The sequence below is a fragment of the Barbatula barbatula genome (assembly GCF_947034865.1).
Source record: "Barbatula barbatula genome assembly, chromosome: 2".
NCBI classification, from domain to species: domain Eukaryota; kingdom Metazoa; phylum Chordata; class Actinopteri; order Cypriniformes; family Nemacheilidae; genus Barbatula; species Barbatula barbatula.
This window is the reverse complement of record NC_136767.1, coordinates 8,910,181-8,982,269: the sequence shown is the minus strand read 5'-3', so window position 1 is coordinate 8,982,269 and position 72,089 is coordinate 8,910,181.

Sequence of the window (72,089 nt, the reverse complement as noted above, 5' to 3'; positions counted from 1 at the left end):
GTTTCTCGCGCTGGTTTCACTACAAATTGCGCGCAGCCAATGGGCGTATGAAACGTCACCACGTAGCATTACGAAACAGTGTTCTTGGGAAATGTAGGAAGTACTGTCAGGTGGATAAATGCATAGGATAAATGACCGAGAACAGAGCCTTATGTATCATGCATGTAATGCCTCATGCATCACCGGCCAAACTGGCTAGTAAGTTTTTATTAACACCCGCCAAAATGAATTTTTACCCGCATTTGGCGGGTTGGCGGGTGTTAATTTAGAACCCTGGCCATAAGCCCCGCCCATTCTGGCGGGTGCCATCGCCATTGATCCGGCAGCTCCGCTACGATTGGTTTAAAGTTTTACTTTTTTCCAGCCAATCACCGTGCAGTTTTCACTGCGCTATTGAATTGCTTCACTCATCAGAAAAAAAGGAGTTTTCCCCATAGCGTGCTGCTACGCAGTACGAGTGAAGTATCGATAGGGAACTGCAGTTGAAGTTCAATGCATTTATTGTTATATGTGTAATTGCCTGTACAGTTAAATTCTTATTTTAAAACTAGCGTGAGTGTATTAAATTAAGTGAGATTAAAATGATATGCTAGGTTCAGTTCTTGTTTAACCCATTTAACAGTCTCAATGTCCTGCAGTTCTGGGATAGCTCAGTGGTAAGAGCATTGTGTTAACAATGCAAGGTTGTGGGTTCGATCCCAGGAGATTGCAGATACCTATGTAAAATGTTTAGGATAATCCAATGTAAGTCGCTTAGGATGAAGGCGTCTGCCAAATGTCTAAATGTAAATCTAAATGTAGTTGCCAGATCACATACCGCTATTGTTAGTGGACTCTTGTCGGGATACCGGATAGGGCACCCAGCAACCGGGTGTGTTGGGTGTTCCTCGGCATCATGGGATACAGGAACACAGATACCTTTATTAGTTTTATTTTGCTTGCACAAGAGCGAAGAGGCCAGTTTTGCTGTTTCATAGGCCCCTACGCTCACAAGCAATGACTCAGGCCTGCATCGGGGGGGTGTTTGTATGTGCGAGTGTGAGTGGGCCCACTTTAATTTTATTATTTGGAATGCCTCTGTAAATTGACAGCTTACCGTTGTTACACAAGTGAAAAGTGTTCATTCATTGAGGACTTGTTACTGGGTTCGGGAAATTCATCATCACAAGGGTGTAAAAAATATCTACTAAGTGAAAAGACATAAAGTGTATTGAAAATATCAGGTTTTCCGGGTTAATATTATCTAGGGGTTATATATGGTTTATTTTCAGTAGATTTGTTATTTCCAGCTGTACATCTCTCTATTTGAGTCTAATTTGTGTTGTATTTTTTAAGGATTATTCATACATTAAATCTATATATACCCATATTCATTTTTTATTTTGTTTCTATTTTATAAATAAATCTCTTTACATTAAATTTCTGTAGGTCATTTATTTATTATCCAAGTTTACAGAGAAGGGGATTTAATACATTTGTCGAGAGATAATAATAACAAGAATCCGGTGCTCCACCGTTTAGAGTTTAGGTCATGCAAGCCTAGGAGGACAGGGGGCGCTACACAGGTATCTGACGCCTATCTGGCTCGAGGATGGGGTGGACGCACCCAAGACTACAGCGGTGAGACATTTCTGGCAACATGTGCACCCTTGAAGGAAACTTTGCTCTTTTAGAAATATGCTCTTTCCCAGTCAGCAAACACATTTGGCCCAGATTTGGCATCTGTCTGGCACAGCTGGCATTCATCCGGCACTGGCATACAGCATGTGGGCCAAACATTGCCCGGGTTTGGCAGGGATGGCACTGGATTTAAGACGGCACCCAAGACATGGGCAAGATGTCAAATATAGATATGTAGATCATATATGTATGGCCGATTTTGAGCCACATTTAAAATCCTTTTAAAATATTTTTTACAATCCATACAGAAAGGTAATGTATTCACATATATGTGAAACAATGTAAAATATATTGAAATACATCTTGAAAATATATTTTCAAAATGTGTGACAAAGCTCATGTTGCATTTAATTATGTGTGTTTGTGAAAGATTTTTATTTTCTCGTTTGTTTTCTTATATCGTAATGCTGTAGAAACAGAAAAGTGCCTTAATTATATTCTGAAATGTATGTTATGTTTAGGAATCATTATGTTGTCATTTAAGTAAATACTGTCTGTGCAAGGATGCAACTAAAAGAAATGTCTAAACCTATATGTTATGCAGGATGCAATGTTAATGACACCCCCCCCCTTATTTTGACACAGCGAGCACCAGAGAGCTGTAGGGGAGGGGTCAGGATGTGCACACACACAATAGTATAAAAATAACTAACTGTTTCAGCTTGTTGCAGTTGATCTCCCACACTGTAATTTGAGACGATTGTCTTTCCTCATGAGGGAATAAATCATTTTCTTTAATCCAAAAAGCCTTGATGTCTGACGATTCTTTAAAGTAATAATTATCAATTACAAATTGCGACGAGGATGGGATGGTCTGACTGAAGGAATCTCTGGAATTGGATAGATACCCTGGAGAGAAAAAGATTTCCAGCCCAACCCCGTTATTGAGGGAAGGGGGATTCCCGGATTTCCAACAACAGCACCATCCCACGAACCACAATAAACGAGTGCAACTGAAAATAAAATATAGACGGTGAGTCCGTTCATTCTTTGAGCAATCTAAGTACTGATTGTTAAGGTTAATGTGTTAGACGTAACACAAAAGTACGAAGTGCCATACAGTAAGAGTATCTAAGTCTTGATACTGGGTGAAAGAATGGGCAAAACCGCCTCGAAACAGATTGACGAATCGTCCCCCATTGTTTAGATTAGATTCAACTTTATTGTCATTACACATATACAAGTACAGTGTAACGAAATGTAGTTTAGGTCTAACCAGAAGTGCAGTTAGCAAGTGCAGGATATACATTTAGAATAAATACAGAATACAATAGTGAGAATATAATACAGTGGGCATGGACTATAAAAATATTTTGCAGTAGGTATGTTCTATGAAAATATGACAGTAGGTATATACTATGAACAATATATACAGATGGCTATATACTATGAACATTAATGTACAGGTGGATATGAACAGATACTAATTTAGACTAAAGTAGACTTAGGTATGCATAAATTATTGACATTGGCTATTAAAGTTGCAGTGCAATAGGTGAGTGAATGCAGTTGTTGAAGTTACAGTGCAGTGGATGAGTTAATGCAGTTATTAAAGTTACGGTGGAGTATACGAGTTAATGCAGTTTATAGGTTACAGAGCAGTAGATTAGTTAATGCAGTTATTGAAGTTACAGTGCAATAGATGAGTAGATGCAGTTAATAGAGTTACCGTGCAGTAGATTAGTTAATGCAGTTATTGAAGTTACCGTGCAATAGATGAGTAGATGCAGTTAATAGAATTACAGTGCAGTAGATAGGTTAGTGCAGTTATGGAATTTGTCCATTAGTGCAAATGAGCATTCAGTTAAATATTCCTAGTGTGCAAGTGAGCAGTGTAGTGTCACGAAATAGTTTTGACAGAACCCAGATGCAGGCAGACGAAGGTTTAACAATAAATGTTTATTAAATAAAACACCCACAATGGGGAAAACCAGCACAAAGAAAACACTTCCAAAACAAACACTAGAAAACAAAGTCTCTAGAAAAGTGAAAATAATAAGTTTACAAACTGTAAACAGGAACAACAGGTTATCCAATAGCGTGAGCGCAAAACATCTAGTGCTACAACTGACAATAGACATAAGACAATAGATAGTAGATAAAGACAATGCACCAACACTGAACAGTGAGAAACTGAGACCATATAAAGGGAGACACTAACGAGGAGTGATTACATGGGGAGAGTGGTGACAGCTGATGGGAATGAAACCCTAACAAGGTGAATTACAAAACAGACGATGGGAATGAAACCCTAATGAAATTACAGGAGATAGGAGGGTGGGGCTGAGAGACATAACAGGAAGACACATGGCATTAAGTAACAACATAAAGCCACATGTCTCCACACATAACACAACAGAAACACGAAAGACGTGGCAATGTCATGACTCTGCCCAGGGAGCTAGAAAGCTCGAGACAGGAAGGACAGAGTCCTAACATTACCCCCGCCCCCAGAAACGCCCCATGGCGTCTCAAGGGCGAAACTTCAGCGGGCCAAAACACAAAAGCACAAAGACAAACACCACAAGCACAACACAGAACAAACTAAAGGGAACATAAGGGAGGCTATGAAGGGGTTCGGGTGGGTCAACAAAAACAACAAACATGGGAGGGGGGGTGGGGGAATGGGAGGCCAAACCTTGGGGACACCAGAAAAGGGTGGGACAGGTTGAGGAGACTTGAAACAACCGGACGAGACCGGCGGGGACTTGAAGCAACCGGACGAGACCGGCGGGGACTTGAAGCAACCGGACGAAACCGGCGGGGACTTGAAGATTCACCACAACCTTGCCATTCAACTAGGCTCATCAACGATTACACCGTCCAGCACAGCCAGAAACCTGGGAGTGGTAATCGATGATCGGCTTAACCTCACAAGTCATGTTGCCAGCACCACCCAGTCCTGTAGATTCATCCTCTACAACATTAGGAAAATTAGACCATTCCTATCGGAGCACTCTACGCAAGTCCTAGTCCAGGCTCTTGTCCTGTCCAAACTGGATTATTGCAATGCGCTTCTGGCTGGACTTCCTGCTTGCACAATCAAACCTCTCCAGATGATCCAGAATGCGGCGGCAAGAGTGGTCTTCAATGAACCGAAGAGAGCGCATTTTACTCCGCTTTTCATCAGGTTACACTGGCTCCCTGTTGCCGCCCGCATAAAGTTCAAGGCTTTGCTCCTGGCCTACAAGACCAACACCGGATCTGCACCATCGTATCTCCACTCGGTAATGCAGATCTATGTTCCTGCCAGATCACTGCGTTCTGCAAAGGAACAACGACTAGTGGTACCATCCCAAAAAGGAAAAAAAGTCACTCTCCCGTACCTTCACTGGATCTGTTCCACATTGGTGGAATGATCTACCAGCTGCTACAAGATCAGCAGACTCGGTTGCCATCTTTAAAAAACACCTAAAAACGCATCTCTTCCGTCAACACGTTGCTGATTGAGTTTTTCCTAATTCTCTTCCCTTTCCTTCTTAAAAAAAATAAAAATAATTACTAACCTCACTATTCTTAGCTTTTATACTGTGCTAGGCTTTAATGGACTAGTTTGATGCACTTATGTATTTTCGTTGCCTATGTTGTTATAATTGCTTCCAATGTTTCCTCATCTGTAAGTCGCTTTGGATAAAAGCGTCTGCTAAATGACTAAATGTAAATGTAAATGTAAGCAACCGGACGAGACCGGCGGGGACTTGAAGCAACCGGACGAGACCGGCGGGGACTTGAAGCAACCGGACGAGACCGGCGGGGACTTGAAGCAACCGGACGAGACCGGCGGGGACTTGAAGCAACCGGACGAGACCGGCGGGGACTTGAAGCAACCGGACGAGACCGGCGGGGACTTGAAGCAATTGGACGAGACCGGCGGGGACTTGAAGCAACCGGACGAGACCGGCGGGGACTTGAAGGGGCTAGGGAGAGGTGTGTGTCCAAGGGGGAAAAAAGCTTGAGGTGATGTCGGCCGGAGAACTGGCTGAGGCACCGGCTGGAAGGCCGCCTGCGGAAGGGCAGGTCCGGCCGCCTGCGGAGGGGCAGGTCAGGCCGCCTGCTGAGAGGCAGGTCCTGACGCCTGCTGAGAGGCAGGTCCTGACGCCTGCTGAGAGGCAGGTGCTGACGCCTGCTGAGAGGCAGGTGCTGACGCCTGCTGAGAGGCAGGTGCTGACGCCTGCTGAGAGGCAGGTGCTGACGCCTGCTGAGAGGCAGGTCCTGACGCCTGCTGAGAGGCAGGTCCTGACGCCTGCTGAGAGGCAGGTCCTGACGCCTGCTGAGAGGCAGGTCCTGACGCCTGCTGAGAGGCAGGTCCTGACGCCTGCGGAGAGGCAGGTCCTGACGCCTGCGGAGAGGCAGGTCCTGACGCCTGCTGGATCACTGGCTGTGAACCCGGCTGGAGAACCGGCAGGAGCGCCGGCTGGGCTGGGTTACGTGCCCCCCTCCGTTGCCTCTTCCTCTTCTGCCGAGCCAATCTCCTGGTAGTCGGCTGGAGGAAGGAGGTGAAGGACGGGGCTGGCTCCGCGTTGGAGGCCTCCGAAGAGGACCCCCAGGACTCTCTCCTTCCACGCTTGCCCTGAAGACTGGTAGGTGGTGAAGAGGTTGCAGGGTCCGAGGCTGATGGTGCGGTGGTGGTCACCACCCCAAGCTCCAGGGTGTGATCCTCGGGGATGGGGCCCAACGGAGAAGACAACCTCGGACAGACGGAGACACTGGGCTCCGGTCGGCTCATGGTGAACTGGAGCACACCCTCGAAGCCAAGCGGTCTCAGCCTCCTCATCTCCGCAGGCGATAGGGGGACCCTCAGTCCGCTGTTGAATGCCGCCGTCACCTCTTCCTCCCCGAAGAGCTCCTCCACTGCGGCTTCCAGGAACCTGTCCAGGTACTCGTACCGGTCCAAGTACCCCTGGCGAATGCTGGAGAGGGAACCAGGCTGGCGAGGCCTTGCAGGGAAAATCGCCGCCTGCTGGGTTCTTATGGGTTGGTGCATTCTGTCACAAAATAGTTTTGACAGAACCCAGATGCAGGCAGACGAAGGTTTAACAATAAATGTTTATTAAATAAAACACCCGCAATGGGGAAAACCAGCACAAAGAAAACACTTCCAAAACAAACACTAGAAAACAAAGTCTCTAGAAAAGTGAAAATAATAAGTTTACAAACTGTAAACAGGAACAACAGGTTATCCAATAGCGTGAGCGCAAAACATCTAGTGCTACAACTGACAATAGACATAAGACAATAGATAGTAGATAAAGACAATGCACCAACACTGAACAGAGAGAAACTGAGACACTAACGAGGAGTGATTACATGGGGAGAGTGGTGACAGCTGATGGGAATGAAACCCTAACGAGGTGAATTACAAAACAGACGATGGGAATGAAACCCTAATGAAATTACAGGAGATAGGAGGGTGGGGCTGAGAGACATAACAGGAAGACACGTGGCATTAAGTAACAACATAAAGCCACATGTCTCCACACATAACACAACAGAAACACGAAAGACGTGGCAATGTCATGACTCTGCCCAGGGAGCTAGAAAGCTCGAGACAGGAAGGACAGAGTCCTAACATGTAGAGTGCAAATGATGCTGTGTGTGTGTAAACAGTCCGGTAGAGCAGATAACATGAAGTACTGGTGTGTACAGTTCAGTCATGCATGCAGCCCTGTAGTGCAATGTAAACAATGTAAACAATGTTGTAGCAGCATTGGAGTTAAAGGTATGAGAGGTAGTGGAATCAGTGGGGGCAGAGTTCAATAATGAAACAGCTCTGGGAAAAAAGTTTCTTAGTCTGCTGGTTCTTGTCCGGAGGCACCGGAAGCGCCTACCGGAAGGCAGGAGAGTAAACAGTCTGTGAGCGGGGTGAGAGGAGTCCTTGAGAATGCTGCGAGCTGGACGCAGACAGCGTTTCTTCTGGATGTCCTCAATGCCAGAAAGTGTAGTCCCTGTGATGCGCTGGGCTGCTTTCACCACCTGCTGCAGTGCCTTGCGCTCAGCAACAGAACAGTTCCCGTACCAGACTGTGACACAGTTGGTCAGGATGCTCTCTATCGTGCAGCGATAGAAGTTCACCAGGATAGTTGAAGACAGTTGGTTCTTCTTCAGTGTCCTCAGAAAGAAGAGACGCTGGTGAGCCTTCTTGACCAGGCATGAGGTGTTGGTGGTCCAGGACAGGTCCTCCGAAATGTGAGTCCCCAGGAACTTAAAACTGGAAACACGTTCAACAGCCATCCCATTAATGTGGATGGGGTTGTGTGTGCCTCCTTTCGCCTTCCTGAAGTCCACGATGATCTCCTTTGTCTTGGAGGTGTTAAGGAGCAGGTTGTTGTCTGAGCACCATGTGGCCAGGTGCCGGACCTCCTCCCTGTATGCAGTCTCATCGTTGTTGCTGATGAGACCAATCACTGTTGTATCGTCTGCAAACTTGATGAAGGAGTTATTTCCGTTCACAGGCCTGCAGTCGAGTGTGAAAAGGGAGTAGAGAAAGGGGCTCGGTACACAGGCCTGTGGTACACCAGTGTTGAGGGTGGTGGTGGTGGAGCAGATGGGGCCTAACCTAACAAGCTGAGTCCTGTTTGTCAGGAAGTCCATAATCCAGTTGCAGGTAGGGTTGTTGATGCCTAGGTTTCCAAGTTTGACGATTAGCTTGGAAGGGATGACGGTATTGAAAGCAGAACTGAAGTCTACGAACAGCATACGTGCATAAGTGTCCTTATTGTCCAGATGTGTGAGCACGGAGTTCAGCGCCATGGACACTGCATCATCTGTGCTCCTATTGTTGCGATAGGCAAATTGGTATGGGTCCAGTGTGGGTGGAAGAGCTTGTCTCTTTAGATGTTTCACATTGTTGTCTTTGTCAAGACAAATGAGGTTGAAGTTGTGCCTTCAGTCTGGAATAAAAATGGAGAGTGCATGTGGCCTCCAAATAAGATTGATGTAACAAAAGCGGTGAGATCCCAGAAACTACCTTTAGCTGTTGATCACACAGACATTGATCAGACCGATGGAGGAGACTCGCCAATTACATTTCAAAGAAAATTTTTGGTCTGTTTGTTTAATGTTTTGCACCACATTTACAAATTAAACCCTATCTTGAAATTGTGATGTTAGACCCAAGAACATTCTTTTCCCTGGAGAAGATGACGACGACGACGATGATGTGATGGAAGAGCACCTGAAAGAACAAAATCAACAAAAGGGTAGGAAGCATCTGCTTTTTATAATGATAATGTATTTTATCACAACAGATAAATGACTGAGACATTTTGTACTTTTTAAGCAGAAGGTATGCTCCGAAAATGGCTAAACATGCCAACAAATTAGACCCAGGAAAGCCAAACTGCCCTAAGCTCTTCCACAGTACTCCTGACCTCCGCAATGATGAGATGGAAGGCATTAAAGGAACAAAGTAAAAAGAAAAGTAAGAAGCATCAGCCTTTTTAAATTACAGTGCCTTTTATCACAGCTGTCAAAGGACTAAGATGTTTTGTACTTTGCAGGAGGTATGCCTTACCAAATGCTCCAGTGATCTCTAGGGAACAGATTTCACAAGAGGCTGTGCATTAGTAGCGATTTATCCAAATATTCATATGCTTATTAGGGATACTATTGCTGAGACACAGTGCACTGTTTTTTTTTATTCTGCAATGTGAGACCAATTATCTGGGGTATCATCTGGGCAATGGACAGTTAAGGGCGCAGATTGATAAGGTGGAGGCAATAAGAAGCCAACAGTCAAAGACCAAGAAGGAGATGAGATCGTTCTTGGTACAGGTGAGTTGGTACCGGAGGTTCGTACCAAACTTCGCCTCCATCGCAGCTCCCCTGACAAACCTCTTGTCCAAGACAGTAACAAACTAGATTTTCTGGACCGATGACTGTGAGACAGCCCAACACTGAAGGAGAGGATGTGTTCCAGTCCTGTCCAACAGAGTCCCGACTTCGCGGCAAGATTCCTGGTGCAGGTGGACGCATCCGCATTAGAAATAGGAGCTGTTCTGGCTCAAGGAAACCCGGGAGAGGAGAGGCCGGATGTCTATCTCAGCCAAAAGCTGTTGCCTAGGAAGACAAGATATTCAGCAATTGAGAAGGAAGGACTGGCCATCAAATGGTCATTGGACAGTTTGAGGTATTACCTACTAGATAGGGAGTTTGATTCAGAGACAGACCATCGAGCCCTGACCTGGATTCAGTTCATGAGGGACCATAATGCCAGAGTCACACGGTGGTACCTTGCCCTCCAGCCATAAAGGTTCGAGATTAAGCAATAAACCACAGAGGCTCAACGTGGTAGCCGACTACTTGTCAAGGTTCCCAGCCAGCATGCGGCTTGGAGAGGGGGAAGGTGATGTGATAAACTCACTTTGTATACCACCGCTGAGGAAGCAGCACTAACACACCTACATTTACACGCACAGTTACATACTGTATTCATTAACCACTACCCTCCTTTTCTCCGTTAGCGCTGTTGGTGAAGTGGGTGCACACACAAAACCAATGGCACATGTACACATTTTTCCCAATCTCCATAACTGTTTCCATACATTTTCATACATGCTTGCACTTTGTCATTGTTTCGTCTTAAGTTTGTTAGTTCAAGTGATTTGATTGTCTTCCAGTACGATCGGTCGACTCGAGCAAACCGCTGTTAGCAAATGACGGCACTTCCGGGTCGCGCCGATCCAGCGTGGCCGGGAGCGGGCGATACCATTGTGTTAAGTCTCACTGATCTCACCTCACTGCGGCGGAATCGGTTTGTTGTATCACTGCACTTGCACTTTCTTTCATATTAGTGTATTTTATTCATATCATACATTGTTACTTATCACTGTCGTTGCTAAAACCAAAACACTCAGCGCCGTTAGCATAGCACAAGCGTGCTAGCGGGCTTTCAGTTTACACTGCTAAATATCATCTCACCTTCTAGTTGTCTTGTGTGCTAACGGTTTCTCTCTTAAGTGTATATACTAAGAATCATCGAGCAGCCTTGGTAAGTTGGAATTACTCTTCAAACCTGGTGAGTTATGGCTTCTTCTCTTATTATTGTCACTTGCACCTCATGTCAAATGTTTAGCTTAGCCTTCCCTGTCAGCGGCGAGGGCTTTACATGCGATAAATGCAGGGAAATAGCTAGGCTGAGAGAGAAGATCTCAAAATTAGAGTCTCGCATCCAATCTTTATCCGAGGATAGTAAGAATGTAAGGAGCTTAGAAAACACTTTGGATGCGAGCAATATTAGTCCGCACAATTCGGTTCCGGTTGAACAACCCCCGCAGCTGGGAAACTTTGTGACTGTGAGACGCCGTAGTCGCAGGTCAAAACATCACTCAATTGTTGTGGAATTTTCTTATTCCTTAATCAAGGTGAGTCAATTTTGACAAACGCAACATACAGAGACATCAGGTACTTTGCAAAGTATTTTATTGTCGTTTAATCTGCATCATAAGCAATGAGCATGGTGCAGAGCAAAGGCACTCTTTCCTCCTGCACCCAGAGTATATATAGAAATTAAAAACGTGACCCCCCCTCCCTTTGCCCCCTAACAAGAATCCCGAGCTGGTTTACGAGAAGTGATGCCCGTTATTCCAAACAGAACATCTTGGCCTCTGCTCGAGGGCAAAGGCAGAGTGGTATGACGTGTATAGAGAAAAACATGATAACATAGAAAAGAAAACATAGATAGAAACTTCATAAACATATTGATAGACACATCAAGAAGCTAGACTAGAAAATTTCCATTACATTCCCCCCTTTTACCATATATGATAACCAAAATCTTTATACTTTGACCCGTAAGATGAGCAATGCCCTTTCCCTCATAACTAAAATTTTTCTGAGTTAGAGCTAGTCTAAAACTTTCTCTTTTTCCTTTTTATTTGGCCGTCCCAGGGGACATAATGGCCCACATTTTCAAATTTCGTTGCCTTATCCAGAACATCAACTGAGGTACACGTACCTCTACACAAATACATATTTGTTCCCCAGTACCTAGCAGAATTAGGGTAACACTGTCCCTCCCCATACCATTTTATTAAACTTGGAATATAGTGTTGCACAAAAACAAAATTCTATAATCTCTAATTTCTCGGACAGTTGATTCCCTTTGCGAGCACCAATGGTGCCCCTCCTGTCGCTTCAGTCAGCACGACCATTGCGAAGAGCCATACGGTTGGAGTTGCGATGGGCCTATGGTTGGAGTTGCCACTCCTTAGACACCTTTTTGCAGTGGGAGGCATGTCTTTCCTACGACTTCCTGGAAGCTGTGTAATGATTTGTCAGCTCCATTTGCTACTGTTCTTTTGACCTGCACAAACATTTTGAGAGCAAAAACACAAAAACACATTGCTTGTAACATCCCCCCTTTTGACGCGTGGTCTAGGCCATGCGTCAAAATCGCAAAAGCAGGGAAAAAAATGTTTGGCAAACAGGTGAGGCCTGTTAAATACACATTGTCCGTGTATTTACATGAGCACTTCTTCCAAAATGCACGCTTATCCGGTTCTGCAAAATGTTTGCATCTCTGCAAGAGAAAAAAGTTTTGTTAGTGATTTCTGGAGACAATCTGTCTGTCTCTGATGTTGCTTGCTTTGCTGCAAGGTCAGCTCGTCGGCTTCCTGTAGAAATTGTTTCAGATACAAAAGTGTGTGTGGCATAGTCACACACACCAATGGCTGATGGTAGAAGAATGGCAGATAGCATATCAGCAGCCTATGTGTGATTAAGAATGTTTTTACCATCAGCTTTTAAAAAGTTTCTGTGTTTCCACAGTGTGCCAAAATCATGAGTTACACCAAATGCATATCTACTATCTGTGTGAATGTCTACATTTTTATTCTTTGATAATTTGCATGCGCGTGTGAGTGCAATGAGCTCTGCTGTCTGAGCAGAGAAATGGTCCCTAAAAATTATATCAATTGCTTCTTTGCTTTTGGACTTGCGATGTCTGTAATTGCAGACACGTTTTGCGGACAGCTGTCTGCCGCAGTCAGTAATTTCGTGACCCAAAAATGAACAACTTGTTTTGCCAGCTGGACTTTGGAGACATTTACTTTGTGTTCTTTTCTCTTATCTTTTTAACTGGAAACAAAGGCCTGCGGTCAGGTGAATTTGGGCATGACACAACTATGCCTTTATTAGGGTTCGAGCCCGTAGGGCTAGAAACCTATTGTATTTGTAGCTTTTATTAGGGTTCGAGCCCGTAGGGCTAGAAACCTATTGTATTTGTGGGTTTTATTAGGGTTCGAGCCCGTAGGGCTAGAAACCTATTGTATTTGTTGGTTTTATTCTTCTTCTTATTATTCTTCCCTAAAACTGAATGGGCAGCCCAAACCGTAAGGCCGACAGAGCTGAGACTTGGTCAGATGGTAGTAGTCTTGCTCGCTACTCAGATACACGGAGCCAGCCATGTCGGCCCATAGGTGGCGCTACAGTGATAAAAAGCGCCTTTACGCTCATTACTCCTAAACCGTTTGTCGCACACCCAAGTGTCTTATATCATTGTAATCATTGGCTCAAAACTTAAAAAACGTATAGGTCCGATTTCATTTCCGGTATGCAAATTTTTTCGGTAATTTGCATTTTATGCAAAAAAAAAAAAATGAACTAGTCTCTGGATTTTTGCCGGATCGGAACCAAACCAACGCTGATGAATTCTGTGGAGTGTGAATGTAAATAATTATCGAAAAAAAGTTGAAATTTCGATCCGTGGTGGCTGGGGGGCGACAAAACGTCTGAACCGGAAGGGGCATATTTGATTAAAATGGTTATAACTCGTGAACCGTTTGAGCTATCTTCACGAGGCTTGGACCATATGTTTATACTCTCAGTCCGAGGTCACGGTATAAAAAAGTCGGCGTTTGGCCTCAAGGTGGCGCTATAATATACATTTTCTCGAAAAGGGCAATAACTACCCAACAGTTTGCCCGATCGACTAATTTCTTGGTATGGTGTGTCTTTGTGTCATGTACCATGATTCTAGAAAAGGACATTGGCGTATCTAAAAAAACATGGCCGCCATCGGCCAATGAAGTTTGAGCACTCCTTAGACCGACTTAACGGAGGCCGATCGAAACGACACTCGCTGGGCTTGTTCCACTGATGGTCAAGAAGGTCTGTAAGAAATATGAAGTCATTCGGCCACTGGGGGCGAAATAACGTTTTTGGAGTCCTTTAACAATTGTGTGTCACGTGACATTTGACAAATACTCAAACTATTTACATCAAATGATAGCTCTTCTCATTCTGAACAACTTTGCCTCTTGAACCACTTCTGTCGATTAAACGGTTCGTGAGTTATCGCTGATGATGTCAAAAACCTACTTTCGCGAACTCGTCCTAGGTTTTTCGATTAATCGGAACCAAACCGATTCAGATGACTTCTGTGGAGTGTGAATATCAATAATTATCGAAAAAAAGTTGAAATTTCCTTTCAAGGTCGCTTAGGGGCACCAAAATAAAAAAATGGGCGGGGCCTATTTCATTTAAATGGCCATAACTCAATAACTATTAGAGATATGATCATGGGGCTTGAAAAATATGTGAAGACCATCACTCAGAGGTCACATACGTAAGGGCGCGGCGTTTGGACACTAGGTGGCGCTATAACAGTAAAAATGGCTAAATTGACGTGTTTTTGGTTTCAAAAACAATTGTGTATCACGTGAAATTTGACATATACGCAAACTATTTACGTCATATGATAGCTCTCCTCATTCTGAACAACTTTGCCTCTAGAACCACTTCTGTCAAACAAACGGTTCATGAGTTATCGCCGATGATGTCAAAAACCTACTTTCGTGAACTCGTCCTAGGTTTTTTGACCGATCGGAACCAAACCAATGCAGATGACTTCTGTGGAGTGTGAATGTCAATAATTATCGTAAGAAAGTTGAAATTTCCTTTCAAGGTTGCTTAGGGGCATCAAAATAAAAAAATGGGCGGGGCCTATTACATTTAAATGGCCATAACTCAATAACTATATGAGATCTCATCATGGGGCTTGAAACATATGTGAAGACCATAACTCCGACGTCACAAACCTAAGGCCGCGGCGTTTGGACACTAGGTGGCGCTATAACAGTAAAAATGGCTAAATTTACGAGTTTTGGTTGCAAAAACAATTGTGTATCACGTGACATTTGACATATACTCAAACTATTTACATCATATGATAGCTCTCCTCATTCTGAACAACTTTGCCTCTGGAACCACTTCTGTCAAACAAACGGTTTGTGAGTTATCGCAGATGATGTCAAAAACCTACTTTCGCGAACTAGTCCTTGGTTTTTTGACCGATCGGAACCAAACCAATGCAGATGACTTCTGTGGAGTGTGAATGTCAATAACTATCGAAAAAAAGTTGAAATTTCCTTTCAAGGTCGATAAGGGACGTACGCCAAAAGTTCTTAATATGCGGAGCCTTTTACATTAAAATGGCCATAACTCAAGAACTAGCTCCGAGGTCACCTACTAAAGGCAGCGCCTTTTGGCCGCTAGTTCTCTTCGTTCTGAACAATCTTGACGCTTTAGACTGCTCGAACCCGGGAATCGCTGCTTGCAGCTATATTTAGGGTTCGAGCCCGTAGGGCTAGAAACCTATTGTATTTGTTGGTTTTATTAGGGTTCGAGCCCGAAGGGCTAGAAACCTATTGTATTTGTAGCTTTTATTATTATTATTATTTTTCCGCCGTAAAACTGATCGTGCAGCCCAAACCGTAAGTCGGACAGAGCTGAGATTCGGTCAGATGGTAGTAGTATTGCTCGCTACTCAGATACTCGGAGCCAGCCATGTCGGCCCATAGGTGGCGCTACAGCGATGCTGAATGCGTTTGCGCTCATAATTCCTAAATCGCTTGTCGCACGCCCCAGTGTTCTAGATACATGTGATCATTGGCTCAAAACTTAAAAAACGTATATCTCCGATTTCATTTCCGGTATGCTAATTTTTTCGCTAATTTGCATTTTATGCAAAAATAAAAAAATGTAACTTGTCTCTGGATTTTTGACCAATCGGAACCAGACCAATGCTGATGAATTCTGTGGAGTGTGAATGTAAATAATTATCGAAAAAAAGTTGAAATTTCGATTTGCGGTGGCCGGGGGGCGCCAAAACGTCGGAACCGGAAGGAGCAAATTTTACTAAAATGGTTATAACTCATGAACCGTTTGAGCTATCTGCACAGGGCTTGGACCATATGTTTATACTCTCAGTCCGAGCTCATATTGTCAAAAAGTCGGCGTTTGGCCTCTAGGTGGCGCTATAATATACATTTTCTCGAAAAGGGCAATAACTACCCAACAGTTTGCCCTATCGACTAATTTCTTGGTATGGTGTGTCTTTGTGTCATGTACCATGATTCTAGAAAAGGACATTGGCGTATCTAAAAAAACATGGCCGCCATCGGCCAGTGAAGTTTGAGCACTCCTTAGACCGACTTAACGGAGGCCGATCGAAACGACACTCGCTGGGCTTGTTCGACTCATGGTCAAGAAGGTCTGTAAGAAATATGAAGTCATTCGGCCACTGGGGGCGAAATAACGTTTTTGGAGTCCTTTAACAATTGTGTATCACGTGACATTTGACATATACTCAAACTATTTACATTATTTGATAGGACTCCTCATTCTGAACAACTTTGCCTCTGGAACCAGTTCTGTCGATCAAACGGTTCGTGAGTTATCGCCGATGATGTCAAAAACCTACTTTCGCGAACTAGTCCTAGGTTTTTCGATTAATCGGAACCAAACCGATTCAGATTACTTCTGTGGAGTGTGAATGTCAATAATTATCGAAAGAAAGTTGAAATTTCCTTTCAAGGTTGCTTAGGTGCATCAGAATAAAAAAATGGGCGGGGCCTATGACATTTAAATGGCCATAACTCAATAACTATTAGAGATATGATCATGGGGCTTGAAACATATGTGAAGACCATCACTCAGAGGTCACATACGTAAGGGCGCGGCGTTTGGACACTAGGTGGCGCTATAACAGTAAAAATGGCTAAATTGACGTGTTTTTGGTTGCAACAACAATTGTGTATCACGTGACCTTTGACATATAATCAAACTATTTACATCATATGATAGCTCTTCTCATTCTGAACAACTTTGCCTCTGGAACCGCTTCTGTCAAACAAACGGTTTGTGAGTTATCGCCGATGATGTCAAAAACCTACTTTCGCTAACTAGTCCTAGGTTTTTCGATTAATCGGAACCAAACCGATTCATATGACTTCTGTGGAGTGTGAATGTCAATAACTATCGAAAGAATGTTGAAATTTCCTTTCAAGGTCGATAAGGGACGCACGCCAAAAGTTCTAATCATGCGGAGCCTTTTACAATAAAATGGCCATAACTCAAGAACTAGCTCTGAGGTCACCTACTAAAGGCAGCGCCTTTTGGCCGCTAGTTCTCTTCATTCTGAACAATCTTGACGCTTTAGACTGCTCGAACCCGGGAATCGCTGCTTGCAGCTATATTTCTTCTTCTTATTATTCTTCCCTAAAACTGAATGGGCAGCCCAAACCGTAAGGCCGACAGAGCTGAGACTTGGTCAGATGGTAGTAGTCTTGCTCGCTACTCAGATACACGGAGCCAGCCATGTCGGCCCATAGGTGGCGCTACAGTGATAAAAAGCGCCTTTACGCTCATTACTCCTAAACCGTTTGTCGCACACCCAAGTGTCTTATATCATTGTAATCATTGGCTCAAAACTTAAAAAACGTATAGGTCCGATTTCATTTCCGGTATGCAAATTTTTTCGGTAATTTGCATTTTATGCAAAAAAAAAAAAATGAACTAGTCTCTGGATTTTTGCCGGATCGGAACCAAACCAACGCTGATGAATTCTGTGGAGTGTGAATGTAAATAATTATCGAAAAAAAGTTGAAATTTCGATCCGTGGTGGCTGGGGGGCGACAAAACGTCTGAACCGGAAGGGGCATATTTGATTAAAATGGTTATAACTCGTGAACCGTTTGAGCTATCTTCACGAGGCTTGGACCATATGTTTATACTCTCAGTCCGAGGTCACGGTATAAAAAAGTCGGCGTTTGGCCTCAAGGTGGCGCTATAATATACATTTTCTCGAAAAGGGCAATAACTACCCAACAGTTTGCCCGATCGACTAATTTCTTGGTATGGTGTGTCTTTGTGTCATGTACCATGATTCTAGAAAAGGACATTGGCGTATCTAAAAAAACATGGCCGCCATCGGCCAATGAAGTTTGAGCACTCCTTAGACCGACTTAACGGAGGCCGATCGAAACGACACTCGCTGGGCTTGTTCCACTGATGGTCAAGAAGGTCTGTAAGAAATATGAAGTCATTCGGCCACTGGGGGCGAAATAACGTTTTTGGAGTCCTTTAACAATTGTGTGTCACGTGACATTTGACAAATACTCAAACTATTTACATCAAATGATAGCTCTTCTCATTCTGAACAACTTTGCCTCTTGAACCACTTCTGTCGATTAAACGGTTCGTGAGTTATCGCTGATGATGTCAAAAACCTACTTTCGCGAACTCGTCCTAGGTTTTTCGATTAATCGGAACCAAACCGATTCAGATGACTTCTGTGGAGTGTGAATATCAATAATTATCGAAAAAAAGTTGAAATTTCCTTTCAAGGTCGCTTAGGGGCACCAAAATAAAAAAATGGGCGGGGCCTATTTCATTTAAATGGCCATAACTCAATAACTATTAGAGATATGATCATGGGGCTTGAAAAATATGTGAAGACCATCACTCAGAGGTCACATACGTAAGGGCGCGGCGTTTGGACACTAGGTGGCGCTATAACAGTAAAAATGGCTAAATTGACGTGTTTTTGGTTTCAAAAACAATTGTGTATCACGTGAAATTTGACATATACGCAAACTATTTACGTCATATGATAGCTCTCCTCATTCTGAACAACTTTGCCTCTAGAACCACTTCTGTCAAACAAACGGTTCATGAGTTATCGCCGATGATGTCAAAAACCTACTTTCGTGAACTCGTCCTAGGTTTTTTGACCGATCGGAACCAAACCAATGCAGACGACTTCTGTGGAGTGTGAATGTCAATAATTATCGTAAGAAAGTTGAAATTTCCTTTCAAGGTTGCTTAGGGGCATCAAAATAAAAAAATGGGCGGGGCCTATTACATTTAAATGGCCATAACTCAATAACTATATGAGATCTCATCATGGGGCTTGAAACATATGTGAAGACCATAACTCCGACGTCACAAACCTAAGGCCGCGGCGTTTGGACACTAGGTGGCGCTATAACAGTAAAAATGGCTAAATTTACGAGTTTTGGTTGCAAAAACAATTGTGTATCACGTGACATTTGACATATACTCAAACTATTTACATCATATGATAGCTCTCCTCATTCTGAACAACTTTGCCTCTGGAACCACTTCTGTCAAACAAACGGTTTGTGAGTTATCGCAGATGATGTCAAAAACCTACTTTCGCGAACTAGTCCTTGGTTTTTTGACCGATCGGAACCAAACCAATGCAGATGACTTCTGTGGAGTGTGAATGTCAATAACTATCGAAAAAAAGTTGAAATTTCCTTTCAAGGTCGATAAGGGACGTACGCCAAAAGTTCTTAATATGCGGAGCCTTTTACATTAAAATGGCCATAACTCAAGAACTAGCTCCGAGGTCACCTACTAAAGGCAGCGCCTTTTGGCCGCTAGTTCTCTTCGTTCTGAACAATCTTGACGCTTTAGACTGCTCGAACCCGGGAATCGCTGCTTGCAGCTATATTTATTCTTCTTCTTCTTCTTTGTTATTATTCTTCCCTAAAACTACATGGGCAGCCTAAACCGTAAGGCCGACAGAGCTGAGACTTGGTCAGATGGTAGTAGTCCTTGTCGCTACTCAGATACATGGACCCAGCCAAATCGGCCCATAGGTGGCGCTACAGCGATGAAAAGCGCGTTTGCACTCTTTACTCCTAAACCGTTTGTCGCACACCCAAGTGTTTTATATCATTGTAATCATTGGCTCAAAACTTAAAAAACGTATATCTCCGATTTCATTTCCGGTATGCAAATTTTTCCGCTAATTTGCATTTTATGCAAAAAAATTAAAATGAACTAGTCCCTGGATTTTTGCCCGATCGGAACCAAACCAACGCTGATGAATTCTGTGGAGTGTGAATGTGAATAATTATCAAAAAAACGTTGAAATTTCGATTCACCATTGCTAGGGGGCGCCAAAACGTCTGAACCGGAAGTGCCATGGTTGACTTAAATGGCCATAACTTGTGAACCGTTTGAGCAATCTTCATGGGGCTTGTACCCTATGTGTAGACTCTCAGTCCGGGGTCACAGTAAAAAGGATTTGGCGCTTGGCCACTAGGTGGCGCTATAATTTACATGAACTCGAAAAGGGCTATAACTACCCAACCGTTTGCCCGATAAACTTATTATTTGGTATGGTGTGTCTTTGTGTCATGCACCATGACTGTATAAAAGGACAGTGGCGTATCTAAAGAAACATGGCGGTCATCGGCCAATGAAGTTTGAGCACTCATTAGACAGGGTTAACGGAGGCCGATCAAAACGACACTCGCTGGGCTTGTTCGACTCATGGTCCAGAAGGTCTGTAAGAAATATGAACTCATTCGGCCACCGGGGGGCGAAGTAACGGTTTTAGAGTGAATAAACAATTGTATGTCACGTGACATTTGACATATACTCAAACTATTTACATCATATAATAGCTCTTCTCATTCTGAACAACTTTGCCTCTGAACACGCTTCTGTCGATTGAACGGTTTGCGAATTATCGCTGACGATGTCAAAAACCTACTTTCGCGAACTAGTCCTAGGTTTTTCGACCGATCGGATCCAAACCAATGCAGATGACATCTCTGGAGTGTGAATGTAAATAATTATCAAAAAAAAGTTGAAATTTTCTTTCACGGTTGCTTAGGGGCGAAAACATTTTAAATAGGCGGAGCCTATTACATTAAAATGCCCATAACTCGAGCACTATTAGAGATATCATCATGGGGCTTGGAACATATGTGTAGACCATCACTCCGAGATGAATTACAAAATACCGCGGCGTTTGGACACTAGGTGGCGCTATAACAGTAAAAATGGCAAAATTGACGTGTCTTTGGTTGCATAAACAATTGTGTATCACGTGACATTTGACATATACCCAAACTATTTACATCATATGATAGCTCTCCTCATTCTGAACAACTTTGCCTCTGGACACGCTTCTGTCAATCAAACGGTTCGTGAGTTATGGCTGATGATGTTAAAAACCTACTTTTGCGAACTGGTCCTTGGTTTTTCACTTGATCGGATCCAAACCAATGCAGATGACTTCTGTGGAGTGTGAATGTAAATAATTATCAAAAAAAAGTTGAAATTTCTTTTCACGGTTGCTTTGGGGCGTAAACATTTTAAATAGGCGGAGCCTATTACATTAAAATGCCCATAACTCGAGCACTATTAGAGATATCATCATGGGGCTTGGAACATATGTGAAGACCATCACTCCTAGGTGAATTACAAAATACCACGGTGTCAGAACACTAGGTGGCGCTATAAAGTATAAATGGCAGAATGTACACATCTTTGGTTGCCTTAACAATTGTGTATCACGTGACATTTGACATTTACACAAACTATCGATGTCATATGAAAGCTCTCATAATTCCAAACAAATTTGGCTCTTGAACCATTGATGTCGATCAAACAGTTTGTGAGTTATCTGTGATGATGTTAAGAACCTACTTTTGCGAACTTGTCCTAGGTTTTTCAAGCGATTTCAAAATTTCCACCACAGTACAATTCTCTGGACTGTCTAGATCAATAACTATCAAAACATCTTCAACTTTTTCATTTGCATGACCACTACAGGGTCCTTTATTATATTCAAGTGAACGGTGTACCTGAAAGCTCGCTTCTCCTTAACAAATAATCCAATTGACTTGCCATTAAGTACAATCATACATCTTATTAGACTAAACAAGCATGCAAAATATGATGGTTACCGGACAAGAGATACGTTTCCTGTCTCACAGGAACAAGGTGTTAGACATATAAAGCACTACACATTAAACGTTGCTCCATATTCACACGTCTATAAATATAGAACACGTCTGGCTGGTTGTAAGATGCTGTTTTGCTTAGCATAACACACACCTTTATTATGTACACCAGTTTAATTGCATGTAAACCTAAATTTCTACTCAGCAGTCACATGGCAGCAACTCAATGCAATTAGGCATTTAGACGGGGTCATTTCTTAAATGGATGTGACCAAATTAACCTGAAAAAATGATTCCCCTCAAGTGTACTCTATGTGCATATGTGTGTAATCAGGCGTAGTGTCTGTGAACCGTTGCTGACCGTATCTATAATTTTTCAGGCGTTGGGAGTATCTTCCATTTGGGTGTTTTAGGATGAGAGTCCTCGGCCTACTTGATGAAGGCAAAGATGCGTTGGATTCCTTAAAAGTGCTCGAACCCGCTAAATGCTGCTTGCAGCTTTAATTAGGGTTCGAGCCCGTAGGGCTAGAAACCTATTGTATTTGTTGGTTTTATTATTAGGGTTCGAGCCCGTAGGGCTAGAAACCTATTGTATTTGTTGGTTTTATTCTTCTTCTTATTATTCTTCCCTAAAACTGAATGGGCAGCCCAAACCGTAAGGCCGACAGAGCTGAGACTTGGTCAGATGGTAGTAGTCTTGCTCGCTACTCAGATACACGGAGCCAGCCATGTCGGCCCATAGGTGGCGCTACAGTGATAAAAAGCGCCTTTACGCTCATTACTCCTAAACCGTTTGTCGCACACCCAAGTGTCTTATATCATTGTAATCATTGGCTCAAAACTTAAAAAACGTATAGGTCCGATTTCATTTCCGGTATGCAAATTTTTTCGGTAATTTGCATTTTATGCAAAAAAAAAAAATGAACTAGTCTCTGGATTTTTGCCGGATCGGAACCAAACCAACGCTGATGAATTCTGTGGAGTGTGAATGTAAATAATTATCGAAAAAAAGTTGAAATTTCGATCCGTGGTGGCTGGGGGGCGACAAAACGTCTGAACCGGAAGGGGCATATTTGATTAAAATGGTTATAACTCGTGAACCGTTTGAGCTATCTTCACGAGGCTTGGACCATATGTTTATACTCTCAGTCCGAGGTCACGGTATAAAAAAGTCGGCGTTTGGCCTCAAGGTGGCGCTATAATATACATTTTCTCGAAAAGGGCAATAACTACCCAACAGTTTGCCCGATCGACTAATTTCTTGGTATGGTGTGTCTTTGTGTCATGTACCATGATTCTAGAAAAGGACATTGGCGTATCTAAAAAAACATGGCCGCCATCGGCCAATGAAGTTTGAGCACTCCTTAGACCGACTTAACGGAGGCCGATCGAAACGACACTCGCTGGGCTTGTTCCACTGATGGTCAAGAAGGTCTGTAAGAAATATGAAGTCATTCGGCCACTGGGGGCGAAATAACGTTTTTGGAGTCCTTTAACAATTGTGTGTCACGTGACATTTGACAAATACTCAAACTATTTACATCAAATGATAGCTCTTCTCATTCTGAACAACTTTGCCTCTTGAACCACTTCTGTCGATTAAACGGTTCGTGAGTTATCGCTGATGATGTCAAAAACCTACTTTCGCGAACTCGTCCTAGGTTTTTCGATTAATCGGAACCAAACCGATTCAGATGACTTCTGTGGAGTGTGAATATCAATAATTATCGAAAAAAAGTTGAAATTTCCTTTCAAGGTCGCTTAGGGGCACCAAAATAAAAAAATGGGCGGGGCCTATTTCATTTAAATGGCCATAACTCAATAACTATTAGAGATATGATCATGGGGCTTGAAAAATATGTGAAGACCATCACTCAGAGGTCACATACGTAAGGGCGCGGCGTTTGGACACTAGGTGGCGCTATAACAGTAAAAATGGCTAAATTGACGTGTTTTTGGTTTCAAAAACAATTGTGTATCACGTGAAATTTGACATATACGCAAACTATTTACGTCATATGATAGCTCTCCTCATTCTGAACAACTTTGCCTCTAGAACCACTTCTGTCAAACAAACGGTTCATGAGTTATCGCCGATGATGTCAAAAACCTACTTTCGTGAACTCGTCCTAGGTTTTTTGACCGATCGGAACCAAACCAATGCAGACGACTTCTGTGGAGTGTGAATGTCAATAATTATCGTAAGAAAGTTGAAATTTCCTTTCAAGGTTGCTTAGGGGCATCAAAATAAAAAAATGGGCGGGGCCTATTACATTTAAATGGCCATAACTCAATAACTATATGAGATCTCATCATGGGGCTTGAAACATATGTGAAGACCATAACTCCGACGTCACAAACCTAAGGCCGCGGCGTTTGGACACTAGGTGGCGCTATAACAGTAAAAATGGCTAAATTTACGAGTTTTGGTTGCAAAAACAATTGTGTATCACGTGACATTTGACATATACTCAAACTATTTACATCATATGATAGCTCTCCTCATTCTGAACAACTTTGCCTCTGGAACCACTTCTGTCAAACAAACGGTTTGTGAGTTATCGCAGATGATGTCAAAAACCTACTTTCGCGAACTAGTCCTTGGTTTTTTGACCGATCGGAACCAAACCAATGCAGATGACTTCTGTGGAGTGTGAATGTCAATAACTATCGAAAAAAAGTTGAAATTTCCTTTCAAGGTCGATAAGGGACGTACGCCAAAAGTTCTTAATATGCGGAGCCTTTTACATTAAAATGGCCATAACTCAAGAACTAGCTCCGAGGTCACCTACTAAAGGCAGCGCCTTTTGGCCGCTAGTTCTCTTCGTTCTGAACAATCTTGACGCTTTAGACTGCTCGAACCCGGGAATCGCTGCTTGCAGCTATATTTCTTCTTCTTATTATTCTTCCCTAAAACTGAATGGGCAGCCCAAACCGTAAGGCCGACAGAGCTGAGACTTGGTCAGATGGTAGTAGTCTTGCTCGCTACTCAGATACACGGAGCCAGCCATGTCGGCCCATAGGTGGCGCTACAGTGATAAAAAGCGCCTTTACGCTCATTACTCCTAAACCGTTTGTCGCACACCCAAGTGTCTTATATCATTGTAATCATTGGCTCAAAACTTAAAAAACGTATAGGTCCGATTTCATTTCCGGTATGCAAATTTTTTCGGTAATTTGCATTTTATGCAAAAAAAAAAAAATGAACTAGTCTCTGAATTTTTGCCGGATCGGAACCAAACCAACGCTGATGAATTCTGTGGAGTGTGAATGTAAATAATTATCGAAAAAAAGTTGAAATTTCGATCCGTGGTGGCTGGGGGGCGACAAAACGTCTGAACCGGAAGGGGCATATTTGATTAAAATGGTTATAACTCGTGAACCGTTTGAGCTATCTTCATGAGGCTTGGACCATATGTTTATACTCTCAGTCTGAGGTCACAGTATAAAAAAGTCGGCGGTTGGCCTCTAGGTGGCGCTAAAATATACATTTTCTCGAAAAGGGCAATAACTACCCAAGAGTTTGCCCTATCAACTAATTTCTTGGTATGGTGTGTCTTTGTGTCATGTAGCATGATTCTAGAAAAGGACATTGGCGTATCTAAAAAAACATGGCCGCCATCGGCCAATGAAGTTTGAGCACTCCTTAGACCGACTTAACGGAGGTCGATCGAAACGACACTCGCTGGGCTTGTTCGACTCATGGTCAAGAAGGTCTGTAAGAAATATGAAGTCATTCGGCCACTGGGGGCGAAATAACATTTTTGGAGTCCTTAAACAATTGTGTATCACGTGACATTTGACATATACTCAAACTATTTACATTATTTGATAGGTCTCCTCATTCTGAACAACTTTGCCTCTGGAACCGCTTCTGTCGATCAAACGGTTCGTGAGTTATCGCTGATGATGTCAAAAACCTACTTTCGCGAACTCGTCCTAGGCTTTTCGATTAATCGGAACCAAACCGATTCAGATGACTTCTGTGGAGTGTAAATATCAATAATTATCGAAAAAAAGTTGAAATTTCCTTCCAAGGTCGCTTAGAGGCACCAAAATAAAAAAATGGGCGGGGCCTATTACATTTTAATGGCAATAACTCAATAACTATTAGAGATATGATCATGGGGCTTGAAACATATGTGAAGACCATCACTCAGAGGTCACATACGTAAGGGCGCGGCGTTTGGACACTAGGTGGCGCTATAACAGTAAAAATGGCTAATTTTATGTTTTTTGGTTGCAAAACAATTGTGTATCACGTGACATTTGACATATACTCAAACTATTTACATCAAATGATAGCTCTTCTCATTCTGAACAACTTTGCCTCTGGAACCACTTCTGTCAAACAAACGGTTCGTGAGTTATCGCCGATGATGTCAAAAACCTACTTTCGCAAACTAGTCCTTGGTGTTTTGACCGATCGGAACCAAACCAATGCAGATGACTTCTGTGGAGTGTGAATGTCAATAACTATCGAAAAAAAGTTGTAATTTCCTTTCAAGGTCGATAAGGGACGCACGCCAAAAGTTCTAATTATGCTGAGACTTTTACAATAAAATGGCCATAACTCAAGAACTAGCTCCGAGGTAACCTACTAAAGGCAGCGCCTTTTGGCCGCTAGTTCTCTTCATTCTGAACAATCTTGACGCTTTAGACTGCTCGAACCCGGGAATCGCTGCCTGCAGCTATATTTATTAGGGTTCGAGCCCGTAGGGCTAGAAACCTATTGTATTTGTTGGTTTTATTCTTCTTCTTATTATTCTTCCCTAAAACTGAATGGGCAGCCCAAACCGTAAGGCCGACAGAGCTGAGACTTGGTCAGATGGTAGTAGTCTTGCTCGCTACTCAGATACACGGAGCCAGCCATGTCGGCCCATAGGTGGCGCTACAGTGATAAAAAGCGCCTTTACGCTCATTACTCCTAAACCGTTTGTCGCACACCCAAGTGTCTTATATCATTGTAATCATTGGCTCAAAACTTAAAAAACGTATAGGTCCGATTTCATTTCCGGTATGCAAATTTTTTCGGTAATTTGCATTTTATGCAAAAAAAAAAAAATGAACTAGTCTCTGGATTTTTGCCGGATCGGAACCAAACCAACGCTGATGAATTCTGTGGAGTGTGAATGTAAATAATTATCGAAAAAAAGTTGAAATTTCGATCCGTGGTGGCTGGGGGGCGACAAAACGTCTGAACCGGAAGGGGCATATTTGATTAAAATGGTTATAACTCGTGAACCGTTTGAGCTATCTTCACGAGGCTTGGACCATATGTTTATACTCTCAGTCCGAGGTCACGGTATAAAAAAGTCGGCGTTTGGCCTCAAGGTGGCGCTATAATATACATTTTCTCGAAAAGGGCAATAACTACCCAACAGTTTGCCCGATCGACTAATTTCTTGGTATGGTGTGTCTTTGTGTCATGTACCATGATTCTAGAAAAGGACATTGGCGTATCTAAAAAAACATGGCCGCCATCGGCCAATGAAGTTTGAGCACTCCTTAGACCGACTTAACGGAGGCCGATCGAAACGACACTCGCTGGGCTTGTTCCACTGATGGTCAAGAAGGTCTGTAAGAAATATGAAGTCATTCGGCCACTGGGGGCGAAATAACGTTTTTGGAGTCCTTTAACAATTGTGTGTCACGTGACATTTGACAAATACTCAAACTATTTACATCAAATGATAGCTCTTCTCATTCTGAACAACTTTGCCTCTTGAACCACTTCTGTCGATTAAACGGTTCGTGAGTTATCGCTGATGATGTCAAAAACCTACTTTCGCGAACTCGTCCTAGGTTTTTCGATTAATCGGAACCAAACCGATTCAGATGACTTCTGTGGAGTGTGAATATCAATAATTATCGAAAAAAAGTTGAAATTTCCTTTCAAGGTCGCTTAGGGGCACCAAAATAAAAAAATGGGCGGGGCCTATTTCATTTAAATGGCCATAACTCAATAACTATTAGAGATATGATCATGGGGCTTGAAAAATATGTGAAGACCATCACTCAGAGGTCACATACGTAAGGGCGCGGCGTTTGGACACTAGGTGGCGCTATAACAGTAAAAATGGCTAAATTGACGTGTTTTTGGTTTCAAAAACAATTGTGTATCACGTGAAATTTGACATATACGCAAACTATTTACGTCATATGATAGCTCTCCTCATTCTGAACAACTTTGCCTCTAGAACCACTTCTGTCAAACAAACGGTTCATGAGTTATCGCCGATGATGTCAAAAACCTACTTTCGTGAACTCGTCCTAGGTTTTTTGACCGATCGGAACCAAACCAATGCAGATGACTTCTGTGGAGTGTGAATGTCAATAATTATCGTAAGAAAGTTGAAATTTCCTTTCAAGGTTGCTTAGGGGCATCAAAATAAAAAAATGGGCGGGGCCTATTACATTTAAATGGCCATAACTCAATAACTATATGAGATCTCATCATGGGGCTTGAAACATATGTGAAGACCATAACTCCGACGTCACAAACCTAAGGCCGCGGCGTTTGGACACTAGGTGGCGCTATAACAGTAAAAATGGCTAAATTTACGAGTTTTGGTTGCAAAAACAATTGTGTATCACGTGACATTTGACATATACTCAAACTATTTACATCATATGATAGCTCTCCTCATTCTGAACAACTTTGCCTCTGGAACCACTTCTGTCAAACAAACGGTTTGTGAGTTATCGCAGATGATGTCAAAAACCTACTTTCGCGAACTAGTCCTTGGTTTTTTGACCGATCGGAACCAAACCAATGCAGATGACTTCTGTGGAGTGTGAATGTCAATAACTATCGAAAAAAAGTTGAAATTTCCTTTCAAGGTCGATAAGGGACGTACGCCAAAAGTTCTTAATATGCGGAGCCTTTTACATTAAAATGGCCATAACTCAAGAACTAGCTCCGAGGTCACCTACTAAAGGCAGCGCCTTTTGGCCGCTAGTTCTCTTCGTTCTGAACAATCTTGACGCTTTAGACTGCTCGAACCCGGGAATCGCTGCTTGCAGCTATATTTATTATTATTTTTCCGCCGTAAAACTGATCGTGCAGCCCAAACCGTAAGTCGGACAGAGCTGAGATTCGGTCAGATGGTAGTAGTATTGCTCGCTACTCAGATACTCGGAGCCAGCCATGTCGGCCCATAGGTGGCGCTACAGCGATGCTGAATGCGTTTGCGCTCATAATTCCTAAATCGCTTGTCGCACGCCCCAGTGTTCTAGATACATGTGATCATTGGCTCAAAACTTAAAAAACGTATATCTCCGATTTCATTTCCGGTATGCTAATTTTTTCGCTAATTTGCATTTTATGCAAAAATAAAAAAATGTAACTAGTCTCTGGATTTTTGACCAATCGGAACCAGACCAATGCTGATGAATTCTGTGGAGTGTGAATGTAAATAATTATCGAAAAAAAGTTGAAATTTCGATTTGCGGTGGCCGGGGGGCGCCAAAACGTCGGAACCGGAAGGAGCAAATTTGACTAAAATGGTTATAACTCATGAACCGTTTGAGCTATCTGCACAGGGCTTGGACCATATGTTTATACTCTCAGTCCGAGCTCATATTGTCAAAAAGTCGGCGTTTGGCCTCTAGGTGGCGCTATAATATACATTTTCTCGAAAAGGGCAATAACTACCCAACAGTTTGCCCTATCGACTAATTTCTTGGTATGGTGTGTCTTTGTGTCATGTACCATGATTCTAGAAAAGGACATTGGCGTATCTAAAAAAATATGGCCGCCATCGGCCAGTGAAGTTTGAGCACTCCTTAGACCGACTTAACGGAGGCCGATCGAAACGACACTCGCTGGGCTTGTTCGACTCATGGTCAAGAAGGTCTGTAAGAAATATGAAGTCATTCGGCCACTGGGGGCGAAATAACGTTTTTGGAGTCCTTTAACAATTGTGTATCACGTGACATTTGACATATACTCAAACTATTTACATTATTTGATAGGACTCCTCATTCTGAACAACTTTGCCTCTGGAACCAGTTCTGTCGATCAAACGGTTCGTGAGTTATCGCCGATGATGTCAAAAACCTACTTTCGCGAACTAGTCCTAGGTTTTTCGATTAATCGGAACCAAACCGATTCAGATTACTTCTGTGGAGTGTGAATGTCAATAATTATCGAAAGAAAGTTGAAATTTCCTTTCAAGGTTGCTTAGGGGCATCAGAATAAAAAAATGGGCGGGGCCTATGACATTTAAATGGCCATAACTCAATAACTATTAGAGATATGATCATGGGGCTTGAAACATATGTGAAGACCATCACTCAGAGGTCACATACGTAAGGGCGCAGCGTTTGGACACTAGGTGGCGCTATAACAGTAAAAATGGCTAAATTGACGTGTTTTTGGTTGCAACAACAATTGTGTATCACGTGACCTTTGACATATAATCAAACTATTTACATCATATGATAGCTCTTCTCATTCTGAACAACTTTGCCTCTGGAACCGCTTCTGTCAAACAAACGGTTTGTGAGTTATCGCCGATGATGTCAAAAACCTACTTTCGCGAACTAGTCCTAGGTTTTTCGATTAATCGGAACCAAACCGATTCAGATGACTTCTGTGGAGTGTGAATGTCAATAACTATCGAAAGAATGTTGAAATTTCCTTTCAAGGTCGATAAGGGACGCACGCCAAAAGTTCTAATCATGCGGAGCCTTTTACAATAAAATGGCCATAACTCAAGAACTAGCTCTGAGGTCACCTACTAAAGGCAGCGCCTTTTGGCCGCTAGTTCTCTTCATTCTGAACAATCTTGACGCTTTAGACTGCTCGAACCCGGGAATCGCTGCTTGCAGCTATATTTAGGGTTCGAGCCCGAAGGGCTAGAAACCTATTGTATTTGTAGCTTTTATTATTAGGGTTCGAGCCCGAAGGGCTAGAAACCTATTGTATTTGTAGCTTTTATTATTATTAGGGTTTCGAGCCCGAAGGGCTGAAAACCTATTGTATTTGTAAGGATTTTTATTATTCTTCTTTATTATTTTTCCGCCTTAAAACGCGTCGCCCAGCCCAAACCGTAACTCGTAGAAACTCGAGACTTTGTCAATTGGTTGTATCTGTGCAGGTTACTCAGATACAGTGACCCAGCCAAATCGGCCAATAGGGGGCGCTATAGCGATGGCCAATGCGTTTGGGCTCATTGCTCGTAAACCGGATGTCGCACAACAAAGTTTTTGGTGTCATTGGAATCCTTGGCTCCAAACTTAAAATATGGCTATCTCCGATTTAATTTCCGGTATGCAAATTTATTCGCTAATTTGCATTTTATAAAAAAAAAAAAAAATGAACTAGTCCCTGGATTTTTGCCCGATCGGAACCAAACCAACGCTGATGAATTCTGTGGAGTGTGAATGTAAATATTCATTGAAAAAAAGTTGAAATTTTGATTCAGGGTCGCTAGGGGGCATCAAAACATCAAAACCGGAAGTAGCCAGTTTCACTAAAATGACCATAACTCGTGAACCATTTGAGCTATCTTCACGGGGCTTAGACCGTATGTGTAGACCCTCAGTCTGGGGTCACAATAAAAAAAACTCTGTGTTTGGCCACTAGGAGGCGCTATAATAGCAAAGAACTCGAAAAGGGCTATAACTACGCAACCGTTTGCCCGATCGACTTATTATTTGGTATGTTGTGTCTTGGTGTCATGCACCGTGACTGTATAAAAGGACTTTGGCGTTTCTCAAAAAACATGTCCACTATCGGCCAATGAATTTTGAGCACTCATTAGACAGGGTTAACGGGGGCCGATCGAAACGACACTCGCAGGGCTTGTTCGACTAGTGGTCCTGAAGGTCTGTAAGAAATATGAACTCATTCGGCCACCGGGGGGCGAAAAAACGTTTTTGCAGTGCATAAACAATTTTGTATCACGTGACATTTGACTTATACTCAAACTATTTACATCATATGATAGCTCTTCTCATTCTGAACAACTTTGCCTCCGGACACGCTTCTGTCGATCAAACGGTTCGTGAGTTATCGCTGATAATGTCACAAACCTACTTTCGCGAACTAGTCCTTGGTTTTTCAACCGATCAGAACCAAACCAATGCAGATGACTTCTGTGGAGTGTGAATGTAAATAATCATTGAAAAAAAGTTGAAATTTGTATTCATACACGGTAGGGTGGGGCAAAAACTGAACTGGGCGGAGCCTATCACATTAAAATGGCCATAACTCCAGAACGGATTAACACATCATCATGGGGCTTGGAACATATGTGTAGACCATCACTCCAAGGTCACCTACAAAAGAAGGTGCCGTTTTGACACTAGTTGGCGCTAGACCAGTAGAAATGGTTAAATTGACGCGTATTTCATGACTTAAACAATTGTGTATCACGTGACATTTGACATATACCCAAACTATTTACATCATATGATATCTCTTCTCATTCTGAACAACTTTGCCTCGAGAACCATTTCTGTCGATCAAACGGTTCGTGAGTTATCGCTGATAATGTTAAAAACCTACTTTCACAAACTAGTCCCTGTTTTTTCAACAGATTGGAACCAAACCAATGCAGATGACTTCTCTGGAGTGTGAATGTAAATAATCATTGAAAAAACGTTGAAATTTATATTCATACACGGTAGGGGGGGGGGAAAACCGAACTGAGCGGAGCCTATGACACTTAAACGGACGTTGTTAGAGAAGGATTTGAGATAGCTTCACGTGGGCTTTACACATATGTTTAGACCGTCGCTCTGAGCTCACTGTAAAAATAACACGGTGATTGGACACTAGGTGGCGCTATAACATGAACAATGGCACTAAATACTGTAAATATGCAACGGTTATACATCTACAGGATCTGATACGCTTTGAAAACATACGTCTCGGCCCAGGAACTTCAGACTTCTTGAGTTTGAAAGCACCTTCTCTTCAATTTAAAGGCCAACAACACAGAAAATCGGATACTCATTAAACGAATTGTCCAAATGATTTGACAGTCAGAAAAATAACATTCTTGTAGTATATGTGCATGTTTCTGTAAGCATGCATAGTTTTTATGAGTTCATACCTGTCATTTTTCTGTGCGTGTGTGTGTGTGTGTTGGACTTTGATCCTTCATGCGTGTGTTGAGGTGTGACCCCCTAACCTGTTCATGAATGCACGACTGCTTTTGACTGCCTTAAACCTCGAAACCCGCTAAATGCTGCTTGCAGCTTTAATTAGGGTTCGAGCCCGTAGGGCTAGAAACCTATTGTATTTGTTGGTTTTATTAGGGTTTCGAGCCCGAAGGGCTGAAAACCTATTGTATTTGTAAGGATTTTTATTAGGGTTTCGAGCCCGAAGGGCTGAAAACCTATTGTATTTGTAAGGATTTTTAGGGTTCGAGCCCGTAGGGCTAGAAACCTATTGTATTTGTGGGTTTTATTCTTCTTCTTATTCTTCTTCTTTGTTATTATTCTTCCCTAAAACTAATTGGGCAGCCTAAACCGTAAGGCCGACAGAGCTGAGACTTGGTCAGATGGTAGTAGTCCTTGTCGCTACTCAGATACATGGACCCAGCCAAATCGGCCCATAGGTGGCGCTACAGCGATGAAAAGCGCGTTTGCACTCTTTACTCCTAAACCGTTTGTCGCACACCCAAGTGTTTTATATCATTGTAATCATTGGCCCAAAACTTAAAAAATGTATATCTCCGATTTCATTTCCGGTATGCAAATTTTTCCGCTAATTTGCATTTTATGCAAAAAAATTAAAATGAACTAGTCCCTGGATTTTTGCCCGATCGGAACCAAACCAACGCTGATGAATTCTGTGGAGTGTGAATGTGAATAATTATCAAAAAAACGTTGAAATTTCGATTCACCATTGCTAGGGGGCGCCAAAACGTCTGAACCGGAAGTGCCATGGTTGACTAAAATGGCCATAACTTGTGAACCGTTTGAGCAATCTTCATGGGGCTTGTACCCTATGTGTAGACTCTCAGTCCGGGGTCACGGTAAAAAGGAGTTGGCGCTTGGCCACTAGGTGGCGCTATAATATACATGAACTCGAAAAGGGCTATAACTACCCAACCGTTTGCCCGATCGACTTATTATTTGGTATGGTGTGTCTTTGTGTCATGCACGATGATTGTATAAAAGGACAGTGGCGTATCTAATGAATCATGGCGGTCATCGGCCAATGAAGTTTGAGCACTCATTAGACCGGGTTAACGGAGGCCGATCGAAACGACACTCGCTGGGCTTGTTCGACTCGCGGTCCAGAAGGTCTGTGAGAAATATGAACTCATTCGGCCACCGGGGGGCGAAGTAACACTTTTGGAGTGCATAAACAATTGTATATCACGTGACATTTGACATATACTCAAACTATTGTTATCATATGATAGCTCTTCTCATTCTGAACAACTTTGCCTCTGGACACGCTTCTGTCGATCAAACGGTTCGTGAGTTATCGCTGACGATGTCAAAAACCTACTTTCGCGAACTAGTCCTAGGTTTTTCGACCGATCGGATCCAAACCAATGCAGATAACATCTCTGGAGTGTGAATGTAAATAATTATCAAAAAAAAGTTTAAATTTCCTTTCACAGTTGCTTAGGGGCGTAAACATTTTAAATAGGCGGAGCCAATTACATTAAAATGCCTATAACTCGAGCACTATTAGAGATATCATCATGGGGCTTGGAACATATGTGTAGACCATCACTCCGCGATGACTTACAAAATACCGCTGCGTTTGGACACTAGGTGGCGCTATAACAGTAAAAATGGCAAAATTGACACATCTTTGGTTGCCTTAACAATTGTGTATCACGTGACATTCGACATTTACACAAACTATCGATATCTTATGAAAGCTCTCATAATTCCAAACAAATTTGGCTTTTGAACCATTGATGTTGATCAAACAGTTTGTGAGTTATCTGTGATGATGTTAAGAAGCTGCTTTTGCGAACTTGTCCTAGGTTTTTCAAGCGATTTCAAAATTTCCACCACAGTACAATTCTCTGGACTCTCTAGATGAATAACTATCAAAAACATGTTCAACTTTTTCATTTCTGTGACCCTTACAGGGTCCTTTATTATATTCAAGTCAACGGTGTACCTGAAAGCTCGCTACTCCTTAACAAATAATCCAATTGACTTGCCATTAAGTACAATCATACATCTTATTACACTAAACACGCGTGCAAAATAAGATGGTGATCGGACAAGAGATACGTTTCCTGTCTCACAGGAACAAGGTGTTAGACATATAAAGCACTACACATTAAACGTTGCTCCATATTCAAACATCTATAAATATAGAACATGTCTGGCTGCTTGTAAGATGCTGTTTTGCTAAACTTAACACACACCTTTATTATGTACACCAGTTTAATTGCATGTAAACCCAAATTGTTACTCAGCCAGTCACATTGCAGCAACTCAATGCATTTATCTCAATGCAAGATCATTTCTTAAATGGTTGTGACCAAATGAACCTGAAAAGATGATTCCCCTCAAGTGTACTATATGTGCATATGTGTGTAATCATGCGTAGTGTCTATGCACCGTTGCTGACTGTATCTATAATTTTTCAGGCGTTGGGAGTATAGTCCACTTGGGTGTTTTACTATGAGAGTCCTCGGCCTACTTGATGAAGGGAAAGATGCTTTAGATGCCTTAAAAGTGCTCGAACCCGCTAAATGCTGCTTGCAGCTTTAATTAGGGTTCGAGCCCGTAGGGCTAGAAACCTATTGTATTTGTGGGTTTTATTATTATTCTTCTTCTTCTTTGTTATTATTCTTCCCTAAAACTATATGGGCAGCCTAAACCGTAAGGCTGACAGAGCTGAGACTTGGTCAGATGGTAGTAGTCCTTGTCGCTACTCAGATACATGGACCCAGCCAAATCGGCCCATAGGTGGCGCTACAGCGATGAAAAGCGCGTTTGCACTCTTTACTCCTAAACCGTTTGTCGCACACCCAAGTGTTTTATATCATTGTAATCATTGGCTCAAAACTTAAAAAACGTATATCTCCGATTTCATTTCCGGTATGCAAATTTTTCCGCTAATTTGCATTTTATGCAAAAAAATTAAAATGAACTAGTCCCTGGATTTTTGCCCGATCGGAACCAAACCAACGCTGATGAATTCTGTGGAGTGTGAATGTGAATAATTATCGAAAAAAAGTTGAAATTTCGATTCACCATTGCTAGGGGGCGCCAAAACGTCTGAACCGGAAGTGCCATGGTTGACTAAAATGGCCATAACTTGTGAACCGTTTGAGCAATCTTCATGGGGCTTGTACCCTATGTGTAGACTCTCAGTCCGGGGTCACAGTAAAAAGGATTTGGCGCTTGGCCACTAGGTGGCGCTATAATATACATGAACTCGAAAAGGGCTATAACTACCCAACCGTTTGCCCGATCGACTTATTATTTGGTATGGTGTGTCTTTGTGTCATGCACGATGATTGTATAAAAGGACAGTGGCGTATCTAATGAAACATGGCGGTCATCGGCCAATGAAGTTTGAGCACTCCTTAGACCGACTTAACGGGGGCCGATCGAAACGACACTCGCTGGGCTTGTTCGACTCGTGGTCCAGAAGGTCTGTAAGAAATATGAACTCATTTGGCCACCGGGGGGCGAAGTAACGGTTTTAGAGTGCATAAACAATTGTGAATCACGTGACATTTGACATATACTCAAACTATTGTTATCATATGATAGCTCTTCACATTCTGAACAACTTTGCCTCTGGACACGCTTCTGTCAATCAAACGGTTCGTGAGTTATCGCTGACGATGTCAAAAACCTACTTTCGCGAACTAGTCCTAGGTTTTTCGACCGATCGGATCCAAACCAATGCAGATAACATCTCTGGAGTGTGAATGTAAATAATTATCAAAAAAAAGTTGAAATTTTCTTTCACAGTTGCTTAGGGGCGTAAACATTTTTAATAGGCGGAGCCTATTACATTAAAATGCCCATAACTCGAGCACTATTAGAGATATCAACATGGGGCTTGGAACATATGTGTAGACCATCACTCCGAGATGACTTACAAAATACCGCGGCGTTTGGATACTAGGTGGCGCTATAACAGTAAAAATGGCAAAATTGACGTGTCTGTGGTTGCATAAACAATTGTGTATCACGTGACATTTGACATATACCCAAACTATTGACATCATATGATAGCTCTCCTCATTCTGAACAACTTTGCCTCTGGACACGCTTCTGTCAATCAAACGGTTCGTGAGTTATGGCTGATGATGTTAAAAACCTACTTTTGCGAACTGGTCCTTGGTTTTTCACTTGATCAGATCCAAACCAATGCAGATGACTTCTGTGGAGTGTGAATGTAAATAATTATCAAAAAAAAGTTGAAATTTCTTTTCACGGTTGCTTTGGGGCGTAAACATTTTAAATAGGCGGAGCCTATTGCATTAAAATGCCCATAACTCGAGCACTATTAGAGATATCATCATGGGGCTTGGAACATATGTGAAGACCATCACTCCTAGGTGAATTACAAAATACCGCGGTGTTAGAACACTAGGTGGCGCTATAAAGTATAAATGGCAAAATGTACACATCTTTGGTTGCCTTAACAATTGTGTATCACGTGACATTTGACATTTACACAAACTATCGATGTCATATGAAAGCTCTCATAATTCCAAACAAATTTGGCTTTTGAACCATTGATGTCGATCAAACAGTTTGTGAGTTATCTGTGATGATGTTAAGAACCTACTTTTGCGAACTTGTCCTAGGTTTTTCAAGCGATTTCAAAATTTCCACCACAGTACAATTCTCTGGACTGTCTAGATCAATAACTATCAAAAACATCTTCAACTTTTTCATTTGCATGACCACTACAGGGTCCTTTATTATATTCAAGTAACCAGTGTACCTGAAATCTCGCTTCTCCTTAACAAATAATCCAATTGACTTGCCATTAAGTACACTCATACATCTTATTAGACTAAACAAGCATGCAAAATATGATGGTTATCAGACAAGAGATACGTTTCCTGTCTCACAGGAACAAGGTGTTAGACATATAAAGCACTACACATTAAACGTTGCTCCATATTCACACGTCTATAAATATAGAACATGTCTGGCTGGTTGTAAGATGCTGTTTTGCTTAACATAACACACACCTTTATTATGTACACCAGTTTAATTGCATGTAAACCCAAATATCTACTCAGCAGTCACATGGCAGCAACTCAATGCAATTAGGCATTTAGACGGGGTCATTTCTTAAATGGATGTGACCAAATTAACCTGAAAAAATGATTCCCCTCAAGTGTACTCTATGTGCATATCTGTGTAATCAGGCGTAGTGTCTGTGAACCGTTGCTGACCGTATCTATAATTTTTCAGGCGTTGGGAGTATCTTCCACTTGGGTGTTTTAGGATGAGAGTCCTCGGCCTACTTGATGAAGGCAAAGATGCTTTGGATGCCTTAAAAGTGCTCGAACCCGCTAAATGCTGCTTGCAGCTTTAATTAGGGTTCGAGCCCGAAGGGCTAGAAACCTATTGTATTTGTAGCTTTTATTATTATTATTATTTTTCCGCCGTAAAACTGATCGTGCAGCCCAAACCGTAAGTCGGACAGAGCTGAGATTCGGTCAGATGGTAGTAGTATTGCTCGCTACTCAGATACTCGGAGCCAGCCATGTCGGCCCATAGGTGGCGCTACAGCGATGCTGAATGCGTTTGCGCTCATAATTCCTAAATCGCTTGTCGCACGCCCCAGTGTTCTAGATACATGTGATCATTGGCTCAAAACTTAAAAAACGTATATCTCCGATTTCATTTCCGGTATGCTAATTTTTTCGCTAATTTGCATTTTATGCAAAAATAAAAAAATGTAACTAGTCTCTGGATTTTTGACCAATCGGAACCAGACCAATGCTGATGAATTCTGTGGAGTGTGAATGTAAATAATTATCGAAAAAAAGTTGAAATTTCGATTTGCGGTGGCCGGGGGGCGCCAAAACGTCGGAACCGGAAGGAGCAAATTTTACTAAAATGGTTATAACTCATGAACCGTTTGAGCTATCTGCACAGGGCTTGGACCATATGTTTATACTCTCAGTCCGAGCTCATATTGTCAAAAAGTCGGCGTTTGGCCTCTAGGTGGCGCTATAATATACATTTTCTCGAAAAGGGCAATAACTACCCAACAGTTTGCCCTATCGACTAATTTCTTGGTATGGTGTGTCTTTGTGTCATGTACCATGATTCTAGAAAAGGACATTGGCGTATCTAAAAAAACATGGCCGCCATCGGCCAGTGAAGTTTGAGCACTCCTTAGACCGACTTAACGGAGGCCGATCGAAACGACACTCGCTGGGCTTGTTCGACTCATGGTCAAGAAGGTCTGTAAGAAATATGAAGTCATTCGGCCACTGGGGGCGAAATAACGTTTTTGGAGTCCTTTAACAATTGTGTATCACGTGACATTTGACATATACTCAAACTATTTACATTATTTGATAGGACTCCTCATTCTGAACAACTTTGCCTCTGGAACCAGTTCTGTCGATCAAACGGTTCGTGAGTTATCGCCGATGATGTCAAAAACCTACTTTCGCGAACTAGTCCTAGGTTTTTCGATTAATCGGAACCAAACCGATTCAGATTACTTCTGTGGAGTGTGAATGTCAATAATTATCGAAAGAAAGTTGAAATTTCCTTTCAAGGTTGCTTAGGGGCATCAGAATAAAAAAATGGGCGGGGCCTATGACATTTAAATGGCCATAACTCAATAACTATTAGAGATATGATCATGGGGCTTGAAACATATGTGAAGACCATCACTCAGAGGTCACATACGTAAGGGCGCGGCGTTTGGACACTAGGTGGCGCTATAACAGTAAAAATGGCTAAATTGACGTGTTTTTGGTTGCAACAACAATTGTGTATCACGTGACCTTTGACATATAATCAAACTATTTACATCATATGATAGCTCTTCTCATTCTGAACAACTTTGCCTCTGGAACCGCTTCTGTCAAACAAACGGTTTGTGAGTTATCGCCGATGATGTCAAAAACCTACTTTCGCGAACTAGTCCTAGGTTTTTCGATTAATCGGAACCAAACCGATTCAGATGACTTCTGTGGAGTGTGAATGTCAATAACTATCGAAAGAATGTTGAAATTTCCTTTCAAGGTCGATAAGGGACGCACGCCAAAAGTTCTAATCATGCGGAGCCTTTTACAATAAAATGGCCATAACTCAAGAACTAGCTCTGAGGTCACCTACTAACGCAGCGCCTTTTGGCCGCTAGTTCTCTTCATTCTGAACAATCTTGACGCTTTAGACTGCTCGAACCCGGGAATCGCTGCTTGCAGCTATATTTATTATTATTATTATTATTTTTCCGCGCTAAAACACATCGCCCAGCCCAAAGTGTAACTCGTAGAAACTCGAGACTTTGTCAATTGGTTGTATCTGTGCAGGTTACTCAGATACAATGACCCAGCCAAATCGGCCCATAGGGGGCGCAATAGCGATGGCCAATGCGTTTGTGCTCATTGCTCATAAACCGGATGTCGCACAACAAAGTTTTTGGTGTCATTGGAATCCTTGGCTCCAAACTTAAAAAATGGCTATCTCCGATTTCATTTCCGGTATGCAAATTTTTCCGCTAATTTGCATTTTACAAAAAAAAAAAAAAATGAACTAGTCCCTGGATTTTTGCCCGATCGGAACCAAACCAACGCTGATGAATTCTGTGGAGTGTGAATATGAATAATCATAAAAAGAAGTTGAAATTTCGATTCAGGGCCGCTAGGGGGCATCAAAACGTCCGAACCGGAAGTAGCCTGTTTCACTGAAATGGCCATAACTCGTGAACCGTTTGAGATATCTTCACGGGGCTTGGACCCTATGTGTAGACTCTCAGTCCAGGATCACAGTAAAAAGGAGTTGGCGTTTGGCCACTAGGTGGCGCTATAATAGCAAAGAACTCGAAAAGGGCTATAACTACGCAACCGTTTGCCCGATCGACTTATTATTTGGTATGGTGTGTCTTTGTGTCATGCACCGTGACTGTATAAAAGGACTTTGACGTTTCTCAAAAAACATGGCCGCTATCGGCCAATGAATTTTGAGCACTCATTACACAGGGTTAACGGGGGCCGATCGAAACGACACTCGCTGGGCTTATTCGACTTGTGGTCCAGAAGGTCTGTAAGAAATATGAACTCATTCGGCCACCAGGGGGCGAAGTAACGGTTTTAGAGTGCATAAACAATTGTGTATCACGTGACATTTGACACATACTCAAACTATTTACATCATATGATAGCTCTCCTCATTCTGAACAACATTGCCTCTGGACACGCTTCTGTCGATCAAACGGATCGTGAGTTATCGCTGACGATGTCAAAAATCTACTTTCGGAACTAGTCCTTGGTTTTTCAACCGATCGGAACCAAACCAATGCAGATGACTTCCGTGGAGTGTGAATGTAAATAATTTTTGAAAAAAAGTTGAAATTTATATTCATACACGGTAGGGGGGGCCAAAAACTGAACTGGGCGGAGCCTATCACATTAAAATGGCCATAAATCCAGAACGGATTAACACATCATCATGGGGCTTGGAACATATGTGTAGACCATCACTCTGAGTTCACCTACAAAAGAAGGTGGCGTTTGGACACTAGGTGGCGCTAAAACAGTAAAAATGGCAAAATTGACGCTTATTTCATTTCTTATTCAATTGTGCATCACGTGACATTTGACATTTACACAAACTAATGATATCATATGATAGTTCTCTACAGTCTGAACAACTTTGCCTCTTGATCCATTGATGTCAATCAAACGGTTCACGAGTTATCGGTGACGATGTTAAAAACATACTTTTGCTAACTAGTTCTTAGATTTTCAAGCAATTTCTTAATTTCCACCACAGTACAATTCTCTGGACTCTCTAGGTCAATAATGATCAAAAACATGTTGAGTTTTTTTGTTGTGTGACCATTACAGGGTCCTTTATTATATTAACGTGAAGAATGTACGTTTAAGGTCGCTACTACTTAATAAATAATCCAACTGACTTGCAATTAAGTAGTATAATACATATGAAGAACCCTGAAGGAATGTTTGACACCGCACACTTCTGAACTTCGCGTGATTCCCGTCTCATCTACCCGAGGATTGCTGCTTAATCCTGTCATTTTTCTGTGTGTGCAGGACTTTGATCTGTTGTGGTTGTGTTGGGGAGGGACCCCTGAGCCTGTTCAATGATGTCACAGTGCCTTAGATGGCTCAGATGACGAGAAACCCGTTATTACTGCTTGCAGTTATATTTAGGGTTTCGAGCCCGTAGGGCTGAAAACCTATTGTATTTGTAAGGATTTTTATTATTCTTCTTTATTATTATTCCGCCATAAAACGCGTTGGCCAGCCCAAACCGTAAGTCGTAGAAACTCGAGACTTTGTCAATTGGTTGTATCTGTGCAGGTTACTCAGATACAGTGAACCAGCCAAATCGGCCCATAGGTGGCGCTATAGCGATGGTTAATGCGTTTGGGCTCAATGCTCGTAAACCGGATGTCGCACAACAAAGTGTTTGGTGTCATTTGAATCCTTGGCTCCAAACTTAAAAAATGGCTATCTCCGATTTCATTTCCGGTATGCAAATTTTTCCGCTAATTTGCATTTTATGAAAAAAAATAAAAATGAACTAGTCCCTGGATTCTTGCCCGATCGGAACCAAACCAACGCTGATGAATTCTGTGGAGTGTGAATGTAAATATTCATTGAAAAAAAGTTGAAATTTCGATTCAGGGTCGCTAGGGGGCATCAAAACGTCCGAACCGGAAGTAGAAAATTGTAATAAAATGGCCATAACTCGTGAACCGTTTGAGATATCTTCACGTGGCTTGGACCCTATGTGTAGACTCTCAGTCCAGGGTCACAGTAAAAAGGAATTGCCGTTTAGCCACTAGGTGGCGCTATAATATACATGAACTCGAAAAGGGCAATAACTACCCAACCGTTTGCCCGATCGACTTATTATTTGGTATGTTGTGTCTTTGTATCATGCACCATCACTGTATAAAAGGACTTTGGGGTTTCTCAAAAAACATGGCCGCCATCGGCCAATGAAGTTTGAGCACTCATTAGACAGGGTTAACGGAGGCCGATCGAAACGACACTCGCTGAGCTTGTTCGACTCGTGGTCCTGAAGGTATGTAAGAAATATGAACTCATTCGGCCACTGGGGGCGAAAAAACTTTTTTGGAGTGCTTAAACAATTGTGTATCACGTGATATTTGACTTATACCCAAACTATTTACATCATATGATAGCTCTTCTCATTCTGAACAACTTTGCCTCTGGAAATGCTTCTTTCGATCAAACGGATCGTGAGTTATCGCTGATGATGCCAAAAACCTACTTTCGCGAACTAGTCCCTGGTTTTTCAACCGATCGGAACCAAACTAATGCAGATGACTTCTGTGGAGTGTGAATGTAAATAATCATTGAAAAAAAGTTGAAATTTGTATTCATACACGGTAGGGGGGGGGCCAAAACGGAACTGGGCGGAGCCTATCACATTAAAATGGCCATAAATCCAGAACGGATTAACACATCATCATGATGCTTGGGTCATATATGTAGACAATCACTCCGAGGTCACATACAAAAGAAGGTGGCGTTTGGACACTAGGTGGCGCTAAACCAGTGAAAATGGCAAATTTGACGCGCATTTCAATTCTTAAACAATTGTGTATCACGTGACATTTGACATATACCCAAACTATTTACATCATATGATAGCTCTTCTCATTCTGAACAACTTTGCCTCTGGAAATGCTTCTTTCGATCAAACGGATCGTGAGTTATCGCTGATGATGCCAAAAACCTACTTTCGCGAACTAGTCCCTGGTTTTTCAACCGATCGGAACCAAACTAATGCAGACGACTTCTGTGGAGTGTGAATGTCAATAATCATTGAAAAAAAGTTGAAATTTGTATTCATACACGGTAGGGGGGGGGCAAAAACGGAACTGGGCGGAGCCTATCACATTAAAATGGCCATAAATCCAGAACGGATTAACACATCATCATGGGGCTTGGGTCATATATGTAGACCATCACTCCGAGGTCACATACAAAAGAAGGTGGCGTTTGGACACTAGGTGGCGCTAAACCAGTGAAAATGGCAAATTTGACGCGCATTTCAATTCTTAAACAATTGTGTATCACGTGACATTTGACATATACCCAAACTATTTACATCATATGATAGCTCTTCTCATTCTGAACAACTTTGCCTCTTGAAGCATTGCTGTCAATAAAACGGTCCATTAGATATCGATGATAACGTTAAAAACCTACTATTGCTAACTACTTCGCGGTTTTACGCCCTATTGGAACCAAACAAACGCAGAGTGCTTCTGTGGAGTGTGAACATCAAAAGTACTCGAAAAGAAGATGAAATTTCTATTCATACACGGTAGTGGGGGCCATAAACTGAACTGGGCAAAACCTATGACACTTAAACGGACGTTGTTAGAGAAGGGTTTCAGATAGCTTCACGGGGCTTAAAACATATGTGTAGACCATCGCTCTGAGCTCACGGTAAAAAGAACGCGGTGATTGGACACTAGGTGGCGCTATAACGGGAAAAATGGCACTAAAAACTGTAATTATGCAGCGGTTATACATCTACAGGTTCTGATACGCTTTGAAAATTAACGTCTCGTCCCAGGAACTTCAGACTTCTTGAGTTTGAAAGCACGTTCTCTCCAATTTAAAAGCCAACAACAATGAAAATTGGATACTCATTAACGAATTGTCCAAATGATTTGACAGTCAGAAAAATAACGTTCTTGTAGTATACGTGCATGTTTCTGTAATCATGCATAGTTTCTTTGAGTTCATACTTGTCATTTTTCTGTGTGTGTGTGTGTTGGACTTTGATCCTTAATGCGTGTGTTGAGGTGTGAACCCCCTAAACTGTTCATGAATGCATGACTGCTTTTGACTGCCTTAAAACTCGAAACCCGCTTAAAGGCTGCTTGCAGCTTTAATTCTTCTTCTTATTATTATTTTTCCGCGCTAAAACGCATCGCCCAGCCCAAACCGTAAGTCGTAAAAACTCGAGACTTTGTCAATTGGTTGTATATGTGCAGGTTACTCAGATACAGTGACCCAGCCAAATCGGCCCATAGGGGGCGCTATAGCGATGGCCAATGCGTTTGGGCTCATTGCTCGTAAACCGGATGTCGCACAACAAAGTTTTTGGTGTCATTGGAATCCTTGGCTCCAAACTTAAAAAATGGCTATCTCCGATTTCATTTCCGGTATGCAAATTTTTTCGCTAATTTGCATTTTATGAAAAAAAAAAAAATGAACTAGTCCCTGGATTTTTGCCCGATCGGAAGCAAACCAAGACTGATGAATTCTGTGGAGTGTGAATATGAATAATCATAAAAAGAAGTTGAAATTTCGATTCAGGGTCGCTAGGGGGCATCAAAACGTCCGAACCGGAAGTAGCCAGTTTCACTCAAATGGCCATAACTCGTGAACCGTTTGAGATATCTTCACGGGCCTTGGACCCTATGTGTAGACTCTCAGTCCAGGGTCACAGTAAAAAGGAGTTGGCGTTTGGCCACTAGGTGGCGCTATAATAGCAAAGAACTCGAAAAGGGCTATAACTACGCAACCGTTTGCCCGATCGACTTATTATTTGGTATGGTGTGTCTTTGTGTCATGCACCGTGACTGTATAAAAGGACTTTGACGTTTCTCAAAAAAACATGGCCGCCATCGCCCAATGAATTTTGAGCCCTCATTAGACAGGGTTAACAGAGGCCGATCGAAACGACACTCGCTGGGCTTGTTCGACTCATGGTCCTGAAGGTCTGTAAGAAATATGAACTCATTCGGCCACCGGGGGGCGAAGTAACGGTTTTAGAGTGCATAAACAATTGTGTATCACGTGACATTTGACACATACTCAAACTATTTACATCATATGATATCTCTTCTCATTCTGAACAACTTTGCCTCTGGACGCGCCTCTGTCGATCAAACGGTTCGTGAGTTATCGCTGACGATGTCAAAAATCTACTTTCGCGAACTAGTCCTTGGTTTTTCAACCGATCGGAACCAAACCAATGCAGATGACTTCTGTGGAGTGTGAATGTAAATAATCATTGAAAAAAATGTTGAAATTTATATTCATACACGGTAGTGGGGGGCAAAAACTGAACTGGGCGGAGCCTATCACATTAAAATGGCCATAAATCCAGAACGGATTAACACATCATCATGGGGCTTGGAACATATGTGTAGACCATCACTCCGAGGTCACCTACAAAAGAAGGTGCCGTTTTGACACTAGGTGGCGCTAAAACAGTAAAAATGGCAAAATTGACGCGTATTTCATTACTTAAACTATTGTGTATCACGTGACATTTGACATACAAACAAACTATTGATATCATATGATAGTCCTCTACATTCTGAACAACTTTGCATCTTGATCCATTGATGTCAATCAAACGGTTCACGAGTTATCGGTGACGATGTTAAAAACTTACTTTTGCTAACTAGTTCTTAGATTTTCAAGCAATTTCAAAATGTCCACCACAGTACAATTCTCTGGACTCTCTGGGTCAATAATGACCAAAAACATGTTGAGTTTTTTTTATTGTGTGACCATTACAGGGTCCTTTATGATATTAACGTGAAGAATGTACGGTTAAGGTCGCTACTACTTAATAAATAATCCAACTGACTTGCAATTAAGTAGTATAATACATATGAAGAACCCTGAAGGAATGTTTGAGACCGCACACTTATGAGCTTCGCGTGATTCCCGTCTCATCTACCCGAGGATTGCTGCTTAATCCTGTAGTTTTCTGTGTGTCTAGGACTTTGATCTGTTTTGGGTGTGTTGGGGCATGCCCCCTGAGCCTGTTCAATGATGTCACAGTGGCTTGGATGGCTCAGATGACGAGAAACCCGTTATTACTGCTTGCAGTTATATTTCTTCTTCTTCTTATTATTCTTCCCTAAAACTGAATGGGCAGCCCAAACCGTAAGGCCGACAGAGCTGAGACTTGGTCAGATGGTAGTAGTCTTGCTCGCTACTCAGATACACGGAGCCAGCCATGTCGGCCCATAGGTGGCGCTACAGCGATAAAAAGCGCCTTTACGCTCATTACTCCTAAACCGTTTGTCGCACACCCAAGTGTCTTATATCATTGTAATCATTGGCTCAAAACTTAAAAAACGTATAGGTCCGATTTCATTTCCGGTATGCAAATTTTTTCGGTAATTTGCATTTTATGCAAAAAAAAAAAAAATGAACTAGTCTCTGAATTTTTGCCGGATCGGAACCAAACCAACGCTGATGAATTCTGTGGAGTGTGAATGTAAATAATTATCGAATAAAAGTTGAAATTTCGATCCGTGGTGGCTGGGGGGCGACAAAACGTCTGAACCGGAAGGGGCATATTTGATTAAAATGGTTATAACTCGTGAACCGTTTGAGCTATCTTCATGAGGCTTGGACCATATGTTTATACTCTCAGTCTGAGGTCACAGTATAAAAAAGTCGGCGGTTGGCCTCTAGGTGGCGCTAAAATATACATTTTCTCGAAAAGGGCAATAACTACCCAAGAGTTTGCCCTATCAACTAATTTCTTGGTATGGTGTGTCTTTGTGTCATGTACCATGATTCTAGAAAAGGACATTGGCGTATCTAAAAAAACATGGCCGCCATCGGCCAATGAAGTTTGAGCACTCCTTAGACCGACTTAACGGAGGCCGATCGAAACGACACTCGCTGGGCTTGTTCGACTCATGGTCAAGAAGGTCTGTAAGAAATATGAACTCATTCGGCCACTGGGGGCGAAATAACGTTTTTGGAGTGCATAAACAATTGTGTATCACGTGACATTTGACATATACTCAAACTATTTACATCATATGATAGCTCTTCTCATTCTGAACAACTTTGCCTCTGGAACCGCTTCTGTCGATCAAACGGTTCGTGAGTTATCGCTGATGATGTCAAAAACCTACTTTCGCGAACTCGTCCTAGGTTTTTCGATTAATCGGAACCAAACCGATGCAGATGACTTCTGTGGAGTGTGAATATCAATAATTATCGAAAAAAAGTTGAAATTTCCTTTCAAGGTCGCTTAGGGGCACCAAAATAAAAAAATGGGCGGGGCCTATTACATTTAAATGGCCATAACTCAATAACTATTAGAGATATGATCATGGGGCTTGAAACACATGTGAAGACCATCACTCAGAGTTCACATGCGTAAGGGCGCGGCGTTTGGACACTAGGTGGCGCTATAACAGTAAAAATGGCTAATTTTAAGTGTTTTTGGTTGCAAAAACAATTGTGTTTCACGTGACATTTGACATATACTCAAACTATTTACATCAAATGATAGCTCTCCTCATTCTAAACAACTTTGCCTCTGGAACCACTTCTGTCAAACAAACGGTTCGTGAGTTATATCGCCGATGATGTCAAAAACCTACTTTCGCGAACTAGTCCTTGGTTTTTTGACCGATCGGAACCAAACCAATGCAGACGACTTCTGTGGAGTGTGAATGTCAATAACTATCGAAAAAAAGTTGAAATTTCCTTTCAAGGTCGATAAGGGACGCACGCCAAAAGTTCTTAATATGCGGAGCCTTTTACATTAAAATGGCCATAACTCAAGAACTAGCTCCGAGGTCACCTACTAAAGGCAGCGCCTTTTGGCCGCTAGTTCTCTTCGTTCTGAACAATCTTGACGCTTTAGACTGCTCGAACCCGGGAATCGCTGCTTGCAGCTATATTTAGGGTTCGAGCCCGTAGGGCTAGAAACCTATTGTATTTGTGGGTTTTATTAGGGTTCGAGCCCGTAGGGCTAGAAACCTATTGTATTTGTTGGTTTTATTCTTCTTCTTATTATTCTTCCCTAAAACTGAATGGGCAGCCCAAACCGTAAGGCCGACAGAGCTGAGACTTGGTCAGATGGTAGTAGTCTTGCTCGCTACTCAGATACACGGAGCCAGCCATGTCGGCCCATAGGTGGCGCTACAGTGATAAAAAGCGCCTTTACGCTCATTACTCCTAAACCGTTTGTCGCACACCCAAGTGTCTTATATCATTGTAATCATTGGCTCAAAACTTAAAAAACGTATAGGTCCGATTTCATTTCCGGTATGCAAATTTTTTCGGTAATTTGCATTTTATGCAAAAAAAAAAAAATGAACTAGTCTCTGGATTTTTGCCGGATCGGAACCAAACCAACGCTGATGAATTCTGTGGAGTGTGAATGTAAATAATTATCGAAAAAAAGTTGAAATTTCGATCCGTGGTGGCTGGGGGGCGACAAAACGTCTGAACCGGAAGGGGCATATTTGATTAAAATGGTTATAACTCGTGAACCGTTTGAGCTATCTTCACGAGGCTTGGACCATATGTTTATACTCTCAGTCCGAGGTCACGGTATAAAAAAGTCGGCGTTTGGCCTCAAGGTGGCGCTATAATATACATTTTCTCGAAAAGGGCAATAACTACCCAACAGTTTGCCCGATCGACTAATTTCTTGGTATGGTGTGTCTTTGTGTCATGTACCATGATTCTAGAAAAGGACATTGGCGTATCTAAAAAAACATGGCCGCCATCGGCCAATGAAGTTTGAGCACTCCTTAGACCGACTTAACGGAGGCCGATCGAAACGACACTCGCTGGGCTTGTTCCACTGATGGTCAAGAAGGTCTGTAAGAAATATGAAGTCATTCGGCCACTGGGGGCGAAATAACGTTTTTGGAGTCCTTTAACAATTGTGTGTCACGTGACATTTGACAAATACTCAAACTATTTACATCAAATGATAGCTCTTCTCATTCTGAACAACTTTGCCTCTTGAACCACTTCTGTCGATTAAACGGTTCGTGAGTTATCGCTGATGATGTCAAAAACCTACTTTCGCGAACTCGTCCTAGGTTTTTCGATTAATCGGAACCAAACCGATTCAGATGACTTCTGTGGAGTGTGAATATCAATAATTATCGAAAAAAAGTTGAAATTTCCTTTCAAGGTCGCTTAGGGGCACCAAAATAAAAAAATGGGCGGGGCCTATTTCATTTAAATGGCCATAACTCAATAACTATTAGAGATATGATCATGGGGCTTGAAAAATATGTGAAGACCATCACTCAGAGGTCACATACGTAAGGGCGCGGCGTTTGGACACTAGGTGGCGCTATAACAGTAAAAATGGCTAAATTGACGTGTTTTTGGTTTCAAAAACAATTGTGTATCACGTGAAATTTGACATATACGCAAACTATTTACGTCATATGATAGCTCTCCTCATTCTGAACAACTTTGCCTCTAGAACCACTTCTGTCAAACAAACGGTTCATGAGTTATCGCCGATGATGTCAAAAACCTACTTTCGTGAACTCGTCCTAGGTTTTTTGACCGATCGGAACCAAACCAATGCAGACGACTTCTGTGGAGTGTGAATGTCAATAATTATCGTAAGAAAGTTGAAATTTCCTTTCAAGGTTGCTTAGGGGCATCAAAATAAAAAAATGGGCGGGGCCTATTACATTTAAATGGCCATAACTCAATAACTATATGAGATCTCATCATGGGGCTTGAAACATATGTGAAGACCATAACTCCGACGTCACAAACCTAAGGCCGCGGCGTTTGGACACTAGGTGGCGCTATAACAGTAAAAATGGCTAAATTTACGAGTTTTGGTTGCAAAAACAATTGTGTATCACGTGACATTTGACATATACTCAAACTATTTACATCATATGATAGCTCTCCTCATTCTGAACAACTTTGCCTCTGGAACCACTTCTGTCAAACAAACGGTTTGTGAGTTATCGCAGATGATGTCAAAAACCTACTTTCGCGAACTAGTCCTTGGTTTTTTGACCGATCGGAACCAAACCAATGCAGATGACTTCTGTGGAGTGTGAATGTCAATAACTATCGAAAAAAAGTTGAAATTTCCTTTCAAGGTCGATAAGGGACGTACGCCAAAAGTTCTTAATATGCGGAGCCTTTTACATTAAAATGGCCATAACTCAAGAACTAGCTCCGAGGTCACCTACTAAAGGCAGCGCCTTTTGGCCGCTAGTTCTCTTCGTTCTGAACAATCTTGACGCTTTAGACTGCTCGAACCCGGGAATCGCTGCTTGCAGCTATATTTCTTCTTCTTATTCTTCTTCTTTGTTATTATTCTTCCCTAAAACTAATTGGGCAGCCTAAACCGTAAGGCCGACAGAGCTGAGACTTGGTCAGATGGTAGTAGTCCTTGTCGCTACTCAGATACATGGACCCAGCCAAATCGGCCCATAGGTGGCGCTACAGCCATGAAAAGCGCGTTTGCACTCTTTACTCCTAAACCGTTTGTCGCACACCCAAGTGTTTTATATCATTGTAATCATTGGCTCAAAACTTAAAAAACGTATATCTCCGATTTCATTTCCGGTATGCAAATTTTTCTGCTAATTTGCATTTTATGCAAAAAAAATAAAATGAACTAGTCCCTGGATTTTTGCCCGATCGGAACCAAACCAACGCTGATGAATTCTGTGGAGAGTGAATGTGAATAATTATCAAAAAAACGTTGAAATTTCGATTCACCATTGCTAGGGGGCGCCAAAACGTCTGAACCGGAAGTGCCATGGTTGACTAAAATGGCCATAACTTATGAACCGTTTGAGCAATCTTCATGGGGCTTGTACCCTATGTGTAGACTATCAGTCCGGGGTCACAGTAAAAAGGAGTTGGCGCTTGGCCACTAGGTGGCGCTATAATATACATGAACTCGAAAAGGGCTATAACTACCCAACCGTTTGCCCGATCGACTTATTATTTGGTATGGTGTGTCTTTGTGTCATGCACGGTGATTGTATAAAAGGACAGTGGCGTATCAAATGAAACATGGCGGTCATCGGCCAATGAAGTTTGAGCACTCATTAGACCGGGTTAACGGAGGCCGATCGAAACGACACTCGCTGGGCTTGTTCGACTCATGGTCCAGAAGGTCTGTAAGAAATATGAACTCATTCGGCCACCGGGGGGCGAAGTAACGTTTTTGGAGTGCATAAACAATTGTGTATCACGTGACATTTGACATATACTCAAACTATTTACATCATATGATAGCTCTTCTCATTCTGAACAACTTTGCCTCTGGACACGCTTCTGTCGATCAAACGGTTCGTGAGTTATCGCTGATTATGTCAAAAACCTACTTTCGCGAACTTGTCCTAGGTTTTTCGACCGATCGAATCCAAACCAATGCAAATGACTTCTCTGGAGTGTGAAGGTAAATAATTATCAAAAAAAAGTTGAAATTTCCTTTCACGGTTGCTAAGGGGCGTAAACATTTTAAATAGGCGGAGCCAATTACATTAAAATGCCCATAACTCGAGCACTATTAGAAATATCATCATGGGGCTTGGAACATATGTGTAGACCATCACTCCGAGATGACCTACAAAATACCGCGGCGTTTGGACACTAGGTGGCGCTATAACAGTAAAAATGGCAAAATTGACACATCTTTGGTTGCCTTAACAATTGTGTATCACGTGACATTCGACATTTACACAAACTATCGATGTCTTATGAAAGCTCTCATAATTCCAAACAAATTTGGCTGTTGATCAAACAGTTTGTGAGTTATCTGTGATGATGTTAAGAAGCTGCTTTTGCGAACTTGTCCTTGGTTTTTCAAGCGATATCAAAATTTCCACCACAGTACAATTCTCTGGACTGTCTAGATCAATAACTATCAAAAACATGTTCAACTTTTTCATTTGCATGACCACTACAGGGTCCTTTATTATATTCAAGTCAACGGTGTACCTGAAAGCTCGCTACTCCTTAACAAATAATCCGATTGACTTGCCATTAAGTACAATCATACATCTTATTACACTAAACACACGTGCAAAATATGATGGTGATCAGACAAGAGATACGTTTCCTGTCTCACAGGCACAAGGTGTTAGACATATAAAGCACTACACATTAAACGTTGCTCCATATTCAAACATCTATAAATATAGAACATGTCTGGCTGGTTGTAAGATGCTGTTTTGCTTAACATAACACACACCTTTATTATGTACACCAGTTTAATTGCATGTAAACCCAAATTGTTACTCAGCCAGTCACATTGCAGCAACTCAATGCATTTATCTCAATGCAAGATCATTTCTTAAATGGATGTGACCAAATTAACCTGAAAAGATGATTCCCCTCAAGTGTACTATATGTGCATATGTGTGTAATCATGTGTAGTGTCTATGCACCGTTGCTGACTGTATCTATAATTTTTCAGGCGTTGGGAGTATCGTCCACTTGGGTGTTTTACTATGAGAGTCCTCGGCCTACTTGATGAAGGCAAAGATGCTTTAGATGCCTTAAAAGTGCTCGAACCCGCTAAATGCTGCTTGCAGCTTTAATTAGGGTTCGAGCCCGTAGGGCTAGAAACCTATTGTATTTGTGGGTTTTATTAGGGTTCGAGCCCGTAGGGCTAGAAACCTATTGTATTTGTGGGTTTTATTATTATTCTTCTTCTTCTTTGTTATTATTCTTCCCTAAAACTATATGGGCAGCCTAAACCGTAAGGCCGACAGAGCTGAGACTTGGTCAGATGGTAGTAGTCCTTGTCGCTACTCAGATACATGGACCCAGCCAAATCGGCCCATAGGTGGCGCTACAGCGATGAAAAGCGCGTTTGCACTCTTTACTCCTAAACCGTTTGTCGCACACCCAAGTGTTTTATATCATTGTAATCATTGGCTCAAAACTTAAAAAACGTATATCTCCGATTTCATTTCCGGTATGCAAATTTTTCCGCTAATTTGCATTTTATGCAAAAAAATTAAAATGAACTAGTCCCTGGATTTTTGCCCGATTGGAACCAAACCAACGCCGATGAATTCTGTGGAGTGTGAATGTGAATAATTATCAAAAAAAAGTTGAAATTTCGATTCACCATTGCTAGGGGGCGCCAAAACGTCTAAACCGGAAGTGCCATGGTTGACTAAAATGGCCATAACTTGTGAACCGTTTGAGCAATCTTCATGGGGCTTGTACCCTATGTGTAGACTCTCAGTCCGGGGTCACAGTAAAAAGGAGTTGGCGCTCGGCCACTAGGTGGCGCTATAATTTACATGAACTCGAAAAGGGCTATAACTACCCAACCGTTTGCCCGATCGACTTATTATTTGGTATGGTGTGTCTTTGTGTCATGCACGATGATTGTCTAAAAGGACAGTGGCGTATCTAAAGAAACATGGCCGCCATCGGCCAATGAAATTTGAGCACTCATTAGACCGGGTTAACGGAGGCCGATCGAAACGACACTCGCTGGGCTTGTTTGACTCATGGTCCAGAAGGTCTGTAAGAAATATGAACTCATTCGGCCACCGGGGGGCGAAGTAACTGTTTTAGAGTGCATAAACAATTGTATATCACGTGACATTTGACATATACTCAAACTATTGTTATCATATGATAGCTCTTCACATTCTGAACAACTTTGCCTCTGAACACACTTCTGTCAATTGAACGGTTTGCGAGTTATCGCTGACGATGTCAAAAACCTACTTTCGCGAACTAGTCCTAGGTTTTTCGACCGATCGGATCCAAACCAATGCAGATAACATCTCTGGAGTGTGAATGTAAATAATTATCAAAAAAAAGTTGAAATTTTCTTTCACGGTTGCTTAGGGGCGTAAACATTTTAAATAGGCGGAGCCTATGACATTAAAATGCCCATAACTCGAGCACTATTAGAGATATCATCATGGGGCTTGGAACATATGTGTAGACCATCCCTCCGAGATGACTTACAAAATACCGCGGCGTTTGGACACTAGGTGGCGCTATAACAGTAAAAATGGCAAAATTTACGTGTCTTTGGTTGCATAAACAATTGTGTATCACGTGATATTTGACATATACCCAAACTATTTACATCATATGATAGCACTCCTCATTCTGAACAACTTTGCCTCTGGACACGCTTCTGTCGATCAAACGGTTCGTGAGTTATGGCTGATGATGTTAAAAACCTACTTTTGCGAACTGGTCCTTGGTTTTTTACTTGATCGGATCCAAACCAATGCAGATGACTTCTGTGGAGTGTGAATGTAAATAATCATTGAAAAAAAGTTGAAATTTCTTTTCACGGTTGCTTTGGGGCATAAACATTTTAAATAGGCGGAGCCTATTACATTAAAATGCCCATAACTCGAGCACTATTAGAGATATCATCATGGGGCTTGGAACATATGTGTAGACCATCACTCCGAGATGACTTACAAAATGCAGCGGCGTTTGGACACTAGGTGGCGCTATAACAGTAAAAATGGCAAAATTGACACATCTTTGGTTGCCTTAACAATTGTGTATCACGTGACATTTGACATTTACACAAACTATCGATATCATATGAAAGCTCTCATAATTCCAAACAAATTTGGCTTTTGAACCATTGATGTCGATCAAACAGTTTGTGAGTTATCTGTGATGATGTTAAGAACCTGCCTTGCGAACTTGTTCTAGGTTTTTCAAGCGGTTTCAAAATTTCCACCACAGTACAATTCTCTGGACTGTCTAGATCAATAACTATCAAAAACATCTTCAACTTTTTCATTTGCATGACCTCTACAGGGTCCTTTATTATATTCAAGTGAACGGTGTACCTGAAAGCTCGCTTCTCCTTAACAAATAATCCAATTGACTTGCCATTAAGTACAATCATACATCTTATTAGACTAAACAAGCATGCAAAATATGATGGTTACCGGACAAGAGATACGTTTCCTGTCTCACAGGAACAAGGTGTTAGACATATAAAGCACTACACATTAAACGTTGCTCCATATTCACACGTCTATAAATATAGAACATGTCTGACTGGTTGTAAGATGCTGTTTTGCTTAACATAACACACACCTTTATTATGTACACCAGTTTAATTGCATGTAAACCTAAATTTCTACTCAGCAGTCACATGGCAGCAACTCAATGCAATTAGGCATTTAGACGGGGTCATTTCTTAAATGTATGTGACCAAATTAACCTGAAAAAATGATTCCCCTCAAGTGTACTCTATGTGCATATGTGTGTAATCAGGCGTAGTGTCTGTGAACCGTTGCTGACCGTATCTATAATTTTTCAGGCGTTGGGAGTATCTTCCACTTGGGTGTTTTAGGATGAGAGTCCTCGGCCTACTTGATGAAGGCAAAGATGCTTTGGATTCCTTAAAAGTGCTCGAACCCGCTAAATGCTGCTTGCAGCTTTAATTCTTCTTCTTATTCTTCTTCTTTGTTATTATTCTTCCCTAAAACTAATTGGGCAGCCTAAACCGTAAGGCCGACAGAGCTGAAACTTGGTCAGATGGTAGTAGTCCTTGTCGCTACTCAGATACATGGACCCAGCCAAATCGGCCCATAGGTGGCGCTACAGCGATGAAAAGCGCGTTTGCACTCTTTACTCCTAAACCGTTTGTCGCACACCCAAGTGTTTTATATCATTGTAATCATTGGCTCAAAACTTAAAAAACGTATATCTCCGATTTCATTTCCGGTATGCAAATTTTTCCGCTAATTTGCATTTTATGCAAAAAAAATAAAATGAACTAGTCCCTGGATTTTTGCCCGATCGGAACCAAACCAACGCTGATGAATTCTGTGGAGAGTGAATGTGAATAATTATCAAAAAAAAGTTGAAATTTCGATTCACCATTGCTAGGGGGCGCCAAAACGCCTGAACCGGAAGTGCCATGGTTGACTAAAATGGCCATAACTTGTCAACCGTTTGAGCAATCTTCATGGGGCTTGTACCCTATGTGTAGACTCTCAGTCCGGGGTCACAGTAAAAAGGATTTGGCGCTTGGCCACTAGGTGGCGCTTTAATAAACATGAACTCGAAAAGGGCTATAACTACCCAACCGTTTGCCCGATCGACTTATTATTTGGTATGGTGTGTCTTTGTGTCATGCACGATGATTGTCTAAAAGGACAGTGGTGTATCTAAAGAAACATGGCGGTAATCGGCCAATGAAGTTTGAGCACTCATTAGACCGGGTTAACGGAGGCCGATCGAAACGACACTCGCTGGGCTTGTTCGACTCATGGTCCAGAAGGTCTGTAAGAAATATGAACTCATTCGGCCACCGGGGGGCGAAATAACGCTTTTGGAGTGCATAAACAATTGTATATCACGTGACATTTGACATATACTCAAACTATTGTTATCATATGATAGCTCTTCACATTCTGAACAACTTTGCCTCTGAACACGCTTCTGTCGATTGAACGGTTTGCGAATTATCGCTGACGATGTCAAAAACCTACTTTCGCGAACTAGTCCTAGGTTTTTCGACCGATCGGATCCAAACCAATGCAGATAACATCTCTGGAGTGTGAATGTAAATAATTATCAAAAAAAAGTTGAAATTTTATTTCACGGTTGCTTAGGGCCGTAAACATTTTAAATAGGCGGAGCCTATGACATTAAAATGCCCATAACTCGAGCACTATTAGAGATATCATCATGGGGCTTGGAACATATGTGTAGACCATCACTCCGAGATGACTTACAAAATACCGCGGCGTTTGGACTCTAGGTGGCGCTATAACAGTAAAAATGGCAAAATGTACGTGTCTTTGGTTGCATAAACAATTGTGTATCACGTGACATTTGACATATACCCAAACTATTTACATCATATGATAGCACTCCTCATTCTGAACAACTTTGCCTCTGGACACGCTTCTGTCAATCAAACGGTTCGTGAGTTATGGCTGATGATGTTAAAAAGCTACTTTTGCGAACTGGTCCTTGGTTTTTCACTTGATCGGATCCAAACCAATGCAGATGACTTCTGTGGAGTGTGAATGTAAATAATTATCAAAAAAAAGTTGAAATTTCTTTTCACGGTTGCTTTGGGGCGTAAACATTTTAAATAGGCGGAGCCTATTACATTAAAATGCCCATAACTCGAGCACTATTAGAGATATCATCATGGGGCTTGGAACATATGTGAAGACCATCACTCCTAGGTGAATTACAAAATACCACGGTGTCAGAACACTAGGTGGCGCTATAAAGTATAAATGGCAGAATGTACACATCTTAGGTTGCCTTAACATTTGTGTATCACGTGACATTTGACATTTACACAAACTATCGATGTCATATGAAAGCTCTCATAATTCCAAACAAATTTGGCTCTTGAACCATTGATGTCGATCAAACAGTTTGTGAGTTATCTGTGATGTTAAGAACCTACTTTTGCGAACTTGTCCTAGGTTTTTCAAGCGATTTCAAAATTTCCACCACAGTACAATTCTCAGGACTCTCTAGATAAATAACTATCAAAAATATGTTCAACTTTTTTATTTGCGTGACCATTACAGGGTCCTTTATTATATTCAAATGAACGGTGTACCTGAAAGCTCGCTTCTCCTTAATAAATAATCCAATTGACTTGCCATGAAGTACAATCATACATCTTATTACACTAAACAAGCATGTAAAATATGATGGTTATCGGACAAGAGATATGTTTCCTCTCTCACAGGAACAAGGTGTTAGACATATAAAGCACTACACATTAAACGTTGCTCCATATTTACACATCTATAAATATAGAATATGTCTGGCTGGTTGTAAGATGCTGTTTTGGTAAACATAACACGCACCTTTATTATGTACACCAGTTTAATATCATGTAAACCCAAATATCTACTCAGCAGTCACATGGCAGCAACTCAATGCATTTAGACAGGGTCATTTCTTCAATGTATGTGACCAAATGAGCCTGAAAAGATGATTCCCCTCAAGTGTACTATATCTGCATATGTGTGTAATCAGGCGTAGTGTCTATGCACCGTTGCTGACCGTATCTATAATTTTTCAGGCGTTGGGAGTATCGTCCACTTGGGTGTTTTAGTATGAGAGTCCTCGGCCTACTTGATGAAGGCAAAGATGCTTTAGACGCCTTAAAGTGCTCGTTATTCTTCTTCTTTGTTATTATTCTTCCCTAAAACTACATGGGCAGCCTAAACCGTAAGGCCGACAGAGCTGAGACTTGGTCAGATGGTAGTAGTCCTTGTCGCTACTCAGATACATGGACCCAGCCAAATCGGCCCATAGGTGGCGCTACAGCGATGAAAAGCGCGTTTGCACTCTTTACTCCTAAACCGTTTGTCGCACACCCAAGTGTTTTATATCATTGTAATCATTGGCTCAAAACTTAAAAAACGTATATCTCCGATTTCATTTCCGGTATGCAAATTTTTTCGCTAATTTGCATTTTATGCAAAAAAATTAAAATGAACTAGTCCCTGGATTTTTGCCCGATCGGAACCAAACCAACGCTGATTAATTCTGTGGAGTGTGAATGTGAATAATTATCAAAAAAAGTTGAAATTTCGATTCACCATTGCTAGGGGGCGCCAAAACGTCTGAACCGGAAGTCCCATGGTTGACTAAAATGGCCATAACTTGTCAACCGTTTGAGCAATCTTCATGGGACTTGTACCCTATGTGTAGACTCTCAGTCCGGGGTCACAGTAAAAAGGATTTGGCGCTTGTCCACTAGGTGTCGCTATAATATACATGAACTCGAAAAGGGCTATAACTACCCAACCGTTTGCCCGATCGACTTATTATTTGGTATGGTGTGTCTTTGTGTCATGCACCATGACTGTATAAAAGGACAGTGGCGTATCTAATGAAACATGGCGGTCATCGGCCAATGAAGTTTGAGCACTCATTAGACAGGGTTAACGGAGGCCGATCAAAACGACACTCGCTGGGCTTGTTCGACTCATGGTCCTAAAGGTCTGTGAGAAATATGAACTCATTCGGCCACCGGGGGGCGAAGTAACGTTTTTGGAGTGCATAAACAATTGTATATCACATGACATTTGACTTATACTCAAACTATTGTTATCATATGATAGCTCTTCACATTCTGAACAACTTTGCCTCCGAACACGCTTCTGTCAATTGAACGGTTCGCGAGTTATCGCTGACGATGTCAAAAACCTACTTTCGCGAACTAGTCCTAGGTTTTTCGACCGATCGGATCCAAACCAATGCAGATAACATCTCTGGAGTGTGAATGTAAATAATTATCAAAAAAAAGTTGAAATTTTCTTTCACGGTTGCTTAGGGGCGTAAACATTTTAAATAGGCGGAGCCTATTACATTAAAATGCCCATAACTCGAGCACTATTAGAGATATCATCATGGGGCTTGGAACATATGTGTAGACCATCACTCCGAGATGACTTACAAAATACCGCAGCGTTTGGACACTAGGTGGCGCTATAACAGTAACAATGGCAAAATTGACACATCTTTGGTTGCCTTAACAATTGTGTATCACGTGACATTTGACATTTACACAAACTATCGATATCATATGAAAGCTCTCATAATTCCAAACAAATTTGGCTTTTGAACCATTGATGTCGATCAAACAGTTTGTGAGTTATCTGTGATGATGTTAAGAACCTACTTTTGCGAACTTGTCCTAGGTTTTTCAAGCGATTTCAACATTTCCACCACAGTACAATTCTCTGGACTGTCTAGATCAATGACTATCAAAAACATCTTCAACTTTTCATTTGCATGACCACTACAGGGTCCTTTATTATATTCAAGTGAACGGTGTACCTGAAAGCTCGCTTCTCCTTAACAAATAATCCAATTGACTTGCCATTAAGTACAATCATACATCTTATTAGACTAAACAAGCATGCAAGATATGATGGTTATCGGACAAGAGATACGTTTCCTGTCTCACAGGAACAAGGTGTTAGACATATAAAGCACTACACATTAAACGTTGCTCCATATTCACACGTCTATAAATATAGAACACGTCTGGCTGGTTGTAAGATGCTGTTTTGCTTAACATAACACACACCTTTATTATGTACACCAGTTTAATTGCATGTAAACCCAAATATCTACTCAGCAGTCACATGGCAGCAACTCAATGCAATTAGGCATTTAGACGGGGTCATTTCTTAAATGGATGTGACCAAATGAACCTGAAAAAATGATTCCCCTCAAGTGTACTCTATGTGCATATGTGTGTAATCAGGCGTAGTGTCTGTGAACCGTTGCTGACCGTATCTATAAGTTTTCAGGCGTTGGGAGTAACTTCCACTTGGGTGGTTTAGGATGATAGTCCTCGGCCTACTTGATGAAGGCAAAGATGCTTTAGATGCCTTAAAAGTGCTCGAACCCGCTAAATGCTGCTTGCAGCTTTAATTATTATTATTTTTCTCCGCTAAAACTGATCGTACAGCCCAAACCGTAAGTCCGACAGAGCTGAGACTCGGTCAGATGGTAGTAGTCTTGCTCGCTACTCAGATACTCGGAGCCAGCCATGTCGGCCCATAGGTGGCGCTACAGCGATGAAAAGCGCCTTTACGCTCATTACTCCTAAACCGTTTGTCGCACGTCCAAGTGTTTTAAATCATTGTGATCATTGGCTCAAAACTTAAAAAACGTATAGGTCCGATTTCATTTCCGGTATGCAAATTTTTCCGCTAATTTGCATTTTATGCAAAAATAAAAAAATTGAACTAGTCTCTGGATTTTTGACCAATCGGAACCAGACCAATGCTGATGAATTCTGTGGAGTGTGATTGTAAATAATTATCGAAAAAAAGTTGAAATTTCGATTTGCGGTGGCCGGGGGGCGCCAAAACGTCGGAACCGGAAGGAGCTAATTTTACTAAAATGGTTATAACTCGTGAACCGTTTGAGCTATCTGCACGGGGCTTGGACCATATGTTTATACTCTCAGTCCGAACTCACAGTATAAAAAAGTCGGCGTTTGGCCTCTAGGTGGCGCTATAATATACATTTTCTCGAAAAGGGCAATAACTACCCAACAGTTTGCCCTATCGACTAATTTCTTGGTATGGTGTGTCTTTGTGTCATGTACCATGATTCTAGAAAAGGACATTGGCGTATCTAAAAAAACATGGCCGCCATCGGCCAGTGAAGTTTGAGCACTCCTTACACCGACTTAGCGGAGGCCGATCGAAACGACACTCGCTGGGCTTGTTCGACTCATGGTCAAGAAGGTCTGTAAGAAATATGAACTCATTCGGCCACTGGGGGCGAAATAACGTTTTTGGAGTCCTTAAACAATTGTGTATCACGTGACATTTGACAAATACTCAAACTATTTACATTATTTGATAGGTCTCCTCATTCTGAACAACTTTGCCTCTGGAACCGCTTCTGTCGATCAAACGGTTCGCGAGTTATCGCCGATGATGTCAAAAACCTACTTTCGCGAACTCGTCCTAGGTTTTTCGATTAATCGGAACCAAACCGATTCAGATGACTTCTGTGGAGTGTGATTGTCAATAATTATCGAAAGAAAGTTGAAATTTCTTTTTAAGGTCGCTTAGGGGCACCAAAATAAAAATATGGGCGGGGCCTATTACATTAAAATGGCAATAACTCAATAACTATTAGAGATATCATCATGGGGCTTGAAACATATGTGAAGACCATCACTCCGAGGTCACATACCTAAGGCCGCGGCGTTTGGACACTAGGTGGCGCTATAACAGTAAAAATGGCTAAATTGACGTGTTTTTGGTTGCAAAAACAATTGTGTATCACGTGACATTTGACATATACTCAAACTATTTACATCATATGATAGCTCTCCTCATTCTGAACAACTTTGCCTCTGGAACCACTTCTGTCAAACAAACGGTTCGTGAGTTATCGCCGATGATGTCAAAAACCTACTTTCGCGAACTAGTCCTAGGTTTTTCGATTAATCGGAACCAAACCGATTCAGATGACTTCTGTGGAGTGTGAATGTCAATAACTATCGAAAGAATGTTGAAATTTCCTTTCAAGGTCGATAAGGGACGCACGCCAAAAGTTCTAATCATGCGGAGCCTTTTACAATAAAATGGCCATAACTCAAGAACTAGCTCTGAGGTCACCTACCAAAGGCAGCGCCTTTTGGCCGCTAGTTCTCTTCGTTCTGAACAATCTTGACGCTTTAGACTGCTCGAACCCGGGAATCGCTGCTTGCAGCTATATTTAGGGTTCGAGCCCGAAGGGCTAGAAACCTATTGTATTTGTAGCTTTTATTATTAGGGTTTCGAGCACGAAGTGCTGAAAACCTATTGTTTTTGTAAGGATTTTTATTAGGGTTCGAGCCCGTAGGGCTAGAAACCTATTGTATTTGTTGGTTTTATTCTTTTTCTTATTATTCTTCCCTAAAACTGAATGGGCAGCCTAAACCGTAAGGCCGACAGAGCTGAGACTTGGTCAGATGGTAGTAGTCCTTGTCGCTACTCAGATACATGGACCCAGCCAAATCGGCCCATAGGTGGCGCTATAGCGATGAAAAGCGCGTTTGCACTCTTTACTCCTAAACCGTTTGTCGCACACCCAAGTGTTTTATATCATTGTAATCATTGGCTCAAAACTTTAAAAACGTATATCTCCGATTTCATTTCCGGTATGCAAATTTTTCCGCTAATTTGCATTTTATGCAAAAAAAATAAAATGAACTAGTCCCTGGATTTTTGCCCGATCGGAACCAAACCAACGCTGATGAATTCTGTGGAGTGTGAATGTGAATAATTATCAAAAAAACGTTGAAATTTCGATTGACCGTTGCTAGGGGGCGCCAAAACGCCTGAACCGGAAGTGCCATGGTTGACTAAAATGGCCATAACTTGTGAACCGTTTGAGCAATCTTCATGGGGCTTGTACCCAATGTGTAGACTCTCAGTCCGGGGTCACAGTAAAAAGGAGTTGGCGCTTGGCCACTAGGTGGCGCTATAATACACATGAACTCGAAAAGGGCTATAACTACCCAACCGTTTGCCCGATCGACTTATTATTTGGTATGGTGTGTCTTTGTGTCATGTACCATGACTGTATAAAAGGACAGTGGCGTATCTAATGAAACATGGCGGTCATCGGCCAATGAAGTTTGAGCACTCATTAGACCGGGTTAACGGAGGCCGATCGAAACGACACTCGCTGGGCTTGTTCGACTCATGGTCCAGAAGGTCTGTAAGAAATATGAACTCATTCGGCCACCGGGGGGCGAAGTAACGGTTTTAGAGTGCATAAACAATTGTATATCACGTGACATTTGACTTATACTCAAACTATTGTTATCATATGATAGCTCTTCACATTCTGAACAACTTTGCCTCTGAACACGCTTCTGTCGATTGAACGGTTCGCGAGTTATCGCTGACGATGTCAAAAACCTACTTTCGCGAACTTGTCCTAGGTTTTTCGACCGATCGGATCCAAACCAATGCAGATAACATCTTTGGAGTGTGAATGTAAATAATTATCAAAAAAAAGTTGAAATTTTCTTTCACGGTTGCTTAGGGGCGTAAACATTTTAAATAGGCGGAGCCTATTACATTAAAATGCCCATAACTCGAGCACTATTAGAGATATCATCATGGGGCTTGGAACATATGTGTAGACCATCACTCCGAGATGACTTACAAAATACCGCGGCGTTTGGACACTAGGTGGCGCTATAACAGTAAAAATGGCAAAATTGACCCATCTTTGGTTGCCTTAACAATTGTGTATCACGTGACATTTGACATTTACACAAACTATCGATATCATATGAAAGCTCTCATAATTCCAAACAAATTTGGCTTTTGAACCATTGATGTCGATCAAACAGTTTGTGAGTTATCTGTGATGATGTTAAGAACCTACTTTTGCGAACTTGTCCTAGATTTTTCAAGCGATTTCAAAATTTCCACCACAGTACAATTCTCTGGACTGTCTAGATCCATAACTATCAAAAACATGTTCAACTTTTTCATTTGCATGACCATTACAGGATCTTTTATTATATTCAAGTGAATGGTGTACCTGAAAGCTCGCTTCTCCTTAACAAATAATCCAATCGACTTGCCATTGAGTACAATCATACATCTTATTAGACTAAACAAGCATGCAAAATATGATGGTTATCGGACAAGAGATACGTTTCCTGTCTCACAGGAACAAGGTGTTAGACATATAAAGCACTACACATTAAACGTTGCTCCATATTCACACGTCTATAAATATAGAACACGTCTGGCTGGTTGTAAGATGCTGTTTTGCTTAACATAACACACACCTTTATTATGTACACCAGTTTAATTGCATGTAAACCCAAATATCTACTCAGCAGTCACATGGCAGCAACTCAATGCATTAAAGCATTTAGACGGGGTCATTTCTTAAATGGATGTGACCAAATGAACCTGAAAAGATGATTCCCCTCAAGTGTACTATATGTGCATATGTGTGTAATCATGCGTAGTGTCTGTGAACCGTTGCTGACCGTATCTACAATTTTTCAGGCGTTGGGAGTATCTTCCACTTGGGTGTTTTAGGATGAGAGTCCTCGGCCTACTTGATGAAGGCAAAGATGCTTTGGATGCCTTAAAAGTGCTCGAACCCGCTAAATGCTGCTTGCAGCTTTAATTCTTCTTCTTATTATTATTCTTCCGCCATAAAACGTGTTGCCCAGCCCAAACCGTAAGTCGTAGAAACTCGAGACTTTGTCGGATGGTAGTAGTCTTGCTCGCTACTCAGATACTCGGAGCCAGCCATGTCGGTCCATAGGTGGCGCTATAGCGATGGCCAATGCGTTTGGGCTCAATGCTCGTAAACCGGATGTCGCACAACAAAGTGTTTGGTGTCATTGGAATCCTTGGCTCCAAACTTAAAAAATGGCTATCTCCGATTTCATTTCCGGTATGCAAATTTTTCCGCTAATTTGCATTTTATAAAAAAAAAAAAAAATGAACTAGTCCCTGGATTTTTGTCCGATCGGAACCAAACCAACGCTGATGAATTCTGTGTAGTGTGAATGTAAATAATTATCGAAAAAAAGTTGAAATTTCGATTCAGCGTCGCTAGGGGGCATCAAAACATCTAAACCGGAAGTGTCCAGTTTCACTAAAATGACCATAACTCGTGAACCGTTTGAGCTATCTTCACGGGGCTTAGACCGTATGTGAAGACCCTCAGTCCGGGGTCACATTAAAAATAACTCGGTGTTTGGCCACTAGGTGGCGCTACAATAGCAAAGAACTCAAAAAGGGCTATAACTACGCAACCGTTTCCCCGATCAACTTATTATTTGGTATGGTGTGTCTTTGTGTCATGCACCCTGACTGTATAAAAGGACTTTGGCGTTTCTCAAAAAACATGGCCGCTATCGGCCAATGAATTTTGAGCACTCATTAGACAGGGTTAACGGGGGCCGATCGAAACGACACTCACTGGGCTTGTTCGACTCGTGGTCCAGAAGGTCTGTAAGAAATATGAACTTATTCGGCCACCGGGGGGCGAAGTAACTATTTTAGAGTGCATAAACAATTGTGTATCACGTGACATTTGACATATCCTCAAACTATTGACATCATATGATAGCTCTTCACATTCTGAACAACTTTGCCTCTGGACACGATTCTGTCGATCAAACGGTTCGTGAGTTATCGCTGACGATGTCAAAAATCTACTTTCGCGAACTAGTCCTTGGTTTTTCAACCGATCGGAACCAAACCAATGCAGACGACTTCTGTGGAGTGTGAATGGAAATAATCATTGAAAAAAAGTTGAAATTTATATTCACACACGGTAGGGGGGGGGCAAAAACTGAACTGGGCGGAGCCTATCACATTAAAATGGCCATAAATCCAGAACAGATTAACACATCATCATGGGGCTTGGAACATATGTGTAGACCATCACTCTGAGGTCACCTAAAAAAGAAGGTGGCGTTTGGACACTAGGTGGCGCTAGACCAGTAGAAATGGCAAAATTGACGCGTATTTCATTACTTAAACAATTGTGTATCACGTGACATTTGACATACACACAAACTATTGATATCATATGATAGCTCTTCTCATTCTGAACAAATTTGCCTCTTGATCTATTGATGTCAATCAAACGGTTCAGGAGTTATTGCTGATGATGTTAAAATCGTACTTTTGCAAACTAGTTCTTTGATTTTCAAGCAATTTCAAAATTTCCACCATAGTACAATTCTCTGGACTCTCTAGGTCAACAATGATTAAAAACATGTTGAGTTTTTTGACTTGATATGAGAAAATGTAATCTATGTCCTATATGTGCATGTGTGTGTGAGCATGCCTGGGTCTGTATGAGCCAATGCTTGACCCTTTGACTCATTTTTCTGGGTGTGGGGTTGTATTGTCGATTGTGGACATGTTAGTTTGCCATCCCTGAGACTGGTCGACTTTTACTTACCTAAACTTCTCGAAACCCGATAATTGCTGCTTGCAGCTATATTTATTATTATTTTTCCGCCGTAAAACTGATCGTGCAGCCCAAACCGTAAGTCCGACAGAGCTGAGACTCGGTCAGATGGTAGCAGTATTGCTCGCTACTCAGATACTCGGAGCCAGCCATGTCGGCCCATAGGGGGCGCTACAGCGATGCTAAATGCGTTTGCGCTCATAATTCCTAAATCGCTTGTCGCACGCCCCAGTGTTCTAGATACATGTGATCATTGGCTCAAAACTTAAAAAACGTATATCTCCGATTTCATTTCCGGTATGCTAATTTTTTCGCTAATTTGCATTTTATGCAAAAATCTAAAAATTGAACTAGTCTCTGGATTTTTGCCCAATCGGAACCAGACCAACGCTGATGAATTCTGTGGAGTGTGAATGTAAATAATTATCGAAAAAAAGTTGAAATTTCGATTTACGGTGGCCGGGGGGCGCCAAAACGTCGGAACCAGAAGGAGCTAATTTTACTAAAATGGTTATAACTCATGAACCGTTTGAGATATATTCACGGGGCTTGGACCATATGTTTATACTCTCAGTCCGAGATCACAGCATAAAAAAGTCGGCGTTTGGCCTCTAGGTGGCGCTATAATATCCATTTTCTCGAAATGGCAATAACTACCCATCAGTTTGCCCGATCGACTAATTTCTTGGTATGGTGTGTCTTTGTGTCATGTACCATGATTCTAGAAAAGGACATTGGCGTATCTAAAAAAACATGGCCGCCATCGGCCAATGAAGTTTGAGCACTCCTTAGACCGACTTAACGAGGGCCGATCGAAACGACACTCGCTGGGCTTGTTCGACTCATGGTTAAGAAGGTCTGTAAGAAATATGAAGTCATTCGGCCACTGGGGGCGAAATAACGTTTTTGGAGTGCATAAACAATTGTGTATCACGTGACATTTGACATATACTCAAACTATTTACATCATATGATAGCTCTCCTCATTCTGAACAACTTTGCCTCTGGAACCGCTTCTGTCGATCAAACGGTTCGTGAGTTATCGCCGATGATGTCAAAAACCTACTTTCGCGAACTCGTCCTAGGTTTTTCGATTAATCGGAACCAAACCGATGCAGATGACTTCTGTGGAGTGTGAATGTCAATAACTATCGAAAGAAAGTTGAAATTTCCTTTCAAGGTCGCTTAGGGGCACCAAAATAAAAAAAATGGGCGGGGCCTATTACATTTAAATGGCCATAACTCAATAACTATTAGAGATATGATCATGGGGCTTGAAACATATGTGAAGACCATCACTCAGAGGTCACATACGTAAGAGCGCGGCGTTTGGACACTAGGTGGCGCTATAACAGTAAAAATGGCTAAATTGACGTGTTTTTGGTTGCAAAAACAATTGTGTATCACGTGACATTTGACATATACTCAAACTATTTACATCATATGATAGCTCTCCTCATTCTGAACAACTTTGCCTCTGGAACCACTTCTGTCAAACAAACGGTTCGTGAGTTATCGCCGATGATGTCAAAAACCTACTTTCGCAAACTTGTCCTTGGTTTTTCGATTAATCGGAACCAAACCGATTCAGATGACTTCTGTGGAGTGTGAATGTCAATAACTATCGAAAGAAAGTTGAAATTTCCTTTCAAGGTCGATAAGGGACGCACGCCAAAAGTTCTTAATATGCGGAGCCTTTTACATTAAAATGGCCATAACTCAAGAACTAGCTCTGAGGTCACCTACTAAAGGCAGCGCCTTTTGGCCGCTAGTTCTCTTCATTCTGAACAATCTTGACGCTTTAGACTGCTCGAACCCGGGAATCGCTGCCTGCAGCTATATTTAGGGTTTCGAGCCCGAAGGGCTGAAAACCTATTGTATTTGTAAGGATTTTTATTTAGGGTTTCGAGCCCGAAGGGCTGAAAACCTATTGTATTTGTAAGGATTTTTATTAGGGTTTCGAGCCCGAAGGGCTGAAAACCTATTGTTTTTGTAAAGATTTTTAGGGTTTCGAGCACGAAGTGCTGAAAACCTATTGTTTTTGTAAGGATTTTTATTCTTATTATTATTTTTCCGCGCTAAAACGCATCGCCCAGCCCAAACCGTAAGTCGTAGAAACTCGAGACTTTGTCAGTTGGTTGTATCTGTGCAGGTTACTCAGATACAGTGACCCAGCCAAATCGGCCCATAGGTGGCGCTACAGCGAGGAAAAGCGCTTTTTTGCTCCTAACTCTTAAACCGTTTGTCGCACACCCAAGTGTTTTATATCATTGTAATAATTGGCTCAAAACTTAAAACCCTAATGGCTCCGATTTCATTTCCGGTATGCAAATTTTTCCGCTAATTTGCATTTTATAAAAAAAAAAAAAAATGAACTAGTCCCTGGATTTTTGCCCGATCGGAACCAAACCAACGCTGATGAATTCTGTGGAGTGTGAATATAAATAATCATAAAAGAAAGTTGAAAATTCGATTCAGGGTCGCTAGGGGGCATCAAAACATCTGAACCGAAAGTTGCCTATTTCGCTAAAATGGCTATACCTAGAGAACGGTTTGAGCTATCTTCACGGGGCTTAAACCGTATGTGTAGACCCTCAGTCCGGGGTCACAGTAAAAAAGACTCGGTGTTTGGCCACTAGGTGGCGCTATAATAGCAAAGAACTCGAAAAGGGCTATAACTACGCAACCGTTTGCCCGATCGACTTATTATTTGGTATGGTGTGTCTTTGTGTCATGCACCGTGACTGTATAAAAGGACTTTGGCGTTTCTCAAAAAACATGGCCGCCATCGGCCAATGAATTTTGAGCACTCATTAGACAGGGTTATCGGGGGCCGATCGAAACGACACTCGCTGAGCTTGTTCGACTCGTGGTCCTGAAGGTCTGTAAGAAATATGAACTCATTCGGCCACCGGGGGGCGAAGTAACGTTTTTACAGTGCATAAACAATTGTGTATCACGTGACATTTGACATATACTCAAACTATTTACATCATATGATAGCTCTTCTCATTCTGAACAACTTTGCCTCTGGACTCGCTTCTGTCGATCAAACGGTTCGTGAGTTATCGTTGACGATGTCAAAAATCTACTTTCGCGAACTAGTCCTTGGTTTTTCAACCGATCGGAACCAAACCAATGCAGATGACTTCTGTGGAGTGTGAATGTAAATAATCATTGAAAAAAAGTTGTAATTTGTATTCATACACGGTAGGGAAGGCCAAAAACTCAACTGGGCGGAGCCTATCACATTAAAATGGCCATAAATCCAGAACGGATTAACACATCATCATGGGGCTTGGAACATATGTGAAGACCATCACTCCGAGGTCACCTACAAAAGAAGGTGGCGTTTGGACACTAGGTGGCGCTAGACCAGTAGAAATTGCTAAATTGACGCGTATTTCATTACTTAAACAATTGTGTATCACGTGACATTTGACAAACACACAAACTATTGATATCATACGATAGCTCTTCTCATTCTGAACAAATTTGCCTCTTGATCCATTGATGTCAATCAAACGGTTCAGGAGTTATTGCTGATGATGTTACAAACGTACTTTTGCAAACTAGTTCTTTGATTTCCAAGCAATTTCAAAATTTCCACCATAGTACAATTCTCTGGACTCTCTAGGTCAATAATGATCAAAAACATGTTGAGTTTTTTTGTTGTGTGACCATTACAGGGTCCTTTATTATATTAACGTGAAAAATGTACGTTAAAGGTTGCTACTCCTTAATAAATAATCCAACTGATTTGCAATTAAGTAGTATTATACATATTATGACTCAAAACAAGCATGCTCATCAGAAGAGGCATGCCTTCATAAAAGTCCAAAAGGTGAAATATTCATTCAAATGGGCTTTTCATACATGTCTTTGTAAGCATGAGTAGTCTGCATAGACCGTTACTGATCACCTAAGTCAAAATTCTGGGTCTAAAGGCTTATCATTCATTGAGGATGTGTGTTAGGGCCATTTCTGAAATGGATTTGACTAATTTATCCTGATAACGTGAGTCTCGCTACTGAATTATCTGAATGACTTGATATAAGAAAATGTAATGTATGTCCTATATGTGCATGTGTGTGTGCTCATGCCTCGGTCTGTATGAGCCAATGCTGACCATCTGACTAATTTTTCTGAATGTGGGGTTGTATTGTCGATTGTGGACATGTTAGTTTGCCATCCCTGAAGCCCGTCGACATTTACTAACCTAAACCTCTCGAAACCCGATAATTGCTGCTTGCAGCTATATTTATTATTATTATTATTATTATTCCGCCATAAAACGCGTCGCCCAGCCCAAACCGTAAGTCGTAGAAACTTGAGACTTTGTCAGTTGGTTGTATCTGTGCAGGTTACTCAGATACAGTGACCCAGACAAATCGGCCCATAGGTGGCGCTATAGCGATGCTCAACGCGTTTGCATTCGTAACTCCTAAACCGTTTGTCGCACACCCAAGTGTTTTATATCATTGTAATCATTGGCTCAAAACTTAAAAAATGGCTATCTCCGATTTCATTTCCGGTATGCAAATTTCCCCGCTAATTTGCATTTTATAAAAAAAAACAAAAATGAACTACTCCCTGGATTTTTGCCCGATCGGAACCAAACCAACGCTAATGAATTCTATGGAGTGTGATTGTAAATATTCGTTGAAAAAAAGTTGAAATTTCGATTCAGGGTCGCTAGGGGGCTCTAAAACGTGTGAACCGATAGTTGCCTATTTCACTAAAATGGCTATATCAAGAGAACGGTTTGAGATATCTTCACGGGGCTTAGACCGTATGTGTAGACCCTCAGTCCGGGGTCACAATAAAAATAACTCGGTGTTTGGCCACTAGTTGGCGCTATAATAGCAAAGAACACGAAAAGGGCTATAACTACCCAACCGTTTGCCCGATCGACTTATTATTTGGTATGGTGTGTCTTTGTGTCATGCACCGTGACTGTATAAAAGGACTTTGGCTTTTCTCAAAAAACATGGCCGCCATCGGCCAATGAAATTTGAGC